Genomic DNA, 72,089 nt, shown 5'->3' with positions numbered 1-72,089 from the left:
GCAGAACACATATTCTGCCATACGGTTCTGCCACAAGACACACATATTCTGGATAAGAAACAACATTTAAATGCATTGCTGAGTCCACAAGAAAGTGCTAGGGATTTGGAAAAGCCTTATACCCAGGCCAAGCCTCGCTTAGGTGCCCACGAAGCAGCTTCCTCTGTGGTTTGTTCTGGTGAACAAGAACCCTTCTGTCATATGTGGGCATAAAAATACAGCATCCAACAGAGCCAACCTCCTACTCAAACGGTCATATAAAATGATGTATTATGTCCTCATACAAAAACCATCCTAGAGCTACCCATATACTAGGTTAATGGATAATTTTAACTAAGGAACTGAATCTTTTTTATTGCACTGGCCCAAACTATTCCATGTGTTTTTTATTCTATTCTCTATGTTATCAAAAATTATATTTTTCAGGCTTATCAAATGTCATTGGAATTGTGAAAGGGAGCCCCAAACGTCCCGGCTTTGTTTAAGTTAGATGTATTTTACTAGTAAAAGGGAAAGTCTGACTTCAAATGAATTACCTCCTTACTCCTTTGCTACAAATCATGTAATCAATGGGTCCCGTGGATGGGCCATGCTCATTGACTGAAAACCAGATAAACTGCTTAGCTGTGCACTGAAAAAGTAATTGCATTCAAAAAAGTTAAAGTTTTCAGAAGGCCCTAGTTTGAGTGGAATTGGAACAGTGTGATGAGAGTGAAGAATGTACAACGCAGACACCATAACCACTAACGTCCAAGTAAGCCAGGATTTATTTGCATTTTTTAATGGGCATGCAGAAGGAGGCAGGTGACATTACAGTGTTTATACCAAACCACATGAGCCGAATGGGCTAAAAGAAACAGTGGATTATCCACGTGTCAGCATCTAATCCCATCACGCTTGTCAGCACTGTAATTTTCAACATATCACTTAGTTTAAAATACAGTAGGGGAGAGCCGAAATGTTTGTTTTCTTCTGGTGGGCCATACGCCTCAGAGCAAAGACAAGACTTAGAAATAGAAAACTTCAGAAAATGAGGGAGTGTTGCAAATTATAGTGGTTTTGTTCACAGCTGTATAAATTTATTTTTTCTGTGAAAGCAGGTACACATTGAGCCCTATTTCCTAGGGCCCAAATTCCTGAAACAGTAACTTTACACTTGTCTCTGGCTGCTTGAAACCAAGCAGCACCCACGTCTGCCTAACGCCAATGAAATAAATTTGGAAACGAGAGAGTATTGTTTAACTTTTGCCTTTTGAATCAAACTTTCAAGTGCAACAAAATTAGACTCCACAACTTCGACAATTTCCTAGTTTTAGCACTGTGTGTGTTCCCCTCTATAGTATTTTGGAAATTACTTGAGAAAATACGAATAACCACAAAGCCCAGACTTATATTTTCATCAGAATGACAGAGTAGATATTCTGAAATGCCTTTCTGGCATACAACCAACAGACGCTGGATAAAGTACAAGCATAAACATTTAAAGGCATTGCTGAGTTTATAAAATGGTGACAGAGACCCAGAAGAGCCTCGAGACCCTGCTTTCTCAGCAACAGACTAAGCTGAAACCAGAGATCTGAATACAGATGGGGGGTGGGCTGCCCTGCTCCCAAAGGTCTTTGGTAGGAATAGAGAGCTCCCAAGGGACCTGGGACTAGAACTTGGGCCTGGCAGAGAGGAGAGTCTAAACCTGGAAATGCTACAGAAATACACCTCCCAGAGCCTTAGCCTTAGTGTAAGTTTTAGGCTGAGGATTGTCCATTTTGGAGGAAATAGAATCAATCTAGAAAACAGTTTCTTTTCTGGGTTCCAGATGAGAGGGGGAAAAAAGGACGATACTAATTTTTCTCTGAGGGTGAGAAATCACTCAGCCTTTCCTCATGAGGGTCTGTGGTTTGAATTTACATGACCTGCACCATCAGAGAAATCTCACCTCTGAAAGAATAACTTCAAGTGCTCATAGGGAGGTAACACCCACTGGTTTATGTCAGGAGGAAAGGAATAATCTTTTTAATGAATATCATCCTAATCCAGAATATTTATTTATTTATTTATTTATTGCTATGACTATTTTTACCTTTGACATGGTGTGTTCAGTGTATGTAGTAATCCTATTATAATAAAAGCCTAATATGCTAAGTGTCTGGTCGACCAGTTGCCTGTTCAAAAATCAAAGTGTGTTATGCTAATGATATGCTAAGGCCACTCAACCACTCGCTATGACATGCACTGACCACCAGGGGGCAGACAGTCAACTGGTTGACCAGTTGCTATGACATGCACTGACCACTAGGGGGGTTAGCTTGCTCCTGGGGTCCAGCCAGTTGGGACTGAACAATACAGGCCGGACACACCCTGGAGGCCCCCCCCCTCCCCCCCATGGTCCCTCCCTGGATGGCCAACCTCCCCTGTCTCTCTCCGGCCCTGATCATGCACTGGTGGGGTCCCTCGGCCTGACCTGCACCCTCTCATAATCCGGGACCCCTCAGGGGATGTTGGAGAGCTGGTTTTATCCTGATCCCATGGGGCGGGGGAGGGGGGGGGATTGCTGCTCAGCCAGAAGCCAGGCTCATGGCTGGTGAGTGCAGCAGCAGTGGCAGGAGCCTCTCCTGCCTCAGGAGCAGCACTAAGGATGTCTGACTGACCACTTAGGCCTGCTCCCCCTGGGACATCCCTCAAGGGCTCCTGGACTGTGAGAGGGTGCAGGCCAGGCTGAGGTACCCCCGAGTGCATGGATTTCATGCACCAGGCTTCTAGTGGGTATGTATTGGTTTAACTCTACCATCTTCTGTTTTTGATTTTATCACTTCTACTCTTTCCACTTTTCTGCTTTATTTTGCATGAATGATACATTTTTAGTGATCACTTTTAATCTGTTATCCTTTAACTACACTTCTTCATGTGTTGAGTATTCTAAAGATCATAATGTACATGCTATAATATTTCAACAGTAATTTTTGTTTTTTTCTTAGCTAAGCTAACTTTCAATTCTTCTACTGTAGATACTTGATTATCAGTACAAGTCACAAATACGGTCTCTGATTTTGTTTTCTAATCTCTGTAAAGAAAATTTGGGAAGGTTTGGAATGAATCTCCTCCATCCCATATCCCAGTATTTAGAATCTTTGATCTTTATATTGTATAATCTGAGTCACTATCCTACACTAAAACATAATTTGGTGAGAAGTCTCACAATAATAATGTCTTCTTTAGTGCTGAGGTATTTTCTCAGAGAAAGCCATTTCTGCACAATCATGGTATTCTGCCTTTGAGCAGATAAGGGGTCCAGGTAGCTGTGCAAGAGACCAGCTTCCCATTTCACAGCATCATCCCCTCAGTTGCAGAAAGGTGAGGGGCATGCTTAGGATGGAAAGTTTTTTTTCTATTAAGTAGCACTGTGTTTAGCAATGCAGCCCAATTGCAGACTTCTCTAAAGGCAAAGTGACAAGAAGATGTGAGCATGGCGGACCAAGCAAAGGTATTATACTGGTAAGACAAGACAAGACCCAACAGTGAGCATGTGCCCACTAAATGCACAACAGATAGTCTTCCTTCACTGGTTCTATACAATTTCTATCAGCAAATCATCTGTAACAATAATAGAAATTAGGGACAACTTTCAGCACTTCCAGACATCCTAATTCATGTAATAAATATTCAGATAAAGCCTGCAATCATGCCCTAACCTGATTGGCTCAGTGGATAGAACGTTGACCTGCGGACTGAAAGGTCCCAGGTTTGATTCCGGTCAAGGGCATGTACCTTGGTTCCGCGCACATCCTCAGTAGGAGGTGTGCAGGAGGCAGCTGATCAATTCATCTCTCTCATCGATGTTTCTAACTCTCTATCCCTCTCCCTTCCTCTCTGTAAAAAATAAATAAAATATATTTTTTTAAAAAGCCTGCAATCATGTTTTTTGGATTAATCTACACATTATTCTGCAAACATAGTTCGTTCAAAGTTACAAAATAGTTTTGGAAATAAAAGGGTTTGTAGCATTCGTCTATGTTCTTCATGTAGCATATTCCTCAATTCCTCAACTGTGAATTGATCATGTCCGGGCCCTGATCTCACAGGGACTTGGAGAAGTTGCTGTAGATGTCTATCTTCCTGCAGGAATGCCAGCGCCTTAAGTAAAAGTAGGTGGGAATAGAACCCATCTCTTGACTTTACATAAAGCATGTGTAAGCCTAAATATTCAGAAAAGCCCAGTCATCACTTAGGTTTTCTGAACTGCACTATAAAACCCAGAAGAGTGACGAGAAGAAGGTGAATTTGAGGGGCCATTGAGCACAGAGCACTTTTCCAATTAGAGGAACACCTGCGCTGCGTGGCTTTTTGCTGATCTGTTGTGAGCATTTTATAGAGTGTTTAATAGTCCTTCACATTCCTCATTCTGCAATTCAAAGGGGGCTGGGGGAGTGTTGCTGGCCTGCAAGGACCTATCAGAAACTTCTCACTAGAGTTAATTCGATAGCCTAAGCAATGCAGAATGTTTGGCCCAGGTAGAGCCTCAAATGCCACCCATAGACACTAATTAACGGCCTCCTCCGTGCATTGGCTTCTGGAAAGTAAATAAAAAAGGATTGTTTTCTTTCTGTGAGTGAGGAAGGGTTGTTGGAAAAAACCAGTGACTCAGCTCTTCAGCAGTGAAACTATTTACATGGGTGAGAAGGCTGCTGCAGGCTGGTGAGAATCTTGCCGCAGATCTCGTTTCTGCTTTTCTTTATGAAGCTGTGGTTCAGGTGGAGTCATGCACCTCCCAACATCTTTTGAACATCTATTTTGCTTAAAGTAAACATGCGCTTTCCTGCCAAAGGATCCGAACAATAATTACCTTAATTACGTCTGTTTATCCTTGGAGAAATGCAGTATCAAAACTGCAACATGAGAATCGCCGGGTTTTTAAACACTCCCTTTCTGTATAGTTAGTAAACAGTGAGGGATGAATATAAAGTTTATCTGTATTTATGTGGTGGTTTTCAAAACCTAAGCTGCAGCTCCAGCATTTTTTAAATCCTGCCAACTGCATTTCATATATCTCCTTTGGAGTAAAACGCTAATGAAGTAGCGTGGTTTGCTTTTCTAAGACAAAACTACATTCAGAAGCTTTTCCAGCATCACTGTGAGTGTTATTTAAAATTTCTAACTCAGAATAGCCTGTTAGTCGGAAGACACAATTCAAAAATAATGACTGAGGCCATTGTTTTTTATGCCAGCAGGAAAAATCACATGAAGAAGCCCTTTTCATATTTTGTTGGGCAAGGTGAGTACCAAGTTTCATGCCTTAATGTCCTTGAGTTTCACAATAAAGAAGCTGGTGCCTTGCCCTAACCAGTTTGGCTCAGCAGATAGAGCGTCGGCCTGCGGACTCAAGGGTCCCAGGTTCGAATCCGGTCAAGGGCATGTACCTTGGTTGCAGGCACATCCCCAGTGGGGAGTGTGCAGGAGGCAGCTGATCGATGTTTCCCTCTCATCGATGTTTCTAACTCTCTATTCCTCTCCCTTCCTCTCTGTAAAAATCAATAAAATATTTTTTTTAAAAAAGAAGTTGGTGCCTTCTTTTAATGTTGACTCTTTAATTTTTCTTCAACTTCAGTTGTATATTTTTTTCTTCAGCAACATTTAAATTTGCTAAAAATATCTAAATTGAATAATCTACCTTCACAGTTGTTTTTTTTAAAAAATCACAGAGCAGAAAAAGAATGAAGACACTTGTTGTTACACAAATAAACCACCCCTGTCAAGGCCATGGTGCACAAAGTTCACTAGCAATCAAAATATTGTCCAGGCACATCCATGTCCATTTACCATAAGGATTATTGAATACTCCTTTGAGAGTCAAATTCATTAACAAGCCTCCTAGCAGCATGGGCTGTACCATTAAAGTTGCTATGTATCTAAGAATAAAGTTCCTCCTTGAGTCTCGGTTCCTCCTCTACAATGTAGAAGTAAAAAGGTCTGCCCACCGATGGTAAGGGAAGGCCGTGAGCCTCACTCTTTTCACCTTGAGTCAGGTTTCATTTATACATGAATGTGTTCTGAAGGTGAAATAGACTCTTGGGTAACACTATTAACTCGTATAGGCCATTGCAGTGAATAGGTTCAGGTAGTGATTTATTGTTGGCCTTTCAGCTGTGGGGGAGTCTGAAGTCTTCTCAGGTTACAGTGACAACTTTAGAACTTAACTGATGCCTAATATATTCATTGTAAATAGTGTTCCGTTCACTACAGGCAATGTCAGATCTGTAAAAGTGAGAGTGACTCCAGGACTCCAGCAGTTTGTATAAACTTTCAAGTGTGTATTCTGTAAAATGTTTTAAAATCACCTAGGTTGTTTTTTTTTTTGCTTTGTCTCTCTGCACCCCTTTTTCCAACAATGTAGGAAGAGGTCAAGTAAAAATTGTTATACCTAAAACCAATGGTAATAGGGTTGTAAATAAAATTAGAGGCACCCTCGTGATGTTAGTACAATCCTTTAGATTATATCCACCATTTAATCTTAAGCAGCTTTCTGTCTCTTCCTTTCTTTTTCTTTTTTCTTATGCCATTAAAACTGCATTGGGTCCTAATTTAGATCATCCTTCAATTGAATGTATTAAGGTTAAATCTGTATTCTTAACAATGATTATGGTTTTGTAGAAAGTGTCTTGTATAAGAATTATTTTAAAATATATTTGCTAACGAGATTTCCCTCACTTTTGTTCATTTATAGATGGAGTTAAATCTTCACTCAAAAGGGGAAAAACACACCCCGGGTTGTCTTTTCATAGAGAAAACTGAGGACACAGAGATCTATGCAGGAATGTAGGATCTAACTGTCATGAGAACAGCAGTTAAAATGTTTGTTCCATCAGCATCCGTCAAGGAGGCTTTGTGTTGGAAATGGCTGTAGGTGGGAATAGCCGCTGGCCAGCCCAGCACGGTCCTGTACACATGCTCAGCACTCAGGACACGTGGGTGGATTAAAATGTCAACCAGGAGGCACGGTCACTCAAAGTACATTTTAAGTGATTTCTGATGATCCACTGGCCACATCACTTCCAAGGAATCATGTGATAGACTTACTCCCACCTGCAGGCTGGCCTTCAAATCAACACTGTGCGTTGACCTCCAAGCCAACCAGGGAAATTATCTCATTTTCTTTAGTAAGGGCTTTTAAAAATATATGATTTGCTCAAGCATTGCAGCTATTTGAATACCACTGTTTTAGAAAAGCCTTACGTGGGCTCTGAAATTGACTAGAACTTCCTTTAGTTCAAGGAAGTACTGAGTTAATACATGGCTACCTTTTATCAGGACTCCATTTGTCATGGCGCCACAGGAAGTTAGGCTGCCTCAGAAAAATCTTTGATCCTTAACACCCTGAAAGAGAGAGTCGATTTAAAGCTGGTTTCCTCCCTGGGATACCCAAGATACTGATGTTTATTAAACTTGGGACGTTTGTCATTCAGATGTTTCTAGATCAGGTTGGCATCCGTAGAGACCATGCATACGTTTCTTGGTGAACTAATGTTCTCTTTGGGGGAATCTCTCTAAGGAGATGCTGGTTTGGGCAGAAAAGGCCAGGGATTCTGCTCTATTGCTACAGTCAGTCCTGTTTTTTCACAGTGTTTTATTCTATCACATTGCAGATGCTGGACCATCGTGCAAGTAGGTTGAGGGCATACTGACTCTCAATGGAGGCCCATGCTGCAATTTCATCCTAACCTGTGCAATGGCTGACCAGGGAGAAGACAATGGCAAGAAGAACTTCCAAACAGCATGATTGTAGGTAGGTGAGTAGCAAGAAATATATTTAAAATTGTTTTCCTAGAAGAGTGATTTTGAGAGATAGGGAGAGAGCCACAGATATCCAGAGAGGAAAAGTGAGAGCCATTTTGAAACGAAGGTGCAGCATAAAGAATATTCATCTCTGGCCAGGTTGCTCAGTTGGTTGGAGCATCGTCCCATAAACCAAAAGGTTACAGGTTCAATACCTGGTCAGGACACATATCTATGTTGCTGATTGGATCCTTGGTAAGGGTGTGTAAGCAACTGATTAATATTTCTCTGTCATATCGATACTTCTTTCTCTCTCTCTTTAGAAAACAAAACAAAACAAAACAAAAAAAAACTATCCTTGGTGAGGATTAAAAAAAGAAAAAGTCAGATTTGTTGAGATTAAATCTATGCTTTGAGAAATTAAATTTTCATTCTACAGTACTACAATACCACTTGCTTGCTAGCATTTGAATTTAAACAGTGCATTTGATGATATGAATGAATTTGAAAACACAAATACAGTCACTAAATACAATGCTTTGCTGGAGATTCACAAGCAGCATAGAAGCCCTTCAGTTCCCAGGAAATGTGGGGTCAGCTACCTTTATTTCTTCACGTCCAAACAGCTTGATGTTCTTTCAGATATGATCTAACTGGGCTAACCAAGTAGACTAGAAATATTGCTGACATGCACACAACACGTGTGGATCTGACCTGTTTTTGTGAACTTGGGATAGACCAGACTAACGAAAGAGATTTCAGAAGAAGCATTTTGCAAGTTTCCAATACTGAAGCTATTATCTCTGCACTGCTGGGCAGAACGCACATGAAAATCTGAAACTGGATGGCCTAACAGAGTGTTTCTTGGCAATCCCATACAGTTTTTTGACAAAGTCCTAGGAAGACAACGCTAGAGAAAGAAATTACTTCATATATGCAATACATTTAGTGGGCGCCCTGGAGTCAAATGGTAGGCTCATGATGAACACATACTTTAGGACAACTCAGAGGTTCCTAGGCTTTAAAATTCCTTGACACTGTCTATAACCTTTAGATCTTTCCAAAAGCATACTGCACAGAAGTCACTCGCTGGAAAATTCCCATTTGAAAATAAAATTTAGAATTACAGAGAAAATTATGACCCAGTGCCCGTGTCCAAAACATATATATATATAGCCTTTGAAGAAGGGAGCACATGGGAAAGGAATACTGACCAAAAGGAGAGTGGTGAGGGGTGGGCTGGACTCAAAAATACACTTTTCTTTCAAGGTGGAGGGTAGGCCCATTTACATTGAGGTATATAGATAGGACTTTTCATTTTCTAATCATTGCCTCATATTTCCTGTCTGCATATACACTGAGTTGCCAGATTATTATGACCACCTGACATTTGTAGGCAAATTAGCTATAATTTCGCACTGAAGTTGCTAGAGAGCCAGACCATTACAAATAGGGAAGCAGGTTGTTTACCATGACAGTAGAAGTGATTTTTTTCTGAAAATATGGGTAAACAACGCAATTTAACAGCCTTTGAACATGGGATATAGATATACAGTAGATGTATTTTCTAAATTTTAGAACTTTGTTTTGCAAAATCAAAATTTGTCCTCTAAGAGAAGAGATGCTAGGTGAGTTTCAGCACCTGAGAAAAATGCTGTCAACCTCAACTTATATGTGTTTTGACCATCGGAACGACCAATGGCAATTCATGGAGTAAGAGAACCAAAAGGAGCCTTTAGTCCAACTTCCTTCTTTACAAATGATAAAAATAGAAGTTTAGCCCAGCCGGTGTATCTCACTGGTTTAACCAGGAGGTCATGGTTCCATGCCCAGTCAGGGCACATGCCTGCATTGGGGGCTCAATTCCCAGTAGGGGGCATGTAGGAGGCAGCCCATAGATGAGTCTCTATCTCTCCCTTCTCTCTTCCTCTCTCTGAAATCAATAAAAGCATATTTTTAAAAAATAATTAAAAATAGAGGTTTAGACATTTATTGTTACTCTTTAGCATGGGAATTTATAGGCTGGAACTTAAGCTCCGCCTACTCACATTTATTTTCATTACTAGGAAGTTCATGTGGATTTCTTTGTTATTGTTTAACTGGACAAAATGTGTTAATCAAATTAGTATTGATGAAGTATCCTAAATATTGCATGATTTTCTTTTTTTTCAAATCTTAAATAAAGCCTATATTTGATTTTTAAAACCATTACTAAGTGTCCATAAATTAAAGAAATCTCAGTTCTCCTTCATCCCAGATTAGCCAATGCAGTGTGATACTGAAAATTTGGAACATAAATTTTGGGGTGGAATTTTATATTTCAGGAGCTTTTCAAGCATGAACTGAGGCACAAGGTATGTAAATAACCTTTAAAAACCAAATAATGGTAAACAATTCAAGTGTTCATCAAGGGATGAATCGGTAAACAAAATATGATATATACATGCAATGAAATAGTATTCATCCTTAAAAAAGAAGAAAATTCTGATATTATAGAAGAACCAGCAATGAATGAATCTTGAGGACATTATTCTAAGTGAAATGAAAAAGTCACACAAAAACAAATACTGTATGATTTCACTTACATAAGGTACATGGAGACAGGAAGTAGAATGGTGGTTGCCAGGGGTGGAGAGAGGGAGAAATGGGGAGTTTTAGTTTTGCAAGATAAAAAGAATTCTGGAGATTGGTTGGTTGCACAGCAATTTGAATGTGCTTAACACCACTGAACTGTACACATGGAAATGGTTAAGATGGTAAGTTTTATGCTATGCTTCCTTTAGCACAATTAAAAAGTTTTTTAAACATAAAAAACAAACAAAAAAACTTAAAAACAACAACAACATAATCCCAAAGGTAAAAATCAAGCCTGTTTGTAAGAACAAATGGAAGGACAAGTTTCTTTGATTTTTATTGATTTGCTTTTCAAAGAGAAGATAGTGAGCAATTCTGCCAGTTGGAACGAAAGTAGAGACAGCAGAACCAGTGGCACAGTGATATTTATTTATGTGCTTAGCGATGTATAAATGTCTGTATGTATTTATTGTTGAGAAATAATTACAAGTTGAATGTGTGAAGAGTCAGCACAACACACAGGGTAAGGCCCATGTCTGTCTGTGTTTAAATCCTAGCTCTTCTGTTTACTAGCCGTGTGCTTTGGACATGTTACCTAATCTCACAATGCTTAGATTTCTCATAATAACTGCTTATCCCAGAGAGCTGTGGTGAGAACTTAAAAAATTAAAGTGTGTACCGCCCATAGACGCATTGAAAAGCTGACACTTAATAAATATCATACAGCGTGTATTCAATTTAAAATCTGAGATAAATAAAAATAAATTACCAGTTAATTTCTTTATAGAACTTAATCTATATTGTGAATTATTAGTAGAATTAATAATTATAAAAATAATGCTTTTGTTGAATTGAAAAAATATTTTATATTTTCCCAGGATGATTTTATTCCTTGTTGTCATCTAAAATATCTCTCCTGGCATATAACCTCAACAAAGACCCAGAATGCTTTTGCATTTTCTTCTTCTTTTTTTCATGACAGTACTGAAAGGCGTTCGGTATTGACAGAAAAAGAAGGAAGAAATAGGGGATTTACATGTATTATCAGGAATTCCAGGCCGAGGAAGATTAGTTACATTTATATTGTTAGACAATGAATGCTGGAACCAGAGCAATGATTGAATAATTCATGCCTTAGTTATGTTCACATTTTTTTAAAATATATTTTATTGATTTTTACAGAGAGTAAGGGAGAGAGAGAGAGAGAGTCAGAAACATCGATGAGAGAGAAACATCGATCAGCTGCCTCCTGCACATCTCCCACTGGGGATGTGCCCACAACCCAGGTACATGCCCTTGACCGGAATCGAACCTGGGACCTTTCAGTCCGCAAGCCGATGCTCTATCCACTGAGCCAAATTGGTTTCGACTATGTTCACATTTTTTATGCTTTAAAATCAAATATCAACAAGTGGCTTAGATTTAATGTTGATAATACTATGTATATAATAATCCATTCAAATGATTCAAGTGATGTGAATAGGAATATCCCACATTATATTTAAGATGACTTCACTGTTAGAGTTTGGCAATGTATTACAGATTTGTCTCCAGCAAGTGGTATAAAAATAGGTCACAGTTATTAGTTAAATTTAATCAGATCACTTGTAAAATCAATAGTAGTACAAAGAAGATATATTATCAAGAAAAGAAAAAGTTCCCTAAAATTGTATGTAAAACATCTTTGACATAATGAGAATTAAATCCTGAGGAAGCCATAGTAAAATCCTTGAGGTGAAGTCCAATCTGAACAAATAAATAAATAAACATAAATAAATAAACTTTCAGTAGAATTTATCATTAAAATTTTAGAATTAACCATATGTTGAGGCTATTATTACTTTCATAATTAATGTTAAATTGTTAATGGTTACTACTCCAAAATGCAGTCTTACACATCAGGCTTGTGCCCCAATGTAAGGATCCAAAAATACTGCAGACCACTGCATTCAGCATCTATGATCTTCAATTATTAACCCAAACAAAACAGAGCTGACAAATCCACTAGCAAGTTGAGTCCTTAGGAAGATGAAGAACCAAATTTTGGAGAGCAGATAACAACATCCACTATACTATGTAGCACCACTCAGTCAGTCCATGAACTCTTAGAAGACCAACATCTTCTTAAAATTATAGACAACCGAATTGAAAGAAGAATAGTGGTTTGAATTGTTCTTTAACCATTACTTATAAATATAATTGATTGCAGTTTAAAAGCCAAGTGGAATGAATTTGAGAAACACATAAAGTAACTTGTTTCTAAATAGTACACAGTGGAAAGCAATGTCCTTCAAGAATATTGGGGAAAATAAACATTGGGCCTTTTACTGACTTTAGAAAAAACAAGTTAGACTATGAAACCTTCTTATAAATCAAGGACATCTCCATATAACTAAAAGGTTAAGTTCAAAGCAAAATAGCTTGGAATTGCCAAACACCATTCTTGAACAAACATTTAGTGTCCAGGGTGTGGCTGGCTTATTCAGAGATGGATGAGTTGTGAACATGTGGAATAGTTCTGGGGAAAATTCCTGATCTGACGTATGCTGTCAAGGGGAGTTCATGTTAATAGGTCTAATGCCATGCTGGATGAGAGGGAGCACACTCTCAAGTGATATCTGAAAGGAGCTTTTGACTTGTTTCAGAGCTATATAAGACAAAGAATGCTAAATAATGAGGATGGTAAAATAGCCCACTCTCCTGAATCTAGTATGCACTGCAAGTTGCTACAAAGCCAATCCGGAAACCCTACTTCAGCCACGTCATTTTCTTGCTAAAAAAAATTCAGTAAATCCTCATTTATACAAGATTCATTCCTTGGCAATGTACTTGAGGTTCTTCATAATGTGAACTGAACTATTTTATATACTTATCTTCCATTATATACCTGGTAAAAGCCTTCTCTTTAGCTAATCATTTACCAGACCTCAAATATAAATATATATTTATTTTTACATTCTCTTTAACCAATACAGTAGATACTGTGAATTTTTGGCCCATTTTTCTTAATTTATAAAATACCATAATTATCTTTTAAGATGGATCAAGTCAGAATTTCTCTATGAGAAACAGAGTCCAGAGTGAGTTTTATTCTTAAATCTCAGAGTCTCTAGCCTTAATTTTCACTTGACTTACTTGTCACTGAACTGTTAGCAATACGTTTGATTTTTCTATGGTCTTTCATCATTTCAGCAACTTAAAATCTAAGGCAGTGGTCGGCAAACCGCAGTTCGCGAGCCACATGCGGTTCTTTGGCCCCTTGAGTGTGGCTCTTTCACAAAATACCACGTGAAGGTGCGCACGTACAGTGCAATTGAAACTTCGTGGCCCATGCACAGAAGTCGGTTTTCAGAAAGGAGATAGATGAAACAAGTATACAAGACGAGTGTGGATGGGAAAGTTGGAAGGGGTCGACCTCAGCGAACGTACCTCAATCAGATTGAGGACGTTTTTAGCAAAGGCCAGCTTAGGAGTACCCTACTTAAGTTAATAACAATGTACCTACCTATATAGTTTAAGTTTAAAAAATTTGACTCTCAAAAGAAATTTCAATCATTGTACTGTTGATATTTGGCTCTGTTGACTAATGAGTTTGCTGACAAATGATCTAAGGGAAAGAGATCTTTTTGGCTTGTGCCTAGTACCTATTATAATCTGTTTCTCTACTTAATAAGCATGTGCTGATTGGTGTATAGATATGTCTAACCCCACAAGGATAACTCTGAGTAATGAGTAAGAGGTTTATCTGGCCCTAACCGGTTTGGCTCAGTGGATAAAGAGTAGGCCTGCAGACTGAAGGGTCCAGGGTTCGATTCTGGTCAAGGGCATGTACCTTGGTTGCAGGCATATCCCCAGTGGAGGGTGTGCAGAGGCAGCTGATCAATGTTTCTCTCTCATTGATGTTTCTAACTCTCTAGCCCTCTCCCTTCCTCTCTGTAAAAAATCAATAAAATATACTTTTAAAAAAATAGGTTTATTTGGGAGAAGGCAGAGAATAATAAGTATGAAGCAACCCTTCCCCTAATGTCCAATGTTGTTGAATGACTGGTAACCACACTAGATAAACTGCAGGTAGACTCAACACACTTAGGGTACCAGCAGAGGAAGAGTAACTATTACAAAAACTAGACACTTTATAAAGGAACAGCTATACCCCGATAAAAAGCACATTGAAATAGTTTCCATGAAGACAATTTGAACTTGGATGGTTTCCTTCTTATTATTTTATAGTTTCACATGAATTTTAGTTTGGATCACAATAGCAGCAGGAAGGCAAGGGCATGATAACCATTATGAGCATCCTAAATTTATGACTTGACCCTGAATCCTAGACAAGAGAGAATAGACTGTTATAGCAATTTCCTATATTTATTGTTATTTTTATGACATGGGCATTTATAGAAGTAGTATATGCATTCCTTTTCAGCATATTTCCAAGCAGAAAGACTGGTGATATCCTACTAAACTGTGAAGTAGGTGATCTACTGTGGTTTCTTGGTGTTGTATGAGTTTGGCAAGAATATTTTTGTCTGAAAAATCACTTGACATTTTTGGTAGCTCTGATAGAAGGAAAAAATGAAGAAGAAAGGGAGGTATGGAGAAAAAAGAAAGCAAGATAGGAAGGGGAACAGGAAGTAGGGAAGGAAGGAGAGAAGAAAATCTTAAAAAATATTTTTTCTATTTCAATATGAAACGAATTAATCAAGTTAAAATCCATATTCAAGATTTATTGCTACATTTACAGAAGATGGAATCTATGTTATAAGGAAATATAATAAATGGAAAGATGTTAAGAATAAAGTTTAAAAAATAAATGTTATTTTTCATCTTTCCTATGTACCCTTTGATTGCTTATAGTTAGATAACAAAGTTTGAAAAAAGATGTTAAAAAAATTCCTGTAAATGATACTCCGCTGAGGCTTTTCAATCACTGTGATTGTCAAGTTTGGGGATCAAGTGGGGAGAAATATGATCTAGTGTCCTATGGACAGAGGATTCAGTGGTAAGTAGAATAGAGTTGCAGATTTTCTTTAGAGTCCCAAAATATTCAATAGGGTAATGTCTAAACATTGTAAAACCTAATGCTCTTCTTAAAAAGAATACTGGGAGATAGATGAAAATGTTCCATTTGTAGGGAGAAGGGCTAATCAAGTGTCTCCAGGTTAGTATGCCAAAACCTGGGTAGAATTTCTGAGTTGACAAATATAGACTGTTACAAGAGTCAGTCTGAAGAACTCAGTGCCCACACAGGATAACTGCCCCCAACCCCCAGATTCCTTTACCCCCAAATCACCTACTGTGCAAATCACCAAGCAGGCTGAGACCAGAGTGCTCTGAGTTTCCCGTTACTTAGGTAACAGTGTGTTACACAGGATATGGCAAAGTAGGTTTACAGTTGTTCATCTGAAAAAAGTCATGCAGGTTATGATGATTACAATAGCTTTATTAACTCTGTGTTCACATACTCACCACTGTAAACCTACTTTTGTCCACCCTGTGTATTTGGGGGGAATATGTGTTTGCAAACGGTAAGGTGGGATAAACTTACAGTGGCATAGGTAAACCATTGGAAAGAATCAGTATGAAACAAATATTTTTGTGAAATTGCCTTCACCTTCTGCCCAGGACTGTGTTTCCCTTTCATCTGTTAGACCCTGGGTTCTGAGAAAACTGATTTGCCATCCGAAGGCTGCCCGAGGCAACCCTTCTTATTCATAATATTAGCAATTCATTCTAGTCTCAGACACATAAAAGGCTTATGCTCAGCCTGGATGGTCCTATCTGCTGTTTGAGCGCTTCCACTTTTTCACGTGCTGCCAGAAATGTAGGAGGAGTATGCCTGAGGGAGGTGGGAAAACACAGAGCAAACTGTATAACCCAAATTTGAACTCACATAGTGCATTCTGGGGCATGACATCTGTAAGTTTCGGGGCCTGTCTGCATTGATAAGTTATGAAATGAAATGCTGCTCTTCATTATCTCTTTATCCTGGATTATTTTATTCTTCCCAGGAAGAGGGCACGGCCCCTGTTCCACACATAAACTTCAGCGCATACCAACGAACCAGATCAAATGATCTGGGAGGGAGAAAGCTTTTCAACTCTTCATGTTAATGGCATTGATTTAGTTGATGAGAAATTTGGGGAAAATATTTTTAAGGTTTAGTGATGCATAATTATGTACCCAATCAATAATAATTTATTCACTAAGCTAATTCATATAATAATGGAAAACTAAAAGTACACACTTAGGAATCATTAGGTTATATATTTTCTTACATGCTTTCCTTCTAAGCTCTTAGAAATGCAATATATTCTAAATATATAAAAGCCTAATATGCAAAGTGTCCCCTTGGGAGTTTGACCAACTGGGAATTTGATCGCTCACTATGACATGAGCTGACCACCAGGAGGCAGTGCAGAACAAAGGGAGGTCCCAGCTGGCAGCCGGCAGCCGGCAGCTGCTAGGGACTCTACTCATACTCAAATTTAGTGCACTGGGCCTCTAGTATAGGTATAAAATATAATTGTAATAAAATATATTTCAGTCAAAGGTCATGTCTTTCACAATGAAACTTGTTGGTCATGACAAATTACGTTGCCCAACATCAAACACATCTTCACAAATTTACTTATTTCTGTAATTAGTTTTTTCTTCCTTTATCCACAATAGCTATGTCCCATCCTTTCATTCTCTTAAAATTTTCCATACCACAACCAGACTCTTCACTCTTAGCAGATATTCTTGCCTCATATTTATATAGATTTTTAAAGCCCTCAAATGTGAACTTCTGGAGTTCTGTTTATAGTTAGGATATAATAAACTGCAAGAGATTCTCTTTCCCACCATAGCAATGAAAGAAAGCTGGATAATCTATAAAACTGGAATGTACTGTGGAGCACACCTTGCAGCAAATTTCACAAGATAACCAGCGAACCTGAATTCTAAAGCATGACACGCTCACTCAAAAGTTAGAGACCATGAACTGTTTCACATTTAGCAGACGATAGGAGGAAGAGGCAGCCACCATTAGAGCAGATAAGAGGAAAAAAGCTTAAATTTTCATAAATTCTTAAAGAATGTAACAAAATACATATTTGAAGAGAACAAAGAGTTTTTGTCAGAAATGATGCATGCTACAAGACAGTTGTGACATCTGTGAAGTTCTGAGAGAACATAACTATAACTCAGAATTGTTTACCAGTGAAAAGTTTTTCCCAAAATGAAAGTGAAGAATTTTTCAGACAAATAAAAGCTGAGATAATCCATTGTCTGCACACCTGAACTATAATAACCATAAAGAAAAAGGAAGAAAAAAAAAACTTCAGACAGAAAGAGTATAATATAAAATGATAATTTGGGCTAACACGAAGAAATAAAAATCAGAGGAAATAGAAAAATTGAGGGTAAATATAAAATAATTGACTACTTGTAATAGAAATAAAAACAAGGTTTTATAACAAATTTTGAGTAAAATGCATGACAAATAGAGTACAAAGAATGGGATGGTGGACATTGAAATTCACCTCTGTAAGTTTCTTTCACTACTTATGAAGTGGTATAATATTGTTGGGAGATGAACTGTGATAAGTCAAAGAAGTGTATTGTGAACACCAGAGCAACAACTAAAAATATTTTTTAAAGATGCAAACGAATAAGCAAGTAATGAGGTAAAATGGAGAATAAAAATGCTCAAACCCAAGGAAGGGCAAAGTAGAAAATAGGGACGAAGAACACATGCAGTGGGTAGAAACTGGTGATATTAAAATCCAACAACATCTACAGTTGCTTTGAGTATAAATAGTCTAAACTCAGCAATTGAACATCAGTAATTCTTCAGACTGAATAGAAATACAAGACCCAAGTCTATTTCATCTATGAGAAATTTATTTTAATACCATGACATATGTGGATGATCACTAAAGGATGCAAAAATTAAACAATGCAAACTTTAATCATATAAAAGTTGTAATGCTGTATTTAAATGAACCAAAGTTGATCTTAGAAGAAATGTATCTTGTAAGAAGAAAGATGGGCATTTTGTAGCTAAAAAATGTCAAGTCATCAAAATGTAATAATCATGACTATTTATGTACCTAATAACAGGACTTCAAAAATACAACTTTAAAACACCTGAAATAGCTGAAAGGAGAAATAAACAAATCCACAAGTGTAGTTGGTGACGTCAGCATTCCTTTCTGAGTTATTGAAAGGACAAATAGGAAAAAAATGTCAGTGAATAAAGAGAAGATGAAAATCACTTTATCAACCAAATCAACCAAGAGCAGAATGCATACTCTTTTTAAGCGTACATAGATTATTCCCCCAAATAGATCATATACAGTGCTATCTACTAAATTTTAATGAAATTAAAATAATAAAATATTATATAAAGTATGCCAAATGGAACTAAACTAGAAATCCATAACAAGAGATACGTAAATATAGAAAATATCTGGAATTGGTTTAGTTCTAAATATTGGGTTCACTGGTCAAAAAGAAATCAGAAATAAAATTTGACAATATTTGGATTTGAACCCAACTGTAACATATCGAACTTCTCAGTGAGAAGTTTATAGCACAAAATATAATTGTTAGAAAAGGGCTCAAAGCAAAGAATTAATCCTTCATGGTAAGAAATTAGAAAGAAGACAAATTAAACCTAAAACAAGTACCACTAAACAAATAAATAATAACAGAAATCAGTACACTTTACAATAGAAAAAGAATAAGAAAATAGAGAATATTAACAAAATCAAACCTCATCATTTAAAAATGTCAATAAAATTGTAAACCTCCCATTAGAATGACCATGAAAAACAGGGAAGACGCACATTACTTATATTAAGAGTGAGAGAGGACACATTACCATAGATCAACTAGACATTAAAAGACAATAAAGTAATAGGGAAAAAATTCTATACTATTAAATTTGATAACAGATGAAAATAGCTTTGATTCTTTTAAAGATAAGATATAAACTGCCAAAAAGTAGTAGATAACCCAAATTATCCTAAATCTATTGAAACAAACTCTTAGTTCAAAATATCCCACACAGAAATGTCTAGGCTCGGACTTTTCTGGGAAAAAAAATTTAATGAATATTGACTTTGCACAATCTCTTTTAAAAAATAGAAGATTTTGCAAGGCTCTCTAAAAGGCCAGTTTTACTCTCCAACAGTATATTAAGAACAATACATCATGACCCAGTGGGATTTATCCCAGAAATACAAGTTGATTTAACATTCAAAAATCAACACTGATATCAACACATAATCATGGGATTATTTCACTAGATACAGATAGAGCATTGAATAAAATTTAACATCCATTCACAATAAAACCCTAAGGATAGCAGGGAATAGCTAAAAGATGTGTTTTTGTGGTTCAAGGCTGAATGCCTTCTCCCTGAGAGCAAAACAGTGAAGGAATGTCTGTTCTTATCACTTCTATGGACCATTGTAGTGAAGGTCCCCGATTGTGCAACAAGGTAAAACACAGAATCCCTCCGCTTCTCAGAAAGGATTACAGACTAGCACCAATTCTATCCCTCCCTTTCCCCATGCCATCATAATGGAAAGAGGCACAAAGTTTGTCTTATTTATTTTTGCAACACCAACTCAATTACAGTGCCTAACAAGGAGGTGGGATCAGTTGAATAAAAACACACAATACATAGCCAGCTACCTTTGCAATTTATTTTTCATTCCCCTGGTAAAATGTGTTTCGGGAAAAAGCTGTTTAATTCCAAACATGCTGCTGATTTACATAGCTGATTTTACTGGTTTACCTAAAAGTTTTTATCTTCTTTTTCCTTTGATTTATTTTCTGCTTAACAGTGAAATTGTCACTTGACTTTCTCAGCAATGAGAAAATACTTTGTATTTCATTTTTGAACAATTACAAGAGCAGTTTTCTGAATAAAATCTTCCATGTTCAATTTCCTGCTAAATAGGAAGCATATGCTTCACAATTGTGTCTATATATATTAGAGTTTTAGAAAACCTAATATCAATTTTTGAGTCTGCTAACCACAAACTATGAACCCTTCAGTCTTGGAAACTGTATGTTATTAAACCATGAGAGACTTTTTATACATTCATATCACATACAAAATGGACGATAATTATTTAGAAAACTGTTAATAAAACTTGAAAACATTTACTTCAACACAATAATAATTTGCCTCCCATGCACACCCAGAATGTGAATTGAACCTTGCAACCCGGGTATGTATGTGCCTACCAAGAACCAAACTGGCGACCTTTTGGTGCACAGGATGATGCTCCAACCAACAAAGAGCCACATGGGTCAGGGCTATGTTTGTTTAAATATATATATATAAATATATATATGTATTTATTTCAGAGATAAAGGGAGAGGGGGAGAGAGGTAGAAACATCAATGATGAGAATCATTGATCGGCTGCCTCCTGCACATCCTCTACTGGAGATTGAGCCGGAAACCCAGGCATGTGCCCTGACCAAGAATTAAATGATTACCTCCCGGTTCATAGGTCATGATTCAACCACTAAGCCACACTGGTCGGGCCAAGGCTATGTTTTAATTTTAGAATTCCTTGAGATTGGTTACAATTTTATGACTACCTTATGCCTTTCTCAAGGGCATAATTTTTATGAAGCAATCAGGAGAAAACATTAGGCAAGGCCAGGGGTCCTTCAACTCCCCCTCTCCTTTCTGCAAGCAGTCCTTTCATAGAGCTTCCAAGGCTGTAGGGAGTCCATGAAACCTTTTCCTTTTACTGCTGCTACTGCTTCTCCTATCAGACTGCTCATTAATTATGCCAATTACATTTGAAAGGTACTAGAAGGTGCAAAGGGTAAAATATGAATTAGTGTATGATTTTAGTGCTTGATTTTTGTCTAGACTTTTGTATCCCTTTAGGCTTATTTCTACTCCAAAACAAAGTATCTATATAACTATCTACCTTATTATTTTTATTTCTAACTACATATATTGAATACCTCAGAAGTGGCACCCATAGTCTTTTACATTGAAAACATGCATATGCCTTGTAAGATAAACCATATGTAAAATAAGAGACATTCCCGTGTAAATGTTGAGGTTGATAAGGAATGAAATGGACATCCATCCACACACTACCCAGCTTAGAAAATAGAACATTATGGCAACCTGGAGCCCCTCATACCTCTGCCAGGTCGTGTTTCTCTGTAGTCTCCTAGAGCTACTCAATGTCCTCACCCTGCATTGTGCGCCCATTGTTTCTTTGCTTCTCTTTATAGTTTATCAACTGGATGTACATATTAACAAAATATTGATTAGTTTCATATATGTTTGAATTGTGTGGCTATAGATTCACTGTACATTTAAAAAATTTTTATGATCGAAATAAATAAGATTTTTATTCATGTAGAATGCTATGAATTCATTCTGTATATCATTCATATCATTCATTCTCACTACTGTACAGCATCTGATTATATGATTATTAAATGATTCCATTACTCTGTTGATAGACATCCATTTGGGTTGCTTGAAGTTTGTTGCCATTACAAGCAATGCTATGGGAACATTGTCACCTCAATCTTCTATGCCACATGCAGGAGTTTCTCCAGGGAAGGGATTCTCCAAAGTCTCCAGGTAATACAGCACAAATATTCATGTATCCTGCTGGGAGGAACGGTTAGATCTGCTCACAGGAGGAGGTGAGCAGCCCATGGCTCTGGCTGCCCTGGCCCCACCCTCCCTCTGAGGGCTCACGTGGAGCTGCTCTCAGCACTCCCAAAACCGATTCATGACATTAACCCAACTCGATGATACCCAGGGATGAACTGGGAAGCCTTTGGGAATAAAGATCCTACTTTTTCTGGATAATGCCAAATAGTTTTTAAAAACAGTTGTATTAAAGTAACAGCAAGAAACAGATGTTACAGTTAAATAAAGATAATTGAAAAGAACAATAAATATTAATAATATTACCTTTTAAATGGATATTTTAAAAGTTGTAGCCAGAAGAAAAAGGGGGGTGAAGCTTCCAGGGGCTAGAGCTCTGACAGTGTCACCCAGCCGAGGCCTAAAGAGAAGGGGCAGGAGGGTTGAGCCTTTACAAAAACCTAAGACATGGGCTCCAGGAAAGAGCTACCTGACAGCGTCCATGGCCTTCAGTAGAGAGACAAAAAAATAGCCATATGGGAGTCAACCAAAGTTGATGCCTGTGAGAAAGGGAGTCAAGGAAAGCAGTAGGTAATCATACATTTCTGAGATGAATTCCTACTTTTTTTATTTGGAGTCTTATACTTGAGAAAAAAAATTGTTCATGTAAGTCAGTTTAGTTGCATACTCTCAAATAAGTTTAAAATTCCTATCAACTATTAAGAAAAGAAATGGAAGTAATTATACCAGTTTTTAAATAACTACTGAGGAGTTTGGAATTTTGATTAGGATTCTGCATTGCATAGGTGTTTCTGAGAAATATGTAGGAGTTGAAGGAAGGAAATAAACCTCCATCTTTAGGGACAGTCTTCACCAAGCATACTGACTTTTATAAAATCACATATGAGAAATTTTTAAAAAAGAACTACTTTATACAGATAGCGAATGACAGGGTGAAAAAAAATGAAAAAGAACATAGTGAGTTTCAAAATTTTATATGGAGTCTTCACTCTCAATGCAGAAATTATTGGAGAAAATCTCTGACGCTTACATCTTTTAAGTGAACCTTCCCTTTAAGCTACAGCTCCCTTCCTCCCTTCCATCCTCCCTCCCTCCCTCCCTCCCTTCCTCCCTCCCTCCCTCCCTCCCTCCCTTCTCTCCCTTCCTTCCTTCCTTCCTTCCTTCCTTCCTTCCTTCCTCCCTCCCTCCCTCCCTCCCTCCCTCCCTCCCTCCCTCCCTTCCTCCCTCCCTCCCTCCCTCCCTCCCTTCTCTCCTTCCTTCCTTCCTTCCTTCCTTCCTTCCTTCCTTCCTTCCTTCCCTGAGCCATCAGCTTCCTAACCTGAAATCAGCTTCATGTGAACAACTGTTCTCTTAATTCTTACAGCAAAGGCGCTGTAAATAAAACTTGTCTATTTTTATTTTTATTTTTGCTTCTTATATGGCAATAATATTTGATGGTTTCATGGATTGTTGTTTTTCTAAGAACAATATAGGTATCATTTCACAGGGTAGTTATTGTGTATATTATGGGATTACTATGCCTTTACCACCATATTTCATTCTGCTTTTTTAAAAGAAAAAGAATTTACATGTTTATTAATAACTTAACTTTTCATAGTATTTACCAGTTACAAACCACTTACATTCATTATCTGATTTTTTAAGCCAACCTGTAAGTTAGAAAATACAAATATTGGATTTCTAAAACTATGGACTAAAAGATTATTCCATTTTCTGATTTTATGGATAAGGAAACTTTTAAAGATTTGCTCATAGGCAGAGAGCTAGTTTGTGGACATATTAGCATCATTTTAAGTTTTAATAAGGTTGGCTTGAAGAAGTTATTGACTTACTAAGGGCAAAGTTAGCATGGCAGAGAGCAGACATGCATTCAAAACTAAGTCTTCTATTTGTAATTGCCTATATTTGCCATATTGTCATGGTGTTTTATATTTAATCTATTTTTTTAAATTGGGTTCAAATTTCTGACAAAAAACACTTCTTGATTTATTTAAAGAATTTAATCTGGCTCCTCTGTAATAGACTATTATGTATTTCCTCAATTTGATATATTTTTTAAATTGCATCTATCAAGTGAAAAATGTAATATCTCTTGCTATTTTTGCAAACTATTATGGCCCTCAATCTTGGTTTGAGCATCTAGAGGAAGTGGGGTCAGAGGTTAGGAATGTTTGGCTGAAAATCCCAAATCCTGCCTCTAGTCTCGAACTGACCTTCGTAAGCGCACAGGAAATTTCTTAGAAGATTTATTTCCAAATGAACCAAATTGCATTTGCAGAGAGGGTACACTCAGAACTGTGCATGCGGAATTTTAAATGTATCATGAAGTAGCCCTTGCTTTTGTGCTTCTAATTTCTTAAATTAAAAGTTTGCCATTAAATCTCTCCAGAAGCATTTATTTATTATATGAAAATAATCTGATAATCAAAGCTAATTACCATCACTTTTATACTTTTGAATATCAATACTTCAATTTCTCCTCAGAAACCCAGTTCATATCATACTACTATTTTGTGTCCATATTTTTACCTCACCAGTGGCTTTGTGAAAAATAATGTCACTTGGTTTTTTAAAATGTATGTTACTTTCCACATATGGAGGAATATATCACACACTTCAGAATACAAATATAAATAAAAATAATGAAGTCCTAGTAAAAAAAAAAAAGAGCAGGAGAAGAAAGGAAGGTAAATCATAAAGGAAGTGGACTAAATCGTTTGAGTTGGCTGAACAAACTCAAGTCTATTAAAAGGTAATTCCATGCCTGAGGTCTCAAGGGAGCCTGCAGCTGAGCTTGCACAATGCCCAGATGTTTCTGCTCTTCTACCTGTAGAAAAGGTGTGGTTAGCATAGAAAATGCTGATATGACTCCTGTATTAATTTACTTGTGTGGATTAAAGATTTTTACAAAGTGCTGGTTATACTGCTTTCTAATCATGAATTCGTGAATCTTACAACATGAATATAGATATGAGTATCAATATTTACATATTAGTAAGATGAGTCTTGCCCTTTGGCAGGAAGCCAACTCTGAAAGGTCGAATGAGATAGAGAAATTAAGGAATGATCTTAAGGTCAATAACTGTCTTGAAGGGACCGAAGCAGACTTGGACAGCCAAAGGAGTTGGGGACTCCGGAAGCTGGAATGGCCAAGCAGGGAGATTGTGAGTTGAGAAAGAGTCTGGGTCCTTATCTCATTGCAGTGGCCAGCCATGGGATGGTGGCTGCCCTTGGCAGAAGTGTAGTGACCTTGAGCAGGTCAAGAACCTTGTTATAGCTAAGTCTTATTCTTGGAGAGAGCTGACAGCTGAAATCTCTCAGTTGGCAACCTTCTCAGGAGCGAGGGAGTTAAGTCTTTTGGCCTTAAAAGGGATCCCAGTGTTCCAAACAGCATCCCATACATTGCTAGCATTCACTTACTTCCTATAAATTACGTAAGTGATTCCTTCAGGATTCTGTTGGATTTCTTTTCCTGGGAGGAAATGACGTGAGAATGGTTAATGAAACAACCTCTGTGAATGAAACAGCCTCTGTTGCTGTTGCTGTTAGCAAGGCTGCAACTGAGACTCATCTCCCTCCTCTCCTGTTTATTCTAGATTCCTCTCACCCGTGGCTACAACCTGTGTTGGACTAGGCATCTTACCTTTCTTTTTTTGGCATCTTATCTTGTAAGGTTACCCAAATCTTCATCCCTGAGAAGTCTACATTTTTGGTTCTCATGGCTTTTTTAAGAAACAGCTTCTGCTTTTGTCCATTTACCATCAAAACTGGACAATTGTGTCTCAATGGTGCCCACATGGATCACATGGATCCTAAAGGCACCTTTCCTACCCACAGTGTACACTAGGATCAGCGGCATTATCCTCCCCACTCTCACTGCATTTGTTCTTTTAGCAAGCAGAGCCTAAACATCCAGCTGCAGTTTTACGTTGGATGTTATTTCTGTGGCCTACTCTATAGCACTGCCCCTTCTTCGGGAGCCACAGAGCTCAGAGTGTTGGTATGTGAGGCCACTTCTTCCACCACTGGAATCTTAGGCTTATGCATGTTACTTATTACATAGCACCATGCAATGGTCACCAATCTAATGACTATACTTAGCCTGGAGGAGGATGTCCCTTGTGCTAAGGCTGTACCTTCAGTAGGCTGATTTATCACTATATTGGGTCAGCAGCTTTTGGATGGTGCCATATGTGTCAGGAACCACACATTCCACCCTCATTTCATGTGTTACAAAGCGGTTCCTTTGGTAAAATGTCATATGGCTCATGATGGGTGAATCAAAACAATTTGAGGCCTTATATATGGTGCTATCTAAAGCCCTGCTTTAGAACATAGGAAAAGTGAACCGATGTTTAAACATAGGAAAAGGGAACCAATGTTTAAACAGAGGAAGGTGAGCCAATGTTTCACATATGACAAGGCCTGTGAGGATAAATTGCTGTCTCAGGGGGAAAGAGGTACACGGTAGGAAATGCCAAGGATATGGTTCTTTTCCTTGAGAGATGGGACTCTACTGGAAGCTCAGGCAGAGTTAATATCTTGCTGGTATATTGGACATTCATCAGTGGCAGTAGATAGATCAGGCTTGGTGAGCAGGAGTACCTTCTGTTAGGCCCACGCATAGCCTATCTCTGCCACCTGGACCCCTCCAATCATGTGCCTCTACACCAGCACTGGGATCTCTAATGACAGGCTGCACACATCTGTCCAAGTAACTGTGTCTTGGTTATTGAATGATGCTTCATCACTGAATGTTTTCTGATGGGCATTACCACACAGTAACAATAATAGTCATGTCTTGTGCCCACTCCCATAGGTACATCAGTCTACTTCTCCTGAGAATTTCCTCCTGTAATTGATCAACAGCCCTAGCTTCCTACCGCTGCACATGAGTCATCATATGTTCTAATCAAAGGACAATTCTCTTTCTGCACAAAGCAAATGACCAATGTACCACCCCAAACCCTACTGATTAATAGGATTTCTCTTCCCCATTGTCTTTCAAGATTATCCACAGCCAGGGCTTGCAGAAACCAACATCTGTGAACCAAGCTTTGGGATCTTCCTTCATTAGTTGGTGTATCATCTATTCCTGGAGATGGCCTGGCCTTGCTCCAGAATCTCAGGAGTCGGCATTGTGATTTTCCCATTGGGGCTTGCCAGAAATAACACACAGTATCCTTTCCATTACTGATATCCTATATAATAAAAGGCTAATATGCAAATTGTCCCCTCCACGGGGAGTTCAACTGGGAGTTCGACCAGGGGGTGGGGCCAGCCGGCCAACCGCCTGCAGCCCCTCCCCCCAGCTGGCCCCACCCCTGATTGGCCCTCCCACCCCAACCATGGGTGGGGCTGGCTGGCCCCCACCCATGCAGGAATTCATGCACCGGGTCTCTAGTATCTAATAACACAGGCTATCTGATCTAAGAGACAGGGCCACTTGCCCCTTAGCCTAGACTTTGCTGTTCTGGGCTCTATCCAACATTGAGAAGATTTGTATAATCCTGTGTAAGGGTCATATTGGAATCCCCTGGTATGAAATATGTCAGTTTCCGAACTCAAAGGGACCTGCCACACATTTTGGTTCCTTTTTCTGTGGTGAACTGTCACTGGGGAAGAGTGTAGCCTTATAAAAGGCAGCTCTCTTCAGCTGAGAATAAATCCGGGAAAGGCCTAGCAGGTTAGATCAGTTGTGGATAACCTTTTGAGCTGCTGGGAGAAAAAAAAATACTTTAATTCCAAAACAGAGATGTGGGTAGTAGAGCACAGAATTCATACACTGATAGTAAGTGTAAATAACTTGCCCATTTTCACGGCGCCAGACAGAAGGTTGAAACTATGGTTTTGTTTTGCTCCAAAGTCCACTAAGTCACAATGAATTAACTTTCCTGTTCAAACAGAACCCGTGTCAGCCTGTCATCATTGCACAGATATTTCTTTTGTTGTTCGCATACTTATTTAGTGCCTATCCTAGATAAGCATAAATTTTTTGCCATTTAAAGTCAAACAAATAAATCCTATTAATTGTATGTGTGAATCTCTAGATGAACCTCTTTATTTTGTTATTTTTGTGAATAGGCACTTTCGTCTACTTTGCACATATTCAGTGGATTCATTTTAACCAATAAAATGAACAAGGTTAAGTCTGGTAAACATTACTCTACCTCAATTTTGGCATTTCAAACATGAATTATAGCTAAGGATAATAGTGCTTGTGAAAGCACAGATGAGCGAATACAGTGATCTCCCAGGGCAGGCATTTTAAATCATTGAGCTTTTTGAAATATAGGTAATGAAATGGTGACTTGCCTCGTTTTTTTCCTTATAAGAAAGATAATGATTTCCCTGTAGGAACTCATAATGTGGCAAATGTCTGAAGGAAATGGCATAATGGAAAGTGAATGCATTATAGTGCTTCTTTGTCTCATTGCTAGAAAAAAATAACATTATGATAAATTATGTTCAATTCACAATTTATCCAGACATTCTAGCAAGGATAGAATAATTATTTCCATTAATGTCAAACCTCTTCCAAAGACTGATATAAGTCAATTCAGCTTAATTTTATATTTTATTATAAAATCCTGACTAAAAAAAGGAAAGTTTAACTAATATAAGACATATCTTCATACTTTGGTCTTCATGAGTAATTAAAAATGAAAAATTAGATTTTGAGTAAGACTTTTGTACTTCTGTCAGCCAGTGTGTTCCTGTCAGGCAGTGAGGGACCAAATTTGACATGCACATAATTTAATTGTCAATTCTGTTTGCCATTTACAATTCAGTATAGGAGAAAACCTTTTAAAAAATATATTTTACTAAAAAGAACTGGCTTGCATAATGGAATAATCTCTTACATATGTCAATCAAATGACCCCTAAACCTATAAATCATTTAAAATATATTTTTATTGATTTCAGAGAGAAAGCAAGAGGGAGAGAGAGATGGAAACATCAATGATGAGAAAGAATCATTGATCAGCTGCCTCCTGCACAATCCCTATTGGGGATCAAGCTACAACCCGGGCATGTACCCTGACCAGGAATCGAACTGTGATCTCTTGGTTCCTGGGTCGAGGCTCAACTGCTGAGTTACACAGTCTGGGCATGTAATCATTTTATGTAGCAAACTACAGTGGACAAAAAATAATTTGAACACCTAAAGCAGAAAAAAAAGCACACACTTCAGAATCCTTCTATAACAACAATACTAAGCATGTGGTTTTTATTTTTTGTTTGTTGTTTTAAAAATAGAGGCAAGGCCTCACTCTGATTTCAAAAAATAGTTGTATTGGACCAACCCCTTAAGATGCTTCCCTCAGACAGAAAGAAGGTATCCCGCATTTGACAGCAATAACTGAACAAAGACATAACCTCACAAAACTGTGGATGGGATCATCAGAGTGCCACAGATAAAAGTTTGAAAAGTATCCTATATAATAAAAGCCTAATATGCTAAGTGTCTGGTCATCCAGTTGTCCATTCAACCAATCAAAGCATAATATGCTAATGATATGCTAAGGCTGCTCAACAGCTCTCTATGACATGCACTGACCACTAGGGGGCAGACCCTCTGACTGGTAGGTTAGCTTGCTGCAGGGGTCTGGCCAATCAGGACAGAGCAAGATGGGCCAGACATGCTCTGGAGCCCTCCTGTGGTCCCTCCCTGGCTGGCCAACCTCCCGAGTCCCTCCCCAGTCCTAATCGTGCATCAGTGGGGTACCTCAGCCTCGCCTGCACCCTCTCGCAATCTTCAGGTGATGTCGGAGGGCCTGTTTTGGCCTGATTCCACGGGCCAGGCCAAGGGACCCCACTGGTGCACAATGTGTTGCTAGGAGAAGATTTTCCCATTTCCCCTTTTCACTGAAAAATGGCTACAAAATGCACTTGAGAGAGTCAACAGAGGAAAAAGCAACTATCTATGTCTCCTAGCTTCAGGGCAGGGAAAGGAAAGACAAAAACTACTTGGAACCTCATTCAAAGTGAGAGTGTATGTTACCATTATATGCTCAGGTTCCTCTTGCTAATAATGTTGAGAAAATTCTACTCCTATTTTCACCACCTTCAGACCCTCACATCTTCTTCTGTAGGCCTCACTGCTCTCTAATATTGTGAAAGTCAGCTCAGTTTATCCTGTCCAGGTTTTCCCTTCCCCTTTTGGAGGAGGTCAGAGAAGCAGTAGACACATCTATGGTGGCTTCTTTAGCTCCCAGCTTAATCTTACCTTCCCTGTGCTACTCCCTCCCTCAAGATGAGCCCAATCCCAGCAGTAACTTTATTGTGATGCTTTAACATATTAACTGTCCCTGTAGGAGAGAAGAGGCCCAGTAAAATGGTCAAGAATATGACGAAGTATAGTCATGCTGAAATTTGCTGCTTCTCTACTTCAGACTTCATTCATAGAGATGGGTGACCAAAGTATCAAAAAATGTACTGTTACATTAAATATTCTACTTTCTATTATTTTCTCTGATTCTCAATTTTACACTGGCAATCCTGTGCTTAACTTAAATGCAAAATATAGTAAAATTATGTTTATGTCTAAGAGATAGTAAGTGATTATTCTATAAAATAATTCAACTACATTGTTCCAAATAAGCTAAAATGCACATTCATTTCAGTTACAAGAAAGCAATCCGTTATATGTCAGTTAAATAATTTTAGTTCAAAATATTGAAAAACTATATTAGATTTTTAAAAATTGTAATGAGAATTTATAGCTCAGATTATTGAACAATCCAGGTGAGACTGAAATATTTGAGTACTCCTCTCGCCAATGCATAGAAAGAAGAGAAAAAAGTTAACAATGGCTGAAGATAATGTTGCCAGGTAAAATATGGATGTCCAACTAAATATCAGTTTTTTAAAAAGCACAACATTTTGGTATAAGTATGACCTAAATTCATGTTCCAAACAATATCTATTTTATATAAAATACAAATTTAACAGGGTATCCTATATTTTTATTTGTTAGATCAGGCAACCCTTGCTAAATAGATGTTTCCAGTCGGTAGGTTGTTTTATAAAATTGTGCTGAGACAATTGATAAACTATGTAAGAAAAAAAGTGTAACTTTAATCTTACACTATATACCAAAATAAATTTCATACAGATTACTAAATTAAAGGTAACAAATAAACTGTAGTTAGAAAACTATATATGGGGAAATATATCTGATCTTGTTCAAGGAAGAGCTTTACAAGAAAAACATTTTCAAGAAATAAAATGTTTTCTAAAAATATAATGAATAAATTAAAGTAAAAACCCAATGTAATAAGCTAGATACTTCTTATATTCGTGTAGGTCTGCAGTTATAATGTTTGCTTGGGATCCAGGGACACCTTTGAACAGTGCATCTTATCCTTGTAAAGAGAAGAATATCAATCTTAAATTTCTTTATGCCTGCCTTTAAACATTTCTGCAATGCATGATTTAGTTTTAATTTTATACTTAATTTTATTATTTTATAAATATGCTAGGGGCCCAGTGCACAATTTGTGCATCTTAAAAGAAACTGTGGGCCTCGAGGCTGTGGTGGGCACAGGGGCGGGTCTCGGTCCATCCTCCACACCCCCACCCAGCCACTCCCGCTGCAGCCCCTGGTCTTGTCTGCCAGCAGCCCCTCTTCCATGCACTGATGGCACCAGCCCTGCTCGTATCTGCTGATGGCACAGATTGGGGTTGGCACTAGCAGTGGGTGCCAGTGGCGGCTGCTGCCTCAATTGCCCCTCAGGAGGAGGGTGAGGTGGAGAAGCCCTCAGGGGCGATCAGGGCTGGCAGCCACCTTTTGCACCCACTGATGGCGCCAAGCGATCAGTGCAGTACCAGGTGCCAGCAGCAGGTGCAAGCACTGGGCAGGACGACCATGCACAGGAGCAAAGTACTTTCAGTAACCACCAGAGGCTCACCCCAATGACAGTGACTGGTGCCCTGTCTTGGTCTGGTGCCACCACTCACCTGCTCCACCATCCCACCTCGGCCAATGCCCACCATGTTCCACGCTCTGCCGCCTGCTGCCAATGCCCGCCATATTTCGCTTGTGCCCCTCCCTCCCCCGGTGATCAGTGGACACCATAGCGACTGGTTGTTCGGTTCTTCAGTTGTTCAACCATTTGCCGTTCAGTCTATTTGCATATTAGGTTTTTATATAGAGAGATTATTTGTATTTATTTTATTTTAAGTAGTTTCAACCCAAGGATTAAACACACTTTATTTAGTATATTTTACCTCCAAGAGTTACTGATTCAGAATGGACATTTGTCATACTTAAACCAGACCACATTATAAATACACATATAGTGATACAGATCTATATAGATAAAGTGAGTAGAAATGGGGATGGGTACCTGGCCATTGTGGCTCAGTGGTTGAGCATCGACCTATGAACCAGGAGGTCCCAGTTCCATTTCCAGTCAGGGTACATCCTGGGTTGCAGGCTTGATCACTGATCATGCAGGAGGCAGCTAATCAATGATTCTTCCTCATCACTGATGCTTCCATCTCTCTCTCCCTCTCCAGTCCTCTCTGAAATTAAAAGAAAAAAAGAAATGGGGATGGGCTATCTGGTAGATAATACTTATCTTTAAATAACCCACTTCCCCGTTCTTAAAAAAGAACTTATTTTGCGCACATTTTCATATGTCTCTTGGCCTTCCTTATGCCTCTTTTGAAAAGAGTCTATTTAGGTCCTTTGCCCATTTTTTGGTTGGGTTGTTTATCTTTCTTTTGTTAAGTTGTGTGAATTCCCTATAATTGTTGGAGATTAAACCCTTATTGGTAATAACATTGGCAAATATGTTCCCCATGCAGTGGGCTTTTTTGTTGTTTTGTTGATGGTTTCTTTTGCTGTGCAGAAGTTTTTTATTTTTATGGAGTCCCATTTGTTTATTTTCTCCTTAGTTTCCATTGCCCTAGGAGCTGTATCGGTGAAGATATTGCTTCAGCATATGTCTGAGATTTTGCTGCCTGTGGATTCCTCTAATATTTTTATGGTTTCCCATCTTATGTTTAAGTCCTTTATCCATTTTGAGTTTATTTTTGTCAGCTTGGATGGAACTGGGGAGCATTATGCTAAGCAAAATAAGCCAGTCAGAGAAAGTTAAATATCACATGATCTCACTCATTTGTGGAATATAATGAACAACATAAACTGATGAACAAAAACAGATCCAGAGACAGAGAAGCATCGATCAGGCCATCAAACCTCAGAGGGAAGGTAGGGGAGGGTGGGAGTAAAGGGAAAAGATCAACCAAAGGACTTGTATGCATGCATATAAGCACAGACACCATGGGGGTGAGGGCATGAATGGGGGGGCGGGGGGGCAATGGGAGGATAAGGACACATATGTAATACCTTAATCAATAAAGAGAAAAAAGAACTTATTTTGGAATTTGTTTTGAAATTAGAAACCTGAGTTTTAGTAAATTCTACATTAAAATAATCATTATTAGGAATTCTCTTAGCTTTGGCGGGAATTGGAGAGGGGAAAAAATCCTTTTGGGGTAAATATTCTCAGTGGAGAATAGGAAAGTTTCAAAAAGTGCTGCAAAGTTATGTTGCCTAAGAAATGTAAAATAAGTTATATTTATTCTGTATTCACCAAGCTCTCTTTTCTATAAATGCTATAAATTTAATGAATGTCCCTTAAGGCTTCTCAAAGTCACTTTTGACAATAGCTTGTATTAGATAGTGGAAGGCAGGCAGCAGTTGGGATAATATTATGCCCAAAATTAAATGTCAGTGAGCACTAGAATTCCAACATCAAAGCTGTAAGCCAAACAGAATCAATGTTTTGCATAACAAGAATGTGTATTTGCATTTTTTTGTGTTGTTAATATTTACCTTCGATGCAACCAAAGATAAAGTATTCTCCTTGGAAAGGCCAATATATTTGTTTTTAATGTTCAATAAACCTTATCTGCTTAAAATTCTGAGTTTTACCTTTTTTGGCTCCCCTAAGGCTTTATTATTTAGTCTCCATGTTGCTTCATTATAAACCAAGGACAGGTGTTTCTAAAGTAGGAAACTTCTATCAAAATGATAGATACTTGAGTATACATTACACATGCCAGTACATTAGGGCATGTTAGGTGGTATTAGCACCAGGATAAGCAAATGACTGATGGATCAGAAAGAGCATGGACCCACATCCTCAATTGATCTTAAGAACTACTTAAAAGAAAACAGGAAAATAAGAAGAAAGGAAAGAGAAAAGGAAATAGGTTGATTACTTATTATGTATCGGTTGCTGTCTAGACATTTGCTATATACTATCTTGAAAATTATATAAGCCATACCAGGTAAAATAATTTATTAAAAGAGGAAAAGTAATTTTGCATAGTCAAGTAATACGAAGGGAGAAAAGAATAATTATTGAAAAGGGAGATATAACACATTTTTGCAGATGATATGATTTTCTATATACATAATCAAATGAAATTTTCTATAGAGAAAAGAATCCAATAATTCTATACAAAATAATAAAATAAAGAACAATTAAATTAAATAAGAATAATAAAAATGTGCTGATAGATACAAGAACAATGCAGGAGAATTAGTAACTTTTCTATATACCCTAGAATATAATTAGAAAATACATTAAAAAACCATCCTAGTCATCATAAAGCAAATATTAAAATAGGCTTAGGAATAAATCCAACACAAATGGGCAAGATCTTTATGGAAATAACCCAAAGCACTATTGAAGACAGTAAATAAGACCTGAATAAGGGCACAGCTATACCACACCAAAGAGCATAAGCACTGAGATTGTAAATAGGTCAGTCTTGACAATGTAATGTAAAATTACACACACACACACACACACACACACACACACCTACTTGACCTCATAGTAAGGATAGGAGATAAAACATAAATAAGGCAATTTTAAATTAATAGATTATTTTCCTATCCTAATGTTAAGACGTTAAAATGCAGTGTTAATTATTTCAGGGTGGTATTAGCACAAGGATAAGCAAATGACTGATGGAACAGAAAGAGCATTTATAGAAACATGACACAGTAGAAAAGGCATTAAAAATTGAGAAGGTAATTAAAATGGCTGCACCAGTCTGCATTCCCACCAGCAGTGAAAAAAGGTTCCTTTTTCTCTGCATCCTCTCCAGCATTTATCATTTGTTGATGATAGCCATTCTGACAGGTGGTACCTCATGGTTGTTTTGATTTGCATCTCCTGTATGATTACTGATTTTGAGCATGTTTTCATGTGTCTCTTGGCTTTCTGAATGTCCTCTTTTGAAAAGTCTATTTAGGTCCTTTGCCCATTTTTTGATTGGGTTGTTTATCTTCCTTTTGTTAAGTTGTATGAGTTTCCTGTAAATGTTGGAGATTAAACCCTTATCGGTGATAACATTGGCAAATATGTTCTCCCATGCAGTGGGCTTTCTTGTTGTTCTGTGATGGTTTCTCTTGCTGTGCATAAGCTTTTTATTTTGATGTAGTCCCATTTGTTTACTTTCTCCTAAGTCTCTCTTGCCCTACGATCTGTGTCTGTAAAGATATTGCTATGACATATGTCTGCAATGTTGCTGCCTATGGAGTCTCGTAGGATTTTTATGGTTTCCCGTCTTACCTTCAAGTACTTTAGCCATTTTGAGTTTGTTTTTGTATATGGTGTAAGTTGGTGATCTGTATCTGAGCAAATTTCCCAGCACCATTTATTAAAGAGGCTGTTTTGACTCCATTGTATGCTCTTGCCTCCTTTGTCAAATATTAATTGAGTATAATGGCTTGGGTCAATTTCTGAGTCCTCTATTCAGTTCCGTTGGTCTATATGTCTGTTCTTGTGCCAGTACCAGGCAGTTTTGAGAACCATGGCTTGGTAATATAGTTTGATGTCTGGTATTGTGATCCCTACAACTTTGTTCTTCTTTCTCAGGAAAGCTGTGGCTATTTGGGGTCCTTTTTATTACAGATGAATTTTTGGAGAGTTTGTTCTAGGTCTGTGAAATATGCCATTGGTATTTTAATAGGTATTGCATTGAATCTATAGATTGCTTTAGGTAGTATAGACATTTTAATGATGTTGATTCTACCAATCCATGAACATGGTATGTTCTTCCATTTGTTTATGTCTTCCTCTATCTCTTTTTTCAATTTCCTGTAGTTTTCTGAGTACAGGTCTTTTAAGTCCTTGGTTAAGTTTATTCCTAGGTATCTTAATTTTTTTTGGTGCCATGGTAAATGGGATTGTTTTTTTCATTTCTCTTTCTGTGAGTTCATTATTGGTGTATAAAAATGCCATAGATTTCTGGGCGTTAATTTTGTATCCAGCTGCATTGCCAAATTTATTTATTAGGTCTAGTAGTTTTTTTATGGAGTCTTTGGGGTTTTCTATGTATAGTATCATCTCATCTGCAAATAAGGACAGTTTTACTTCTTCTTTTCCAATTTGGATGCCTTTTATTTCTTCTTCTTGTCTGATCGCTATGGCTAGTACTTCTAATACTATGTCAAACAGGAGTGGTGAAAGTGAGCATCCTGTCTTGTTCCCATTCTTAGGGGAAATGAGTTTAGTTTTTGCCCATTGAGTGTGATATTGGCTGTGGGTTTGTCATATAGGGCTTTTATTATGTTGAGGTATGATCCCTCTATTTCCACTTTGCTGAGAGTTTTTATCAAGAAAGGGGGTTGGATTTTGTCAAATGTTTTTTCCTCATCAATTGATATGATTATGTGATTTTTGTCTCTCAGTTTGTTTATGTAATGTATCACATTTATTGATTTGTGGATATTGTACCATCCTTGCATCCCTGGAATAAATCCCACTTTGTCATGGTACATGATCTTTCTAATGTATTGCTGAATCCAATTTGCTAGAATTTTGTTGAGGATTTTAACATCTATGTTCATCAGGGATATTGGCCTGTAATTCTCTTTCTTTGTGGTGTCTTTACCTGGTTTTGGGATTAGGGTAATGCTGGCTTCATAGAAAGAGCTTGGGAGTGTGCCTTTCTCTTGAATTTTTTGGAATAGTCTGAGAAGGATTGGCTTTAGTTCTTCTTTGAATGTTTGGTAAAACTCCCCATGTGAAGCCATCTGGTCCAGGGCTTTTGTTTGCTGGGAGCTTTTTGATTACTGTTTCAATTTCTTCAGTAGTTATCAGCCTATTTAGGTTTTTTTATTCTTCTTGGTTGAGTTTTGGGAGCTTGTATTTTTCTAGGAATATGTCCATTTTATCTAGGTTGTCCATTTTGTTGGAATAGAGTAGTTCATCATATTTTTTCATAATCATTTGTATTTCTGTGGGATCAGTTGTTATTTCACCTCTTTCATTTCTGATTTTGTTTATTTGGTCCTCTCTCTTTGCTTCTTGGTGAGCCTGGCTAGAGATTCATCAATCTTGTTTATCCTTTCAAAGAACCAGCTCTTGGTTTTGTTGATCTTTTTTTTTGTGTGTGTTTTTTAGTCTCTATGTCATTTATCTCTGCTCTGATTTTATTATTTCCTTCCTTCTGCTTATGCTGGGCTTTTCTTGTTGCTCTCTTTCTAACTCTTTGAGTTGTAGGGTTAGATAATTTATTGCCATCTTTTCTTGTTTTTTGAGATAGGCCTGCAGAGCTATGAAATTCCCTCTCAAGACTGCTTTTGCTGTGTCCCATAGATTTTGGATTGTTGTGTTTTCATTGTCGTTTGTTGCCATGATGCTTTTTATTTCTTCTTTGATCTCTCTGGTAATCCAGTCATTGTTTAATAGCATGCTATTTAGTCTCCAGGTGTTTGATTTTTTAAATTGTTTTTATTGTAGTTGATTTCTAGTTTTATGCCATTGTGATCTGAGAAGATGCTTGATATGATTTCTATCTTCTTGAATTTGAAGAGACTTTGCCTGTGATCCAACATATGGTCTATCTTTGAAAATGACCCATGTGCACAAATGTATATTTTGTGGCTTTGGGGTGAAATGTTCTGAAGATGTCAATTAATTCCATCTGATCTAGTGAGTCATTTAGGATTGATGTTTCTTTGCTGATTTTTTGTTTACAGGATTTTTCCAATGGTGATTGTGGGGTATTAAAGTCCCCTACTATGACTGTATTGCTATAAATCTCTCCCTTGATAGCCTCCAGAAGTTTTTTTTTATGTATTTGGGTGCTCCTGTATTGGGTGCATATATGTTTACTAGAGTTATTTCTTCTTGTTGGATTTCTCCCTTTAGTATTATGAAGTGGCCTTCCTTATCTCTTGTTATGTCCTTCACTTTGAGATCTAATTTGTCAGATATAAGTATTGCTACCCCAGCTTTGTTTTCGTTTCCATTCGCCTGAAAAACCTTTTTCCATCCCTTCACCATCAGTCTGTGCGAGTCCTTTTTTTTTTTTGAGGTGGGTTTCCTTTAGACAGCAGATATATTGGTCATCTTTTCTTATCTACTCAGCTAGTCTATGTCTTTTGATTGGGACAATCCATTTACATTTAAAGTTATTATCGGTAGGTACTTGTTTGTCACCATTTTTTTTCTTCAAGCCTGTGTTCCTTCTTCACTTCCTATTTCTTCTTTTTACAGCAGACCCTTTAGTATTTCTTGCTTTGCTGTTTTGGTGGTAATAAACTCCCTTAGTCCTTTTTTGTCTGTGAAGCTCCTGATTTCCCCCTCAATTTTGATTGATAGCCTTGCTGGGTACAGTATTCTTGGATTCAGACCCTTCCTTTGCATGACTTTGTATATTTCATTCCATTCCCTTCTGGCCTGTTGTGTTTCTGTTGAGAAATAAATCGCTAGTATGATGGAGGATCCTTTGTAGGTAACTTTCTGTCTCTCTCTGGCCACTTTTAATATTCTTACTTTGTTGGTGTTTGCCAATTTAATTATAATGTCTCTTGGCTTTGGTCTTTTGGGGTTCATTTTGTTTGGGACTCTGTGAGCTTCTTGGATTTGTGTGAGTTTTTTCTTCCCTATATTAGGGAAGTTTTCTGTCATTATTTCTTCAAACAGGTTTTCTATTCCTTGCTCAGTTTCCTCTCCTTCTGGCACCCCTTTTAAGTGGATGTTGTTTCGTTTCATGTTGTCTCAAAGTTCCCTTGGGCTCTCCTCTTGTTTTTTAAACTTTTTTTCTAGATACTGCTCTGTTTGGGTATTTTTTCTACCTTATCTTCTAGCTCACTGATGCGATCCTCTGCTTCTTCTAGTCTACTGTTGATGCTTTCTATTGAGTTCTTTATAGCAGCAATGTCATTTTTCATTTCTTTTTTGTTCTTCTTCATTTCCTCTTGGTTCTTACACATATTGTTGAATTTATCTTCCATTCTTTTCAGGAACTTTATGACCAATCCTTTCTCTAACATATTGCTTGCCTCCATTTTGTTTATTTCCTATTCTGGTGATGCCTCCTTTTCTTTCATATGTGGGCTGTTACTTTGTCTCCCCATGATCTCTCTTCTCCGGGTATCTGGTTATATAGCTCTCTCTCTCCTGCATTGATTTAAAGGCACAAAAATACAACACAACAAGGCACAACACACAAGGCACTGAACACCAATGTATTCACGATACTAATAACCCCAAATAAAGGTGACCACCAGAGAAAAGAGAATTAGGGGATAAGAGAAAAAAGGAGTGCAAAATGATATTGAGAAAAGGAAAAAAAGTAAGAGAGAAAAGAAAGAGAATAAAAAAAGAGGGGGGAACTATTTAAATGGGGAGAAAACTCAAATAGAACAACCACTAATCCCAAAAGATGCAAACAAAAAACAAACACCCAGAGATGAATGCAAACTACAAACAACAACTAATAACAAGTGAAGAGAGGAAAAACAGAGGCAAAAAACAAACAAAAAACAAAAAAAGAGTAACAATCTCACAAACAAGCACAATAACCAATCTAATCAAAAATCAAGCAAACAACAATAAGACCAAGAGAAAGCAAGACAAAAAAATTAATAAAACAAAAAAACCTAGAGCAAAAAGCCAAAACAGAACAACAAAAAAAAATAATGACAAAAAACGAACAACAACAAAAAAAAGGGCAGAGAGAAAAAAAATTAGATAGTGAAGAAAGAGAAGAGAGAGGTGTGTATGAACTTAGAGCAGGGGATAAGAAAGTAGATATATAAATAGGGTGAATTTTTAACAGGGGGTAAAAAGAAGGAATAGGGAAAATTTAAAGCAGCAATAGGGTAAGAGAGACAGGACAACAAAAGGGGAAAATTGAGGAAGAGAGTATTGGCATAAAGGTAAAGTTGAGATAGAGTAAAATGATGCTAAAGGATAATGAAAATAAAATGTAGAACACTAATCCCAAAATAAAATAAAATAAAATAAAGAGAAAATAAAATGACACTTTTTTTAAAAAAAAAAGGTAAAATAGTAGTATTAATAATACTGATTAAAAATAAAAATATAATAATTAAAAAGGTAAAATCAAGTGAAGAAAAAAGAAAAAAAATAGTTTCTTAAATAAAAGATGAAAAAATAAAAATGTGAAGTAATGAAGGTAATTCATTTCCTCTACTGTTCTGTTTGGCACGCCTGTTTCCTATCCAGTAGTCAGGACAGTACTGAAGTTCCCTGGGTTCCACTGCTCCTCTGTGTTGTAAACCAGCAGGCCGTACGTATTTCTTTGTTTCTTACTCTCCTCTGTGTTTACACAAGAGTCATTTGTGATTCAACCCCTGGGTGGCAGTGTTTCTGGATTGACCTCCGGGGCTATAAGTCCTCTCTAGCCAGTATTTAGGTTTTGTTTTCCCTCTCGTACTTAATACTGGTTTGGGAGGATGGACTGCCCCAAAGCTGGTTCTCCCATCCTTACTCCCCGCTCTGATCCCCAGGTTCCACAAAAACAACTTTCCCCTGAAGTCTCTGAGAGTGTCCCCAATTAGGTGATCCTATGTCCTGGGCTTAGTAATCAAAAGCAAGGATTTAAAGAGAAAAAAAAGCCAGAGTAAGTGCGCGAACTCGCGACTTTTACCCTCTGGCACTGCGCGCAATTCTGTGAATGTCTCTGTGCGCGTCTTTTTCCCCCCTGGCACTAAGCAGCCAGCACACTGTTAAAATTTCAGGCTGCCGTTTTGCACCCAGTCCAGCTATGGGTTGCTTTTTAGAATTCCCTTCTGCTAGCAGCCTTGCGAATCCCCTTCCACATTCGTGGGTCACGCTAGCCCCAACGGCCGCGGGTTTTTTGTGGGGCGCAGACTTCCCTGAACCTCTAGCTCCCATTGTGAGCATTTCTCTCCCCGGCTTAGATTGCAGACCTCACCTTTTCTAGGCAAAATCTGACCTTTCCGTGAGAAGGTGGAGAGGTCCTCTGAGTCTGCGTATACATGCTGCTTGAGATCCGGTGTTCCTGGGTTCGCAGCTGTTCCCTGGGCGTTGTTGTTGTAGATTCCCGGGATGTATAGGTTTCCGATAACAGCCACTCTCCCCTTCAAGATGGCGTGGTCTGTCAGAGCCGGTTTCTCCGGGAGAGATTTCAGCAGCAGTGGATGCTGCCCGGTCAGGGGAACCCGGTCCAGCAATCCCCAACAGTCCCTTGGAGTATAGCTGTCCCTCACCCACAAATATACACTCCCCATGCGACTACACACTCTCCCTTCGTTCTCTCACTCACACACTACCTTGCAGTCTGCCTTCCTGTCGGCAGCCATCTTCCTCCCCTTAAACAGATTCTTATTGTACTTAAAAGTCAAACTGATTCCAGGTGGAAAGAAGACCCAAATGAGACTAAAACTTTAGATAAAAACACAGGACAATATTTTTGTGATCTTGGAAGAAAAAAAAAAACCCATTCAGAAGCTACAAATTATGAGTAAAAAAATTAAAAGTTAATATTTTATTATTCAAAGAAAAAATGGGTACCATACTAAGGTTAAAGCAAGACTATTCCTCAGAAGATATTTACAGCTTTTAAAAACAGCAAGAAATATTTCCCAGATAGAAAATATACAGACGCATAAACCTGAAATACTATTTTACTTCTTACCTATCGGGTAGGCAAGTGTCGGTAATAACAAGCAGTGGCAAGAAAATGGAGAAATAAAAAGTCTCAAACTTTTTATAGGAACATAAATTGATGGAAAACCTTTGGAGAGCAATTGGCCATTTCTAGTAAAGAAAAGGTGTTCATAATCTATAACCCAGTAGTCCTACAACTATTGCATTTCCAGACTTATTCCTTAGGGAAACTCTATTTCCAAAAGAACATTTACTGTAACATTGTCTGTATCAATAAAAATTAAAAGTGTTTTAAAATACATAACAGGAGAATGGGTAAATCATGGATTGAATACATTTATGTTTTAAGAACAAAGTTGAACAACAACAAAAACCAAGTTGAATACTGCCAGTGTAGTAGGATGATATTTATATAAATAATAACCAGGTTGGAGAATTTCTACATTGTTTATGATGCAAATGTATACATTTCAAAAATAAGACTATGCATGGGGAAGATGAACAAACAACCTCTTTTTAGTGCCTATTTATGAGGAAGGAGGAAATGTCATGACACTCCCTTTTGTTATATAGCAATCATATAAAAGTATACACAATTAAAGTAGACATAATTTTATTAGTTTATTTATAAAAAGTACAATTATTTCTACTCCTATGTAAAATGAATTATGCCTTCTGATCAGTTAAAAAGCTGTGAAGATTTTGGTTGAGAGGAAAGCCTAGCTTTCGATAGAGAAAATGTGTCTTCTTCAAGAAAGCAAAATAGCAAGGCCAGCGTGGCTCAGTGGTTGAGCATTTACCTATGAACCAAGAGGTCGAGGTTCAATTTCCAGTCAGGGCACATGCCTGGGTTGTGGGCTCGATCCCCAGTGTGGGGCATGCAAGAGGTAACTAATCAATGATTCTCTCTCATCATTGATGTTTCTATTTCTCTCCTCCCTTCCTCTCTGAAATCAATAAAATGTATTTTTTTTAAAAAGGCAGGATAATGCTTTCATTCTCTCCATGCTTTCAAAGGAATTGTTCAAAAATTATCTGGGTACCATTTATTAGATAAATCAAAGACATTTACTTAGAACCAAAAAGCAAAATTCAAGTCACTGTAAAAGTTACCAAAAACTTTTTTAAAGAAATGCATAAATCATATCCACCCTTTTACTCTTTTCTAGCTTCAAAATGAACAGTAATATGCCTTCTTATATTTTCTTAATTCATTTCTTAAACCAATCTTTTACCTCTTTGATCAAACTTCTAGGAAACAGAGACAGTGAATAAATTTTCTATGCATCATCACCAACTCAATTTTTACATTGTCAGGAACAAGCACCAACAATTACCTACATTTTGCAAAGTCTAAAGAAGTGCATATAGCATTTTATAAAGATCGACAGAACAGCCATGTTGTAAACCACTGGAGTGTAAACGTACCTTTCAGTTAGGAAGAAAAATATTAAATTGTCCTTACTAGATATTTTAAAAGCTATCTATAGTAAATCAAATGTCCATAAGATTGAAAGTACAAAATTGTGCTTTCAGGTTGATTTTTAGAGAAAAAAGAAAAGCATTGAATTCTATGTGCATGTAGATAGGTTGCCCTTCGTGTAATCCAATCGTGTTAAGGAAATATACATTTCAAGAACATTTTATGTTTTATACTTTAGTAAACTGCACCTAGATTTTAAACTTCAGGGAATAACCCACTGAAATTTAACACAGAACTAAAAAAATGACAAAGTGGTTTGTAATACCCTGTTTTAAAGAATGAGAGAATCAGGGTAATTTGTTATATCAAATTTCACCTTAAATATCAATGTGTCAGAGACTTCACCTCAGATATCAATTCATCAGGGACGCCTTTGGTCCAACGATCACTGATCACTGGGAGCTGCTTGACCTTACCATTGCCTGTGTCCCCAGAGCATTTTCCACAATAGCCTCTTTGCTGCATGTTGGCAGTGACAGTATCTGCATTTGCTCACTGTTGAAGCTCCAATTACTGCCTTCCACAGAACCTGAAATATGCCAGAGATTTTCTAAGCAAATTGCAAACACTGACCTATTTAATCATCACAACAATTCTGTCAAGTAAGTATTATTATGTGTCCCCTTTTGCAAATAAAGAAACAGAGGCAAGGGGTTACAAATTTGCCCCAAATTATATAATATCTGCTAAGGGACAGAGTCGGGATTTAAATCTAGGAAGTAGGAGTTGCCTCTGAAGAACCAATGGCTACAGAAGTTGCTCTCCCTTAGCAAGAAACAAACAAGCAAACAAACAAAAAAGTAACAGAATTTGACCAAGTACCTAAAACAATAGTGTTTAGACATTGGACAATGAATGAGCAGTGCAAGGCTACTAACCCGAATAAAAGGAAAACAAGGAAGATGATCCCAATCATCAATCAAACTTTTTACCTGAAAGCTATTTCCAGGAAGGGTCAACCCCCCCCCCCCCCCCCCCCCCCCAAAATTCAGCAGTTTTGCTAAATTAAGGAGCAGCTATCAGTACTTAGGAGTCCTAGGTGGCTAAAGAGTATGGGGCCTACCGCCAGAAATCAAAAGAAAGTTAAAGAGAAGAAGAGCTCCAGTTCCCTGTAGGAACATCTTCTCAAGCCTTTGGTTGACTGTCAGACTACCAATCTGTCCAGGCACAGAATAAAAGTATGAAGCTTGAAAAAAAGTTACCACAAGAAAAAGTACAATTGCCAGGAAGCTAAAATTGAACCACTGCCAAAACTCACATAAGGTGGTGAATCATTTAATGATTTTATCTGCTGGAATAGGGACACCTTGATGAATACCTCTAGCATTAAATGGTGATGGAAGAGGCGTTAAGTCTTAGCTCTGGGGTTAAACTAGCCCTAGAGTAAAGGCTACTCCAAACTCACCCTCAAATTTAAAAAGAAGAAGAAGAAGAAGAAGAAGAAGAAGAAGAAGAAGAAGAAGGAGGAGGAGGAGGAGGAGGAGGAGGAGGAGGAGGAGGAGGAGGAGGAGGGGAGGAGGTCTTACATCTTCCTTTGAATGCTTTTTAAAAAATTTTTATGAAATACAGGTGGTTATAAATTCAGCAGAAAAAGATAATCATGTAATCATGACTGAAGACAAAATAACAGAGGAAGTGGAGAGATTATATTGCTAAGCACTGGAGAAGAAAACATTATTGCAAAAAAATAAATACATAAAAAGTAGAAATATACATTTAAAAAGAAAAATAGAGGAATTGTTTGAGATAATCACAGTAAATGTAGAGGATAAGGACCAAGATGGATAATAAGAGAAAAGATAATGATGACAAAATCAAGTTTATCGTAAAACGATTAAAAGGTTGATCTTAGAAGACAAATATACAGGTAGTTAAAAATAGACATCAGAAAAATGCATTTTAAATGTGTCATTTAGATTGACTAGGGATCACAGGTGATTCGGTGATCAGTGAATGGGACTGGGGTAATTGACTGTCCAAATGGGGAAAAAGATAAAGCTGAACTCTACCTTGTTTTCTGCATGGATTAAATTATAGATAATTTTTAACTGAAACAAGAAAATATGGTTAATTTCCTTTATTTAAATAACCATGTACCAGCGTTATTTAAAAATCTAATAAAAATGAGAAATAAGCAGTTCTTAAAGTAAATAGCATTTTTATACTTATTAGCTCCAGTGTTTGCAAGTACGTGAAGACACTTCCATGATCATAAATATTGTGTTGTATGTTAATCTGTGTAACTCTTTGGAGAGCATTTCACATCATCCCTCAAAACGTAATGTATCACAGCATCCCACTGACCTAGGACTTTACACTGAAACATACCTACACTTAAAATTTATGTTCAGCCGTGTTTAGTTTAAAGGTTTTCAATAGAAAAACAAAAAATCAAAGCTGTGAACAGTAAGAGGATCCCGTTAAGTTACATATACATTAATTTAATGGACTCAATTGTTAGGAAGTATGAGATAGCATTCACAGGGTTCTGATGAGAAAGAGCAGGATGATGGGCTATGTTCTGAATAAAACTTGCATTTCGCTACAATGAATAACCTAAGTGCTACCTGGCTCTGGGAGGTCCAGGAAGTGGGCAACCGTGCTTACATACAAGATTAAGTCCTCGACACAGAAGTGATATTGATGCTGAACTAGAGGTCGTGGCAGAAAGAAATGATGTCACTAGTGCCCGATGATGTCTGCAGCCACGGCCACGGTACTTATTTCCACATAAGGACAGTTTTGAACACTTCTGTGGAAGCAGAGCCTCCGATATATTTCTCCAGTCCTCCGTCTGACTCTGCAGCTATCTAAACTTCTTTAATGAATTACGATGTGGCTTACAGTCTTAACAGTGAATTCTGTTATTTGCAACAAAGAACCTGTCTGATACAGATCTTGGGTGGAAATATGTTTCATTTTGTTTTCTACCTTAAATTTTTACATATTTAAAAAGCTACAATATGTTATATTAATATTAAGTAGAACCCCAAATTCAAAGTAAGTGGAGCATCGAACTGCAGAAAGTGATTAGAAAGAAAGTTTCCCCAAAGAAAATCCTGGTGAATAGCTTGATTTGAAGAACTAAAAGATCCAAAATAAATTTGAAGTCCTTGAGATTCATATTGTACGAATAGGGAAAATATAGCAGATACAGCATATCGTCTATTATCCCAACACATAAGAATAGTATATGTAATAGATATGTGTATTCTGAACATCATTAGAAAAAGTTCACCTGTTTTAGGTAGATATCTTTGAACGAGTTTTGTTTTGCTTTGAATTAGAATTAGATAAATCTGATTAAGTCAAGGTCAACCAAATTTAAAACTCCAGATATCTCCTAACTCATGACTTTGTTACATGATATTGAATGATTCATGTAAAATATTATAAATATTTGAGTCATCTACTTTTGTTCTAATAATTAGCATTGCAAAATTGTATTTTTTTTTGTTACATAAAAGCTTTCCAAAAATCAATAGGATATGTGAACATTTTTACTAAGTTACATATTAAGTTTCACTTAATATTTTGGGATGCAAAATGAGTGGTTCTATTTCCTATGGATTTAAGCCTTTATAATTGACATAGTCTTAAAGATACATAAATTAAAAGCAATTTTAAGAGTTATACAATATATATTTCAATTTCTGTCTTCTATGATAGTAAGGAATCAATATTTCATCATAACTTGGTGAGCTAGCATCAAAATCCATAAATAGTTTAATCTGCAACCACTGCATTTATTGGCTGTTACAGTTCTTTTTATTGACTTACATTTTAGTGGCACCTTATGTAAAAAAATCATATAAATAAATGCTTGAAAATGTTATTTTATATCTATTATTTAACTTCTGTATTATAGGTTTTAACAAAATCAAAACATAGATATTGGACATTCAGGACAATATTTCTATTAATAAAAAATTATAAACAGAAAGCTGTTCAAACATACATCAACAAATGTTGAGACCTCAATTTGTTATTTGGAAAAAAAATGAAAAGATTGAATACAGTATGAATTTTTGGAAAAATATAAAGAACAGTCTGGCCTGGGAATAATTAGAACCTCATTCTGAGAGACACTGAGGGACTATCATAAAGTATTTCTCAAATTTATAGCCATTTTTCCTAACATGGGTAAAAGACATGACAGATTTTAACTGTATTTTTCAAAACACCTTAAAATGAAGGCTCTTAACATCAAGATGTCTATTTATTTACTCACTAGGTAAATTACACCAAATTTTAATTTAACCTTAATTTTTAAAATTTAATTAGTGAAGAAAGATAAACATTTTAAAAATATAGAAAATAATTAATAATTCTTTTGACACAAGCAGTGTTTGTTAAAGAAATGTCATGAAAGGGGTTATTAAGCAAAAAAAGACAAATAATATATATTTTCTTTTTGTTATTTTTAGCAACTATGTTCAAAGCACTGCTATTAGAGCTAGAGCAACAGGTATGAAGGGTAAAGTTCCTACTCTGAAGTAGTGTATATTCTAGGGAGAGTTTGGAGAAATAGTTAATACATGTATAAAAATGCAATCTAATTTTAGATAATAAATATTACTTAGAAGAAAATCAAAGCAGAACCATAGGGTAAAAAATAGTTGGAGAAGCAGATTGTCAAGGAAGGCCTCCTCAGGTAATGACATTATTTATGCAGGAAAGATAAAATCAGGTTTTTTGTCTTGGTTTAAAATTTGATGAATATTTGATATCAAAGGAATCATGTTAGATAAACTAATGAATATGGATCAGCAATTCAGGAAGAAGATTGAGTCTTGATATATACATTTAAGCATCTTCAAAATGTAAATATTACTTAAGACCCTAGTCAGGATATACTTACCTAATTTGTTCTTAAGTGTAATCTGAATAAGAAACAGTAATGAAATACAATACAGATTTTAAATAAAAAAAACTACTGTGAGATTTTGAAATATCAGATTTGAATAATTAGAGATTAATTTGTCTTCCTACATTTGAAAGTTCAAAACATGTAGCTATTAACCCCACCAAAATAGTGAATATGTTTAATACCACTAAAATGTCAATAAGTTATTTTTAATTTTATAAATGTTTCTAAATTCACATGGAACAACCATGGGATAGAAAAACAAACTGCTTAGTACCTAGAATGAAGACAAATATTCTGTATATTTTAAATTCTGGGACTGATAAAAGCATGTTTGTGGTGAAATAATTGACATAAGATCCTTGGAACACAGTGGAAAGTTGAGGAACAGATCCAGGTGGGTATAGGCCATTGGTATAAATGTGGCATTTTAAATGAGTTACAAATAATAAATCAACCAATAAATACATTTGGACAAATATATTTCTATTGCCCAATTAGCCAATATAATTCCAGATGGTTTTGAAAGTTAAACGTACAAGCAAAACAATTAAAGTGCCAAAAAAAATGTCTAAATGAACATTTATTTGATCTTGAAACTAGAAAAGATTTCCCTCAAGCATAAAAACAAAAGAAAGCAACAATCAAATAAATGCTGATGAATTTGTGAACATAGCTAAGAAAATCACCACTGAAATGAAATTAAAAGCACACAGTTAATCAGAAAAAAAATTTACAATGCGTATTTCAGGACTTGGACGAGCTTATAAAAATACAAATGCTTCCAATAAAAATGACCAAAAAACATGAATGAACAATGCACAAAAATAATCATAAGTTGTAAAAATTTTTTAAAAATAAATGTTCCATCTTAAAGAACATTTAAGATGTACAATGTAAACAATTTATTGTGACTTACCTACCAAATTGGCAAAGATTGAAAACAGTGAAGTCACCCAGAGTTGGCAGCATGTGAAGGAGTGTGATTTTTTTCAGTCTTTATTTTTTTTAATTGATTTTGGAGACAAAAGAAGGGAGAGGGTGAGAGAGAGAAACGTCAATGTGAGAGAGATCGATCAGTTACCTGCTCCAACCAGGGATCAAACCCACAACCTGGGTATGTGCGCTGACCAGTGCTCAAACCTGTAACCCTTTAGTGCCGGGAACATCACTCCAACCAACTGAGTCAAATGAACCAGGACAATTTTTTTCAATCTTTATAAGAGTAATCTGACAATTAATGTCAAGACTCTTGATATTACATGTGCATACCTTTTAATCGTCTATTTCTACTTTCTGGATTGTATTAGGAAGAAATAGTCATGAACACAAAGAGTTCTTTACAAAGATGTTGTGGCAACCAGTTAGTAAAAAGGAGATTGCTTGAGTTAAGTGTACTTTGCATATATTAAATATCAAGTTCTCAAAATTGTTTGAATTTCAGAAATTGCTCAAGGTACATTATTGAATGAATAAAATACACAACCCCAGGTTTATAAGTAAATGTATAAATATACAAAGGCATGAAAATATTTACTATATATCTCTTGTTGGGTTGTTTAAGGAAGATTTTATTTTATTCTCTTTTCATTAGCTATGCAATAATTTTATAATCATAAAAAAAATGTTCTTAAAAGATAAATCAAGCCCTGACTGGGTGGCTCAGTTGGTTGGAGTTTCGTCCCACACACCAAAATGTTGTGGGCTTGATTCCTAGTCAGGGCATGTTTGGGAGGCAACAAATCAATGTTTCTCTCTCACATCAATGTTTCTCTCTTTCCCTTTCTTCCTTTCTCTCTCACATGGGCACCATTACTGTACCAATTACAGTTGGTACCTGAAGAAATAAGTTAACACACTTCTTTAGGTAGCTCACTCCTGGAAGAAGCTGGCTATCTGTAGAGCATAGACTCTGTTTTAACAGCGCATGTCAGCAAGGCCACCCGTTTGCCTAAGCATTCAAGGAGCCTGGCTTGGCAAGTCAAGTTTATAAGTATTGGTAAAAGGTGAAGAAAGGTTCTGATCTCCTTATTGAACTCAAGAGGAACAATAACACTCGTGTGTAGACTCATGTTCCACTAGGCAAGAACGAGTTTACAGGCCCGCAGACACAGGGGGGCGGGGGTGCAGCAGGGTGGTCTCAGGCGGGAAGGGAGGAGAGGGGATAAGTTTAACAATGGGCTGCATTACTGGAGTTCCACTCAGTAAAACTCTGGACCTGCTATGGTGGGCAAATTGTAGAACAGAGATTTAGGCGAGTCTTGGTTATTAAAACAATCGCAAAGTGTTGCTTCTCGTGTCTGGCTGCTTTCCAACAGGAGCACATGACATTTCTTCTTGCTCTAAGCTCAGGTTGTTTAATGAAGGCTCTGTCCCGAACTGGCTGTAATGTTCATAGGACTCGTACAAGAGTTGATGCATTTACTTCACAAAGAGAATAATTTGAGAGCCGTTTAGTATATTTCATTATGCTCAGCTTGCAAATTAACTGGAGTAACCGTACTCTGTCTCGAGGTTTCAGCAGAAAACAGAACTAGGAGTGATGATATGTCCCTTCTGTGGTAGTGAGTAAGCTGTTTGCTGACTGACCCCCTGCTTGGACCTACTTTGTTTTCAACTAAAATGTGCATAACAAAGACCATTGCATGACAAAAAGGGAATGAAATACAGGAGCTCATTTTAATTAAGAAATGATTATTTCATATACAAAATATTCAGAGTTCTTTTCAAAACGATAGATGAGCTATGTAATTAAGCACTCAATTTTTTTAGAAAGTCTGCTCATTCATTCATGCATTCATTTATTCAACTCATATATGTGTCTCTCTATTATGCCCTTATTTTTCAAACATTTTTTAGTGAAAGAGATATAAAATAGATTGGTATGCAACCTTTATCCACAAAGAGATTAGGGTACAAACATATAAACAGATGATTCACCATGAATTAAGTGCCAATAAAAATATGTTGAAAATGCTGCATTTATTTTAAGATATAATGAAATATAAAAAGGTGATAATGTCCTATTTTGTTTTATAAAGAAGGCTACAGTATATTAAATAACATGTCATTGCAGGCAGTAAATTGCCACTTCCCTATTGTACTGAAGGAACAGTCTAGCTAAAGATAATGAAAATGGACTTTTGAATGTGAGGGATGATATGGGATTTTTGGACTGGAACACGCGGTGTTCCCCTGGGCAGGATGGTCCCCTGGATTGTTTGTCTCTCTGAGTCGAAGAATGATCCACACACGGAAGATGGTATAGCAAAGGTGGAGATTTATTGTAGAACAAGTACAGACTCCCACGTGGGGAGGGGGAAAGCATCCCACCAAGTTCCTTTTTTCCAGTTTATGAAAGCTGCAGTTCCTGTGTCCTGATATCCCCTCTGATTGGTCAATATTCCCTTTGATTTGGTCACTATAGCAACTCCTGAGCTCAAACGTTAAACATCACCTGGGACATGTGAGATGATCTTCTCTCATTGTTCTCCCATTCCCTCTGGGCTTTCTTCCTCCTTCTTTATTTTGTAAATATACTGGTAGACCTTTTTGCTACTCCCAGTTTCCTTATCATATGGAAATGTAACTGTTGCTGCTCCCCTGTCTTATGGAAATGTAACTGCACCTGGCTCTCTTGTCTTATGGAAATGTAACTGTGCCTGGCTCCCTTGTGTTATGGAAATGTACCCTCTCCTGGCTCTGTAGCCCTGTGTGTTTTCTTCATGGACCCCCAATTCTAAAAATTCCCTAAACCTGCCTATTTCACCCCTAAAAATTCCTATTTTATATTTAATTCACATAATGAATGAAATTTAATTTATCTGAGTCCTGGGTTTTTTGTTTTAAGGTGCATATAATTTTACTTACTTCACAAAGTTGTTTTGTTGTGTGTGTGTGTGTGTGTGTGTGTGTTTAGAATATTAAAACAAAGAAAGAAAATAAAAGAAACAAAATATAAAGTTTATATACTTTAAGAAGCCCCATGAATTTTTATCATTATTTTAATAGCAACAGTCTCCTAAGGACTCAGAAAATTAATACAACTTTCAAATTATTAGATGTATTAGATTTTGAGAATCTGAAAACATATCAAATCAATTTTTTTTCTTTTTGAAAAAATTTGTGGCTTGTATGAATCCCATAAACCTAATTTGATAGGGGACCATGTGAAGTACTTGCTATTCCAAATGGTTTCTATTTCTGCAGATGCTTCTTCTGTGGCTACTATTTCTATTGCAACCACCATTCGTACAAGTAGTTTACCTAACTCCAGATGCTCTGTTTAAATTGGCAACTATTGCCCAGCAGGTGTGGCTCAATGGTTGAGCGTAGATCCATGAACCAAGAGGTCACAGTTCAATTCCCAGTCAGGGCACCCTCCCAGGTTTCAGATTCAATCCCCAGTGTGGGGATGTGAGGGAGGCAGCTGATCAATGATTCTCTCTCATCATTGATGTTTCTATCTTTCTCTCCTTCTCTCTTTCTCTCTGAAATCAATAAAAATATATTCTTAAAAAATAAAAAATTAAATTGACAACTATCAACTCTACAATGACTATCAGAAAATATTGTCAGAAAAAGGTAAGTTCATAAGACTTATTGTAGTAAAATAGAACATTGCCTTGACATAGTCTTAGTAGTATCTCAAAAGGGACAAGTCAGGAGGTTTGTATATTGTCTTAAGTTTTGGGATATGTGACTTTTAAGGTGATTCTTCAAGACTTAAGACTAGGAATTGGGCAGAAATTGTGATGTAAAGCTTTAGACTGGTGGGCATATTAAAGGAGGATTTTGAAATGAGTGTTGAAGAGCAGCTGTTAGTTTTGATAGCCAGCTATTTGGAGGGTTCAATATTATCTCTCAAGAGCAAGTATTTCTTGTAGCTAGTAGTTAATTTTGTTTGTTTTCAGTAAATTTTAACATAGGAGCAGGGAAGTATGTTGGTTTAATACTCGCAGACTTGGGCTTGAGGGAACATTTCAGAATTAGGCTACCAACTGAATTTTTGAGAATTAAAAGATGAGAAAATGTATAGGGAAAGTAAATATAATAGCAATAAAAATGTTTCTAGCAATCCCCCACCAAAAATCAAATTTACATATGCATATATATGTATTATTATCATATCAAGTGAAGTTATACATATTCACAAGTTACGAATACTACATTTTTATAATAGAAGTTAATGACCTGAAAAGAGATTATAATGAGATATGTGAGATATTTTTCCACATCACAAATTTAATTCCAAAATTTCAAAGAAGAAGTCACAGAAGAGATGCCTGGATTAGAGGTGAGATTGTATAAGTCATTTGTAAGCCCATGTCTTTGTTATTTTCATAAATGTCTTTTGAGTTATAACTTAGGAAACCAAGTATGGATATTATTTTCTATTTACTACTTATCCCTATGGAGCAGAGAAATCATAAAAAAAAACTTTGAGGGATAAATAGCAATATTTCTTTTTAAACATATACATGCTATTTCTCTATGCCTGTCATTTTTTTCTGTCTTACCTATTACTCATTTTTGTTTATTGTTCCCTATTGTGCTACTGTTTTTGTGGTATGACTGACATACACAAAGCTGTATGCGTTTAATGCATCCATCTTGATGAGTTTGAAGATAGTATACACCCATGAGATTGTACCATAAACAATGCTATAGACATAACCATCATTTTAAATCACGCCTTTTTTAGAATAAATATTGCTAGTTTGAGATATATGTCATTAATAAAACTTGTTTGAAAGTAGTATATTTTGGGGGGAAGTTTCAGAAAGTCATTCTAAGGACATGGGGCTCAGAATCAGGTAAGTCTGAATCTTGGCTCCTGAACCTTCTCTCTGGCCATCTTATTTGCTGCCACTCCAGGAGCTCACAGGGACCTGTGCCCTGTGGAAAATTGCTTCCATGTCTAATGGGGGTTTTATGTTTAGAAAGCTCTTTCCAGGTTGCTCATTTTCCATGCCTGTTGGCTACAATGTTTAACAGCATATGGTAGTGGACAGAGAAATGACGGGGGTCAGGAAATCTGGATTTTATTGCTGGTTCTCTTCTGGCGATGACCTGTGCCAGCTTCAATAAAAATGTCTTGGTCTTCTCTTCTTTTTTAAGCAATTGGGACAGTTCAACATATTCCAAAGGGTTTTCTATAAAATACTATTTATAAAGACGCTCCTCAGAAAAGGGTTCTATGATTATGTATAGTTATAGAAAGCTAAACAATGTACTGTGTTCTTAGAGATTCACAATGTGTATGGCATTTTAAAGACTGCGAGTACAGCCAATAATAATAATAATAATAATAGTAAGTCAATAGATAGCATGAATTTTGGGTGAAAATAATTGGTAGGGGTGCAGCAGAGCCCCAGGAATAAAATAAACCCAGGCAGTAGAATAGGAATGAGACTCTCTTCTCTTATTTCTTCTGCATACCCAGGCCTGGCATTATCTTTTCCCTTAGTCCACATGATTGATAGCATGGTCATAGCAGATTCCAAGTTTACATGTTCTTGTTCAGTCTTCTGCAGAGAGCCCCCCCCCCCGCCCCCCCCCTCCCCACCCAATAAACTTTTCCTTGGCTCCGACATAACAATTTTAGGGAGAGCTCTGATTTTCCCAGCTTCAGTCAAGGATGCATCACTGGGAATATTGTCTGTTTCCAGATAAATGCATTTATCCTCCTATAAAAACATAACAGCTCCCATTGTAACATATACATGGAGCAAAGACACGCAAGGCGATTCCCAGCAGTGGGGGGGTGTGAACTAGGCACAGAAAACAATAGTTGGTGAATCCAGGATTTTGTTTCAGTCATTGGATGAGCCTGTTAAGCCAATTCTGATCCAAATTCAAATTTGGGCCCAAGGGTTTTTGCATTTACAGCGACGTTTAAATAGGTAGTCCTGGAAACATGTACTATGCACAAGAGAAATCATGACTGGGCCATCTCAAAGTGTCATTGGATAGCTTCACTGATGGATCCCAAACCATACTGGAATGGGTGCAATAGAATATTTGGGAAGTGCTTACCTCTACAGATAATTGATTCTGTCCTCATGTCCTTATTTAAGTCTTTGGAACTATTGCTTGAACATTTTAACACAATTTCCCAAGGCAATAGGCAGAAACGAATGGGTGTTTTGTGAGTCTGGTGACCAATCGGCACTGTAGCACCATTCTGTTTTACTGTTGACTTAGCAGCAGGGTGGCCATCATGGAGGGAAACAAGATTTAGCTTAGCCCCTTCTTAAGGGTAAGGCTTGAATACGCTGAGCCAGGACAGGTACCAAAGTGAATTTTGGATCAAGGATACATTTTTTCCACATCCGTATTTTTTGTACTTTCTCTGGGAAGGGAAAAGTTCTCTCTCAAACTCAACTTGATGGCATTAATTTCATCTTAAGTGCATTTAATTAATTTCAGATGATAACTAAATTTGTCAAATTACTAAAATAGCTAGAGTTGTCACATTACACACATATTGTGCTTTTGGGAAGACAATAAGAGCCATTCTATAGGTTTATTTTTGCTATCAGGATGTATGCAGAGGGATTTTCCATGGATAGTTTACATAACTAAATTCGACTCTTAAAACATGTCATAGCAAAGTACAGGCATGTGTAAATCAGAATATCAATACCCATTGCCCTCATCTTGGAATCAATATTTAGTGATAAATTAAATTAAGTGGAAAATAACGAGCTGGGGCTATCATATTTTGTCATTTGGGTCAATGTTCAATCCCTCTTTGAAAGGTGTTAGACTTAATTCAGTACTTTCAAGCTTGTCTTTCAGCAATTTTTAAAATATATAGATGTCATTCTGTAATTATTTTATCCAAATATGCCATTTTCACTTAGGGAGTCCCTATAAACACTGTTTAAGACTTGGGTGTAAATAATAATTCATATTTCAGGAAGGAACCAGTATGAATGCTACAGCCTTACATAATTCATGAAGGAACTTTTACTGGATAAATGCACATAACCCATAAGAAATAGAGACTATATCAATTATTACCCCCCCAAAAAAACACATGTTTACTAGAGAGCAGGAACTGTATCTTTAATTAACTTTATACTTTATGTATAAGTCATCAGGAATAAATAGTACAAGTCAAAGAATTTAAACTCTGGAAAAAAAGGTTTAATATTTTATTATTGCCACTTATGACGAGACAATAGATTCCAAAATATATAAGCACATTTCTAGGACCATCTTCCCCAAAACCTCAAATGCATTACTGACCTCAGTTACATTGGCTAACTCTGAAGATGAGGAATGTAAAAGATTTTCCCCATAATTATATACTAACTAAATACAGTTTGTTTCATTGCACGGACAATGTTGTTTCCACTGGCTTCTTTTTAGTCAATAACTGTTATGTGCTGTCCATAAACAGCCTATGCTGTTGACTTGCCATTTTTAAAGTATGGTAAAGGATTTTATTTTCCAACGAGATTCTGAATTCCTGAAGAGAAATCGTTGCCTTCCACACATTTCACTATGTCCCCTTTAACACCTGCACAAACTTGGAAAAAAAAATAAGAGAAAATAGATATTGATAATTGGAACATTTTGTTCATTTACTTACAAATAGAGTGTCCCTAAAAACTGTACACACAGGTTAACAGCTGATGGCTCAATTTTGAAAATGAAATGTATTTTAATAAACACTGTCTTTATAATTATTCAAAGTGTGTACATATTTTTGGGACACCCTGTGTTTATTTAGCACCTCCCATATGCCCATCTGTTTCAGGCACTAGGGATGAGGTGGAGAATAAAAGCTGCTCTTGTGGAATTTATGATTGGTCAGTTCATTCATTCATTCATTTAAAGATACTGTTGAACACTGATTAGATATCAGTGCTATCACTGGGAATATAAGAGTGAAATTTGGTCCATTTGCTATGTAAAGGAGCTTTTGGTATAGGTGAAGAAATAGACCATTATACTTCAATGCTAGGATAGAGATAAACACATATAATAGGCCCCTAATTCACATTTGGGCAGAGACAGCAATAAAGAAATGCTTCTTGGAGGGTATGATGCCTCAGCTGACATAGGGAGTACTTGGTTGCTTTGCAGGTGGGGACACTGAAGAGTGAGGAGGTAGAGCTGGGAATGGAGGGTAAGTCCAAGATGATCTAATGGTATGTGCAAAGGAGAATACTGAGACATAGCATGGCCCAAGACTAGGTATGACTAAGTATGAAAGTAGTTCAGTGTAGCTGGATAATCTATATCATAATAATAAAAGGCCAAGAGGCGTCATGACTAAAATGACCAAACGGCCCTAACCAGTTTGGCTCAGTGGATAGAGCGTCGGCCTGTGGACTGAAGGGTCCCAGGTTCTATTCTGGTCAAGGGCCTGTATCTTTGTTGTGGGCACATCCCCAGTGGGGGGTGTGCAGGATGCAACTGATCAATGTTTCTCTCTCATCGATGTTTCTAACTCTCTATCCCTCTCCCTTCCTCTCTGTAAAAAATCAATAAAATATATTTTAAAAAAATAACAAAATGACCAAACAACCAGTCACCATGAGGTGCATGGTGTACCTCTTGGGCCCTCCCCCGCAGTCCACAGGCTCCAATCACAGCAAGGCTGGCAGCTGGCAGGCGGGCAAGTGGGCGGGGCCGCATGATTTCGAGCTCTGGGCCTCTAGTATATATATATATATAATATATATATATATATATATATATATATATATATATATATTTTATATATATATATATATATTATATATATATATATATATATATATAAAAGCCTAAGCAACTATTAAGACTGAAGGACTGGAACAACTGGTAGACCAGTCGCTATTATGCGCACTGACCACCAAGGGCAGATGCTCAACACTAGAGCTTCCCCCTGGTGGTCAGTGCATTCCCACAGCCAATCTCTTATAACCCCCCCTTACTGCCCCCCTCCAAAATCGTGGCCCCTCCCTCCAGCTGGCCCACCTCCCGCAGCCCCTCCCTGCCAGTCGGCCTGCACCCCGATAAGCCTCGATGGCCAGCCAGGCTGAGGGACCCCACCCGTGCACAGATTCATGCACCAAGCCTCTAGTAGAAACATAAAAGCACAGTGGAAGGAAGTGATGATTCTTAGGGGAAAGCGGAGGCCAGATCACAATGAGCTTTGTCCACCTGTGAAACAGAGTGCTCACTTTCTTGAGGCCAATTGGGAACCATTATGACCAGTGCAGACAAAATGTTAGTGACCTGCAGTCTGAAGCTGAACTAAAAGTTTTCTCCAATTTTATAAATGTTTTGAACAGCTCTTGTGTCTCGAGCATTATGCTAGACCTGTAGAGAGTAGGAAAATAATGTATTACAAAGCTTATCCTCCAGAAATTGGCAATTTCTTAGAGGGCATGAACTAAGCACAAAAGTAAGTGGATATATGATGGAATACAATAATGCACCAAGAAAAAGACAAGTTCTAAGCCACACAAAAAAATTAAATTATTTTGATAAAAAGAAGAAACTTCAGTGTTTCCTCTGAACGTGAAGGATGGGTTTTATTTCAATGAAGAGGATTAGAGAAGAGAGACTATCACAATGGCAGTGGTAAGTAAAACTGCACAGGCAAGGTAACGAATCAGCCAGAAGTCAAGTTTTGGCTTGAGTACATAAAGTATGTGGAGGCTGGTTAGCTTTGGCATTTCGTTTTTGCCTATCTTTGGCCAGAAAGCCTCTGAACTCAGACATTCTCATAGTTGGCTTCTTGCTGTTATTCAGTCTTGGTTCAAATATTTGCTCTAGAGAAAGGCTTTCCTTGGTTACCTATCCAAAATGGACATGTCTCTTCTCATTGGTCCTCTATCTCATCACCCTGTTTCATTTGTTTATTTTTGTTACTTTTTAAAAATCAACCTTTTCTGCTTATAACATAAGTGGAATCAAGGTAGGAGCCTAGTCTATACTTTAGTACTATAACCTGAGCACATGTAATAAACCCTCAATACTTTTATCTGAATAATTGAATGAATGCCTGAGTTGATCAGATCAAAAAAGCTGGCAGGCCGGGTGGAGGTGCTTGCTACAGCAGTGCCCGTGGAGGGCCCTGCGCTGGGGGAACGGCCTGACTGGAGGTCTGTTTCTGGACACTTGGAGGCCATGAAGAGGTTGGGAAAGAGGTTGGAGAAGGTATCAGAAATGGAAAGATCAGAGGGGAACAAAACATCCAGGAGCTACTGCAACAGCTGTGGGGAGACAGCACAGGCTTCCTGTGAGGGTAGCGGTGGGACAATGAGGAAGAAGGCAACACGGAGCAGCTACAAGGGCAAGATCTGGTAACTGATGCAACACACACAGCAAGGAAGAGTGAATAACTCTCACCTTTCTGGAGTGAATACATGAGGACACAGAGATTCCGGGGCCATTTTGAATTTACAGTGCTGGCAAAAAATTCAGAAAATGCTATCCATTTGGAAAATCCGCTCTTGAGTCCAGGAGAGAAATAGGGCTGCAGACCCACATCTGACAACTGATTTATGGAGGTGTCTCCAGGCTTCCCCATACATAGCCATCCTCCCAGTGTGAGGTCCTCTCCGCAGGGGCTAAGGATTCAGCAAAACGCATGAGTTTATTGCACTCAGTCCATCTCTCTTATATCATTCTTTTCAGCGGACAGAAGCACGTAAGATACTTACTAGTAAGTTCAAGATGCATAAGCTGATATCACACTTGATAATCCCCTCCCCCCCAGCAGGTCATTTCCTCCTGATGCATAGTCATGCTCTGCCTGGCTCATCCCTGGACAGTTTCTGTCAGCTCTCTACCTGGCACTGATGTATTTTGGTTTTTGATGGTACTTACCTGAGGCTTTAATATGACTCCCTCCTTCTTAATCTTTCCTCAGTATTGAGCTTTCTCTCTGTCTTGTATTTCTTTTTACTCCAATTCTACTTTCTTTTCCAGAAATGTATTGTGTATTTATATTTCTGTTCAAGCCAGGAACTGGATTTATCTAAAAAAAGAAGTCCTATGAAATTTTGAAGAACAAGACTGGTGTGGGAAAGTGCTATACACTTAATGATAGTGTTGTTCTGCAGTACAGGAAGTTATTGGTTAGAATTATCCTAATATAATTGTTGGGTACGATCTCATTGTTGTTGAAGAGAAGTTAAAATAGTGTCTATTTTTATAAAAGTTAATAATTTAATCCTTTAGGATGGATGATATTTATGTGAGACTCAGGTGAAAATATTAGCAAGACCATCATTAGCCATGAGTGAGTTCATTAGGATATGGAAACAGAAAAGAAGGAAGCATTGACGTAGGAGTAGAACCGGAATAGACTAGTGTCAGTGAATAATAATAGTAATGTTAGCTAATATTTATTATCCTTCACCATGGAGCTGACATAGATCTAACCATGTTATAGTATTATCCTATTTAAGACTCATGAGCATCCATTACGTTAAAGTCCATTGGATAGCCGAAACCGGTTTGGCTCAGTGGATAGAGCGTCGGCCTGCGGACTGAAAGGTCCCAGGTTCGATTCCGGTCAAGGGCATGTACCTGGGTTGCGGGCACATCTCCAGTGGGAGATGTGCAGGAGGCAGCTGGTCGATGTTTCTCTCTCATCGATGTTTCTAACTCTCTATCTCTCTCCCTTCCTCTCTGTAAAAAATCAATAAAATATATTTAAAAAAAAAAAAAAAGTCCATTGGATAGTTGGAGGATAACAGAGAGAAGCGAAGTAACTTGTTCAAGGTCACACAGCTCGTATGTAGAAATGACCATTGGTCTGTTGGACTTCAAATTTCCAAACCCTTAGTCAGTAGTATAAAGCAAAGGTGAAGAAGAAAAGAAATAAAAAGAAAAGAAAAGAGAAATATGTTTCCAGAAGAAATGGCAAGCAACTGTTTCAAAAGCTGCAGATAATCAGTGAAAATAGCAACAGGAGAATAAGGGCACAGGTTTAATAACTGAAATGCAATTATTAATCTATGAGAGAGCAATATTTTTATATTCTAGAAAAATATTTTTTTCTATAAAGAAGAGATTTTAGAAGAGCTGTAAACACAGAAATATATTTTAAGCATTCAATTCAAATTCTCAATTGATTTTTTATTTCAAAATTTTATTCACATGTGCAGTATGCAAAAAAATACACATTACTAAAACCATGGCTCCTGAAAATCTTTCAGAGTGCTTTGTTCTCATATTGGCGAAGAATGAGAGAATGGTTATGTGAATGATCTAATTTAACCTGCATACTAACAGGTCAGTGTTCTGGGTAGAACAAAGTTTAAAAAGAATAAAATGCATTTCTTTAAAAATATAAGTTAACACTGTGAAGATGGCCCACCATTTATCTTCATTTCTGAGGTCAGAAGCTAAATTCAATTGTAAGTCAAGATTTGGCAATAGAACAACCTTTTAAGGTGAGCTGCTCCAATCTCCGGCATGTCCTTGCAAGTTTCTTAGTCTAAATGTTAATGCTTTAAGGAATAAGACCTTGTCTCTTTCTGTTAGACTTTTGTTAAAATTCATAAACACATTTTGGTTAATTTTAGACATGGATAACTTAAAAAAGTAATATCTGTGTTTGACTTTAGTTTATATTTTGTAGCACATGGAGTAAGTTTAAATGTCATAGGACATATATTTACATAAAATCCAATCTGATTTCTTTGGGAAAATGTAGGAAATTTGTTGGGTCTTGAATTTGCAAAAGATCTTTGTTCCCCAAGACAACAGTAATGGCAGGTAAATTGGGTTTTCTGCTATGGAACTCCCTAGAGGCTCCTGCTATAATAATACACAGAGTGGAATGGCTGGCTGCCTTGGAAAATTTTCTTGCTAAAATGCTTATTTCTAGTTAGTCAGATTATGAAAGTCTGCCATGAATTATGAAATATAGAAATTTAAAAGAATATCTTAATCTGTAACTTTGTATTTTGAACTAGTGGCCCGATGCATGAAATTCCTGCAAGAGTAGGCCTTCCTTCCCCCGGCTGCCGGCACTGACTTCCCTCTGGTACCCAGGACCTGGGCTTCCCTTGCAGTCCCGGCTTTTCCAGAAGGTGGTCCGGAAGGATGTCCGATCTAATCTGCATATTATGCTTTTATTATTATATATATTTAGCAATTTATAGATGACTATAGAATGAGAAAATTGTGTTAGCTGAGAATTAGAGTCACTGAAAAAAACTAAAGTGTGCAATGGCTTAAATATGGATATGTGCTTAGAATATTCCCAAGAAAAGTTACTTTTTAGTGGCAACAAATAAGTTATTATTTAACTTGTATGAAACTCCAGAAAGCATACCTTTAAAACTACCCAATGGAATTAATCCAATATAATAAAAACATAATATGCTAATTAGACCAGACATCATTCCAGACGACCTTCCTGAAGAAGCCGGAGCTGCGAGGGAAGCCTGGATCCCGGGTGCTGGAGGAAAGCCTGGGTCCTGGTGCCAGAGGGAAGCTGGTGCCAGCAGCCGGGGGAAGAAGGCCTACTCTTGCATGAATTTCGTGCATCGGGCCTCTAGTAAATAATAATTGCTTATTGCTTTGTTATTGATTGGTAGGTTGAAGAGAGATAACACAACTGATTTTAAATGAATCATGGCTCACATTATATTCTAATCAATTGTACTAATAGATAGCGAATTGAACTTGACATTTTATTCAGTTGTGGCTCAATGCCAAATTCTTGAAAATACAGTAGTCCCCACCCTTATTCTCAGCTTTGCTTTCTGTGGTTTTAGTTACCTATGATCAACCATGGTCCAAAGATATTTAATGAAAAATTCCAGTCATAAACAATTCATAAGTTTTAAATTGTGGGCTGTTCTCATACATGTGATTAAATCTTGTGCCTTTTGCTCCATCCCACCCAGGACATGACTCCCCCTGTCCTGGGTCTCCACTCTGTAGACTCTCTCTGCCTCTTAGTCACTGAGTAGCCATCTGGGGGATCAGATCACTCTCCCGGTGCTTGTATTCAAGTAACCCCTATTTTGCTTAATGATGGCCCTAAAGCACAAGAGTAGTGATGCTGGAAATTTGGATATGCCAGAGAGAAACTGCAAACTTTATCGTAGGTGTGCATGTATTAGAAAAAACAGAGTATATATATAGAGTTTGGTAGAACCCGCGAATTCAGGTGTCCACTGGGGGTCTATGAATGTGTCCTCCATGAATAAGGGGTGACTTCTCTAGTTTGTTCCTTGAATAGTCAGGAAGTATGGATAATCAAAGGTATCATTTTAATAATTATTATAAAATATTCATGTTTGCTTTCTATTTATTAACAGCTGTAGGTTGCTCAGTTCAATCCTACACGATCAACGTCAAAATGAGAGGTGCTTCATTACTTTAAATTATTTTCATCTTTAAGAAAAGGAAAATACATTTATGATAATGGTATTATAATGGATTCTTACCTGAGCATAGCTTTTAAGAGTTATTGTCCTACCTGTTTTTTTAGGCATTTAACTCTTTTGTGCTATTTCTTCCTCCCCACTTTCTCCATGTAATATATTTTCTTGCATTAATACAGTCTGCCATTTACCTAATAAAACAACAGCTCCCTCTTTGTATCAATTACCCACAGATTTACAAACAGAATATTTATTGTTCAGTAGGTTTATGCTGAAAAGTCACTTTCTCATTAACATCTATCAAATTCTAGCCTTGATTTATGTTCTCTAAATGTTCTTACTTCAAAACTTCAAGTAATTTAGACGGTTTTATCATGATATTTCACTGGTCTCACTTGAGTTTGAATCTCCCCATTATCTTCTACAAATACCACAAGCTTGTCTTTAACAGTCAGTCTGGCCACTGTGGTTTCAGTTTTGTACCCAAGGAGTCAACAGACTTCACTGTCTCTTCTGCCCTTTTATCTTTTAGTCATAATGTCGGTGTACAGCAAAACTGAATGTTTCTGGAGTATTTGCATGCTAAACAAAGAAATCTCTTAAAAACCATGGCACATTGGCCAATGGTGTCACTTTGTTCTCTTGAGACCTTGGTTAAACTACTTTCTTCTCAAAAATTCTGCTACTTATGTGATGGTTATAATTTCCCTTTCCAGGAATGCTATTGCAGTTTATGTTTGTGTGGCTTGGCTAAAATTAACTTTGAGAAACTCATCCCATAAATGTCCTTTTCTAAATACTCTGGTCTTTGTCGCAGACATTGGAAGAGACAGGTAGTCAAGCCAAAGGGAATTGTCTCTTGGATCAACACGTGAGCTTTGATCTAAAACATTTCTCAGTTTAGAGATACTTGTGGTTTTACTCAGTTTATAAAAATGGTATTGTTATGGGTTTATAATATCTATCACATTGAAATTTTAAAAATGCTTCCCTATCCTTAATGAGCTTTATCTAACATTCATCTGAGAGCCATGGAAGCTCAGTGCAGTCCCTTTTGGAGAGGAGGGGGGCATTTTCAAAGTAGCAGAATAGATTTGGAGAGAGAAGGCAAAATAGAGGAGCTGATATTTTGTAAAATTCTATCTGGAACCCAGTATTTTGATATTTTTCTCTATATGGAAACACCTCTGTGGGTGGTTGGACATTATTAGGACAGCACCATGATCTGGAGAAGAAACTACAAATTGCCAGGGAGCTGAAGTTAGGGTGGGCACAGGGGCATCCTATGTGATAGTAGTAGCAGATCTCTCCACAAGATGGCGTGCATGGTTTAATAGTTGGTTTTAATTAGCATGTTCAAAATTTACAATGTTGACACTGCCAACACAGATACATGAACAATGCTTATATAAATATGATTTAATTCTCTATAGAGTTTGATAATCTAGTATATTTTCAACAACGATGTACCTTCCTTCACCTCTGTGACATTGAAACATTAAGTAAGTTACACTATATAGGAAGTGTATTATGCAGACAGTATATACATACTCCTGTAGTTTCTTCTTTTGATCTCTATACTCTTTGCCAGGAACCACCAGCCCAACCAGAGAAATAGAATGTATAGACAATGGATCATCAATTCTGACCTTGATTGGGGAAAGGGAGAGAATGAAGACTAGATCACCTGGCAATCAGATTGTGAATCAAAGCAAACCTAGGCAGGAGCCAGGCCCTTTGAATAGTGGTCGATGTTATGGGGAGAGTAATAGTTGATAAAGCTCCCTCCTGAGCTCTGATTCCTAGCTCTGATTATTAGTGAATATGAGACTCACAAGACAAACCAGGTAGTCAGCTGTTGGGGCCCTGCCCTTAGATCCTGAGTCTTGAATCTTGGTTTATCCCAAGTTGTTTTATATTCTACCTCAGTCCAATCAGACTGACTCAGGTATGGAGATAACCTATGCCTAAAAGTTGATGTAAATCATCAGATTGTATCAATGGCTAAAGAAATTAATCAAGAGCTAACAGTAAATCTGAATGTAATTGATTAGAATCCCCAATAAAAGATACATATCGGTCTAAATTACATTCTATTGTGATAAATTAGGATGAATACCCTGAAATTTGGTCTCTGCAGTTGACAAAATTTCGATATTTTTATGTGTGTTATTTACTTAACTACTATAATTTTTACTTTAAATAAAGTAATGTGACTATATTAAATGGGAGTATCCTTAGAGCTAGAAATTGTCATTTGTATATAGAAAAATGTTTTAAGAAATTTTTATGTAAGTTAGACAATACCATAGTAATAGGTAATGTTTCACAAATTGTTAATAGTTAATATGTATATTACTAATGTATATCAAATTATCCAATCTCTAAAAAGGATTAGGTTAAAAAAGTATATCTAATGTATATGTATATAAAAATATAATCAATACAGCACCTTAAAACTGTGAAAATACATTACTTTAACTTTGGAAATTTCCTCAAGAGATCAACAAATCCATTCATCTTAACTCTTCTGTACTTATTACCTGGCAAAGCTTATACCTAATATATCTATAAGATAATTACATAACCAAATTCTTATTTTCAGACTTGCTCAAATTTTCATGAATAAATCTCTTATCCGTATGAATGTTATTCAGAGAATTTTTTATACCGAACAAAGCATACATCTCTTATGCTGAAGTGTAAGGGCACTCCTAAACCTTGCATTCTAAAACTGAGAACTACTGATTGTCCTCTTTTCTGTTCAGTCTCTTGACTGAATTTAAGGTTTTTGGCCATATTTTATCCTTATCAGAGCTGAATAACACTAAACTTTCTATTCTAGTTATTTAATACTAGAGGCCCAGAGCATGAAATCGTGTGCGGGTATAGTAGGCCTGGCCTGCAATCAGGGCCATCTTCCCCGGCTGCCTGCAGCCAACTCCACCTCCTGCTGCCACCCACCCCCAGTTCCCCATTCACCATCAGGCGATTAGAGCTTGCCAGCTGGGGGAAGGGACCAAGAGGTCAGCTGTTCCCGCCCGCTCCCCGGCCCTGCCCCCGATGCGGGTTGCTCTCTGTTTGTGGGGCGACTTGCAGGGCAGGGTCCTCGGCTTGGTGCCACCCGCATCCCCTGCCACCCACCTCTGGCTCCCCATTGGTTATTGGACGATCGGAGCCTGCTGGCCAGGGAAGGGACCTAGAAGTGCTCAGTGCACCTCATAGTGACTGAATGAGCACCTCATAGTGACTGGTCTTTCTGCCATTAGGGTCAATTTGCATATTACCCTTTTACTATATAGGATAGATGCCTGGTGCATGGGTGGGGGCCGGCCGGCCTGCCCTGATGGAGGCCCTGGACTGGGGAGGGGTTCCCTCCTGTGGGGTGGGGCCGGCCAGGCTCTGGTCATTCTGGTCTCTGGTCATTCTGGTCGTTCCGCCATTTTGGTCGCTGGGATTTTATTATGTAGGATGTTTGCCTGTTGGTTTCTTTAATTCTTCTCTGATCTTCCTTATATTAGTATTTTCAGTATATGGTAATATACATGTTAATAAAGTTATTTCCAAAGCCAAGGGTAGTAAATGGATATATCAGTGGTTTTTAATAAACCAAGATATACATATAAATTGATTTTTATATAAATATACCACATAAAATTCTTCTCCCATAAACAGTCCTCTTTCCTATCAAGTTCAGAAACATGAAAAGAGGATCATCAGTCACCATAAAATGCCTTAACTTCCATCTTACCAACCCTCAGATCTTTGCTTGCAATATTTTTTCATGCTGTTTATATTCCCGCAATGTCTTTTAAATTATTTAATCTGTTTTTCCATTCTCACAATTACTTCCTCAATCACATCCTTCAACATCCCTTTCTGAGTTTTTACAAGTATTTTGCAAGTGTTTACTATAAAGTTTTATTCTTTTTTTTTTTTTTAAATTAAATCTTTATTGTTCAGATTATTACATTTGTTCCTCTTTTTTCCCCCCATAACTCCCCTCCTTCCAGCTCCCACCCCACCCTCCACCCTCACTCCCCACCCACTGTGTTCATCCATAGGTGCATGATTTTTGTCCAGTCACTTCCCGCATCTCCCACACCCCTTTTTCCCCCAAGAATAGTCAGTCTATTCCCTTTCTATGTCCCTGATTCTATTATAATCACCAGTTCATTCTGTACATCAGGTTATTTATTCACTTGATTCTTAGATTCATTTGTTGATAGATGCATGTTTGTTGTTCATAATTTGTATCTTTACCTTTTTCTTCTTCTTCCTCTTCTTAAAGGATACCTTTCAGCATTTCATATAATACTGGTTTGGCGGTGATGAACTCCTTTAGCTTTTCCTTATCTGTGAAGCTCTTTATCTGACCTTCAATTCTGAATGATAGCTTTGCTGGATAAAGTAATCTTGGTTGTAGGTTCTTGGTATTCAGCACTTTGAATATTTCTTGCCATTCCCTTCTGGCCTGCAAAGTTTCTGTTGAGAAATCAGCTGACAGTCGTATGGGTATTCCCTTGTAGGTAATTGAGCCTCTTTCTCTTGCTGCTTTTAAGATTTTCTCTTTGTCTTTTGCTCTTGGCATTTTAATGATGATGTGTCTTGGTGTGGTCCTCTTTGGATTCCTTTTGTTTGGGGTTCTCTGCGCTTCTTGGACCTGTAAGTCCATTTCTTTCACCAGGTGGGGGAAGTTTTCTGCCATTATTTCTTGAAATAGGTTTTCAATATCTTGCTGTCTCTCATCTTCTGGGACTCCAATGACTCTGATATTAGACCGCTTAAAACTGCCCCTGAGGCTCCTTACACTATCTTCACACTTTCGGATTCTTTTTTCATTTTGCTTTTCCAATTGGGTGTTTTTTGTCGAATCTTTGGTTTGATTATTGTACTCCTCTGGTCTGCTATTGGGTATAATATTCTTTATTTCAGTCCGTGTATGCTTACTTTCTAATTTCTTTATCGTAGCATCGAGGGTCTCATTAGTTTTCGTGAGGCTCTGCACAAATTTATGGCAAGCCCTCAAAATTGCGATTCTTAGCTCCATATCCTCCATTTCTGTCATGTTTTTTTGTCTCCGCATCTTTTATGCTTTCTTGGTGCACCCCCTTGTGGTCTCTGTGCGCAGTCTTGTTCTAGCCAAGCCTTAATTGTTGTAGTTAACACTAGAGGGATTTGACCCCCAGGTCGACTGGCTGTGGAAATCAGCTGTGTGGAAAACGTCTGCCTTCTGGGGAGGCGCTAATCCAGCCTTTGCCTGAGGTGATCGGCAAATGGCTGTGCGCAGAGTTTGGGTGGGGCGGGATCAACAGGGCGGGCGGAGGGAGCAGTTATGGCCACGCTCAGTCCCGTTCCCAGAGGCTCTGCTTCTCAGAACCCCGGCAGCCGCTGCAAACCTCGGAGAGAAAGCTGCCCTCAGGTTCCAACTGATGCCGGATAATCCCGCTTCTCCCATTTGAGTCTGGGTCCCTAGAGACTCGCCCGGATCTGGAGCCCAGAGTCTGAGACTCACTCCCGACCGAAAACGACAACCGCGCCCTCAGCCACCAGCCCGCTTAGCGCGCGCACCTCGGTACCTTTGTATTTTCCACACTGCGCCGCCTCTGAGCCTCGATTTGCTGTTCTCTTTCCTTCTAGTTGTAGAGTCTCTCTTCAGCCAGCCTTCCTGTGGTTCTGGGTGATGTCCGTTCAGTCTTTTAGTTGTATTTTTGAAATGGTTGTTTGCGGCAGTGGTCTCCGGTGTTTACCTACGCCGCCATCTTGGTCTCCCTCTAAAGTTTTATTCTTAACATTGGCCTGAATAACTCCATTTTATACACAGATAGCAGAGAGCACTTTCCAAAACAGAAATATGATCATATTACATTTAAAATTCTTCAATAAAACCCCACTTATTTCTAATGTAAACTCCAAATGCTTTAGTACTGAAGACAAGGTGATTCAATCATTTTAGAGCTGAATCCATTAACATTCATGCACCCTATGAGAGAGACATACAGTGCTTTTTCAACTCTGCACCTCCAATATTTTAAAATATATTTTTGTTGTTATTAAGAGAGGAAGGGAGAGGGAGAGAGAGATAGAAACATCAATTATGAGAGAGAATCATTGATCAGCCTCCTCCTGCATGCCCGCTACTGAGGATCAAGCCCACAACCAGGGCAAGTGCCCTGACCAGGAATCGAGTCGTGACCGCCTGGTTCATAGAGAGACACTCAACTGTTGAGCCTCCCGGGTTGAGCAACACCTCCAACATTTTTCACTGCCTGAATCTTGGTCAAACCGATAAACTAAATTAATGTTCACTAAACATCATTGTATACTTCCTTGGCAATTATTTCATTTTATATGAGTTCTTATTTACTTAATACTTTTGTTTGAATATGGCCTCTCTTTTAAATTTGGTCTTACTCTAAACAGAATACACCAAACCTAGGGTTTAAAATAAACCAGAAATTTCTTCTGGTCATGTTGGAGAGATTGGTCCCACACTGAACTCACCTTTCCACCAGAAACAACTGGAAAGCTACGCCAACTATCCAAACAGGGTGACTCTGACAACAGACTTGCAAGTCTGTGTCCTAAGAGAGAGCCATATAGTCACCTCTAGTTTCCGCCTGATGACATTTTTTAGACGTTGTGCAGGGAGGAGAGCCTTGAGCAGAGAGCTGTCCACTGGTCAATGAGGCTGAGCCAGCTACAATTTACAGGAAAGAGTTGGAAAGAGGAAAAACCTAAGTAGCACAATTCCGAGTTCAAACTGTGCCTGAGACTTTTTTCTGACCAGCCATTTGGAGAAAACACCCCATGCATTCATATGCCTTGGTAATATGTTTAAACTAAACCTAGAGAGAGGCTACTCTCAATAGACTGTAAAATAATTTTAAAATTATTCTCAAATGACCAAAGGGATCTTCAAGTTGCTTAACTGAGGGCCCAAACAGCGCTCGCAACTATTTAAAGAATACAAAACCCAGACACTCAATGATGTAGCATTTATAATATCCAGAACCCCCTTTTCCCCCAAGCAACTAAATTGTCAAAGAAACAGGAAAATATGACCCAGAACTGATAGGAAAACAGTCAATAGCAATAGATCGTGCAATTATAGAAACGATGGAATGAGCAGCAGGGCTTTAAAATAGCTATTATTAAGATAACTCAGAAACTTCCCTCTTGCAGTTGATGTAGGAGAGAGATTTCTTGAATCAACGACTGACTGACGTCTTACTCAGGACCGTTTCTGGAGTAATTCTGATCTCTTCCTCTTGTATCTGTCTTTGCAGAAGAAGTGACAGTCCCTTCCTAGACATTTGCCAGGCAATGCTGCAGTCAGGGGGAAAGAGAGGCTTGGAGAAGAGGAGAATAAAAGTGGAAAATTAATCAAAGCTTTCTGGGGAGACCTCCATGGTTAGCTCATTGAGTATAGAAATAGCTTTGAGACTAAAAGGAGGGGACAAAAAGCACAGAAATTAAAAAAGAAGAAAAAAACAGGAAACACATGAGCACCATAGTTATAAGACAAAATGTTTGAGAAAGGAGGTAGATTTAAATCAGATTACTCTAATAAAAATATGTAATGCAATTGAAGTACCAAGTTCCTGTCTTCAACATGTTGTTTTCTTATTTTGGCTTAAGATTCATCAATAGTTAATATATTTGTAAATAACAATGAATCACTACCATTCTTTTTAACTTCCTGCTAATATAACTTTCCTCCTCTTAGAAACTGGTACTGTGTATTTTTAAAAATATTCCTTCAGTTGAAAAGTATTTATTATCAACTGTAATAGTCTTAAGGGGAGTTAGGGGGAAATATATTGTTTGTTTTTAATATTTTATTCATTTAAAAACTATTTATTGAGTGTTTACTATGGTCTAACGCTGTTATAGTTATTTGGGATAGAGTGGCAAAATTAATTATCTTGTGAAATAAAACTTGTCTTTTATTGACGTCTACTAGTATTTTAAAATTCTTGAACAATTTTACATTATCTAATGCCATGAGTTTTTATTATACTTTGGATATATATATTTTTAAAAAATATGAAAAAAAATTTAATTTAAAACCATTGTATAAATATCTCTCAAAGTCATGGGCTAGGCTAATACTAATATTTATTCTTATGGTTTTCCTGATATCAGAATAGAAATTTATTACATGAATGTACTATTTGAAAAATAAAAAGATAAGTATTGATACTAATTCATCTTAATCTACAAAGAGGATGACTCACCGCTGAGTGGCTTTCATTTTTCATTGAAAGCCTTATAATAAAAAAGTGCATATTCTTGAAGTCTGTACTTCAATTTTCCTAACTCAAACGTTCATTTTCTAAACACAAAAAAATAATTTTAAGCTCTCAATAAATTAGTATTTTATTATAAGATTAACCCTAAGCTTATTAGAACTTCTCTTTTGCCTGGACTTCTATTTACTGAATTACAAGGGATATTTAAGTTAAA

Source organism: Myotis yumanensis, unplaced genomic scaffold, assembly GCF_028538775.1.
Source record: "Myotis yumanensis isolate MYYU_CA2020_CCGP unplaced genomic scaffold, mMyoYum1.0.hap1 SCAF_3, whole genome shotgun sequence".
Classification (NCBI taxonomy): Eukaryota; Metazoa; Chordata; class Mammalia; order Chiroptera; family Vespertilionidae; genus Myotis; species Myotis yumanensis.
This window is presented reverse-complemented; position numbering follows the sequence as displayed.